Source organism: Lactuca serriola, chromosome 2, assembly GCF_051521515.1.
Source record: "Lactuca serriola cultivar US96UC23 chromosome 2, Lser_US96UC23_V15, whole genome shotgun sequence".
Lineage (NCBI taxonomy): Eukaryota > Viridiplantae > Streptophyta > Magnoliopsida > Asterales > Asteraceae > Lactuca > Lactuca serriola.
Window position 1 is genome coordinate 181,666,228 of NC_136409.1, and position 63,809 is coordinate 181,730,036.

The 63,809-nt window shown below is 36.7% G+C and overlaps 4 protein-coding genes across 4 annotated transcripts; 1 reads left to right on the top strand and 3 right to left on the bottom strand.

The window, feature by feature from the left end:
- Nucleotides 1-18,532: 18,532 nt before the first annotated feature.
- On the top strand, nt 18,533-20,523 carry LOC145087610 (F-box/kelch-repeat protein At5g15710-like). The gene is made up of 2 exons (XM_079025604.1): nt 18,533-18,669; nt 18,956-20,523. The coding sequence occupies exon 2, from the start codon at nt 18,968-18,970 to the stop codon at nt 20,285-20,287; it is 1,320 nt and encodes a 439-aa protein (XP_078881730.1). The 5' UTR covers nt 18,533-18,669; nt 18,956-18,967; the 3' UTR covers nt 20,288-20,523.
- A 2,809-nt stretch (nt 20,524-23,332) lies between these two features.
- Nucleotides 23,333-27,237, bottom strand: LOC145087611 (O-fucosyltransferase family protein). Its single transcript, XM_079025605.1, has 10 exons — nt 26,775-27,237; nt 26,423-26,507; nt 25,982-26,052; nt 25,808-25,896; nt 25,468-25,711; nt 25,130-25,242; nt 24,953-25,043; nt 24,730-24,858; nt 24,114-24,664; nt 23,333-23,994 (listed from the first exon to the last, which is right to left on the bottom strand). The coding sequence occupies exons 1-10, from the start codon at nt 26,979-26,981 to the stop codon at nt 23,520-23,522; spliced, it is 2,055 nt and encodes a 684-aa protein (XP_078881731.1). The 5' UTR covers nt 26,982-27,237; the 3' UTR covers nt 23,333-23,519.
- A 23,937-nt stretch (nt 27,238-51,174) lies between these two features.
- On the bottom strand, nt 51,175-54,670 carry LOC145087612 (protein LONGIFOLIA 1-like). The gene is made up of 5 exons (XM_079025606.1): nt 54,231-54,670; nt 54,034-54,086; nt 52,384-53,940; nt 52,134-52,284; nt 51,175-52,055 (listed from the first exon to the last, which is right to left on the bottom strand). Exons 1-5 carry the CDS (start codon nt 54,388-54,390, stop codon nt 51,340-51,342), a joined length of 2,637 nt encoding a protein of 878 aa, XP_078881732.1. The 5' UTR covers nt 54,391-54,670; the 3' UTR covers nt 51,175-51,339.
- Nucleotides 54,671-61,514: 6,844 nt separating this feature from the next.
- LOC145087613 (large ribosomal subunit protein eL39z/eL39x) lies at nt 61,515-62,055 on the bottom strand. The gene is made up of 2 exons (XM_079025608.1): nt 61,916-62,055; nt 61,515-61,814 (listed from the first exon to the last, which is right to left on the bottom strand). Exons 1-2 carry the CDS (start codon nt 61,916-61,918, stop codon nt 61,662-61,664), a joined length of 156 nt encoding a protein of 51 aa, XP_078881734.1. The 5' UTR covers nt 61,919-62,055; the 3' UTR covers nt 61,515-61,661.
- Nucleotides 62,056-63,809: the final 1,754 nt, after the last annotated feature.

The following is a 63,809-nucleotide window of genomic DNA, read 5'->3' on the forward strand; positions in this document are numbered from 1 at the left end:
GGGAGTTTTCGGTCAAGGTTCTCGGTCCAAGTGGTTTGCGGTCAAGAGGGTTCGCGGTCTAGGAAGGTGATTTCGGTCCGAGGGTGGGGTCCTAGCAGGATGATTTCGGTGGAGTAGTTTTCGATGGAAAGGGATTTCGGTCCTAGTGGATTTTTGACTCCAAAACCGAAAACAAATATAGCAATATTATTTTTCATTTTTAAATCAAATAATTTTATTTATTTGACTTTTGTTTAACGTAATTGACTATCTTTGACTTTGATTTGATTTGTTTGAATTTTATTGACTGCTTTGATTTTTATAAACTCGAAATAACTGGTTGTTACACACGTCGTGGTATCGAGTGAGGAAAAATCTAAATCACAATCAAGAACATTGACACGTCTTGAGAAAGTGTCAACCATGTCATGGCAGCCGGTATGATACTTCTGATTCGCGTTGTAACAAAACTCCACGACATGGGAACAACTCTTCCACGCCATAGAAATCGATGAAGTTAGAACTGCCACTCTTAAAACTTGTGGCTCATGGGTGTATAATTCCTTCTTGTAGTCTTCATAATGCTACATAAAAATTCTAATAATAATCCCTCACTAACTTAACGTGCACCCCACACTTACTAAAAGTCGTGGCTCTTGATTATCAACTTCAAACTCTCTCGACTCTTTCTCTTGTTAGAAAACTGCACTCGATCCTAATTGTTGGAATTACTGAAAATATTCGAAGGGAAAATTTTTTGCAAAGATCTAAACTATAAGAGCATCAACATGGAAAAAAATTAAACAAGCTAAAACAAAAAATGAAAAATAAAATCATACCAAAATAAATATAAAGGATATCACGGTCACTCGTCTTCGTCGCAATCATGCTACAATTGTTAATTGATTCCGTTGCATGCAAGAAGTCGCTTTTGAACACAAAAACTTTCGGGACCCGTTATACTATTTCATTTGCTTTCTTTGCACCATTAACTAATAAGCAGGACAAGAGTTGACCAAACTAGTCAAGAATATCAAGAGTTCGGTCTTCCACTTAACCACCACAATACATCTTGCTAGACTTTGTCGGCTAATTCACATTCCATTTTAAATCTACAGTATATGAAGATTACATTGTAAAAGACCATGCAAAATTCATAACTTCTTCATACAAACTTCGTTATCGAGTGTATCTATATCAACGAATTCGTATTTACGAGATCTTCAACTCTCGTTTACATTGTTTTGGGTAACTATCAACCAATTTTAATTTCGATTTCTATATCACACACTGTTGTACTATGCCGCACTAAAATTTTGAAAAAAAACATAATTTCCTCATACGAAGTCAGATTTAGGCGTTCTTTATATGCACACTTTCGTATTTACGATTAATACAACTTTTATTTAGATCGTTTAGGCTAATAAGCAACTTATCTCCGATTCATCTTTTACGACACACTTCGCCATATAGGGCTATACGTGAAACTTCGAAGAATCATAACTTCTTATGAATTATATCATAAAACATAGTTATTAATTCAGTAAGTCATGCATCCCTATTTAAAAAGCTCCATAAACTCACCTTGTTAGTTAGTGAAAAGTAACTATCATTTTGGCTTTTATCCTTCACTTGGTGCCCTTTGTCCAATCTTCTTTCAAATCATATTCAAGCAACATATTAGGCTCCCGATAACACGAATTATTCCATAAAGAGAATAACCCCAATTCAACTGATCAAAAAAATTCAAATTCCAACGTGTTGTCTCAAAATAAATTAACCTCCATGGATATTACGTCTATAAGTCTTAACTCATTAAGATATAAACTTAATTTCCATTAACTAAAAAATCAACCGCTTAGGGTTTCATAACCATATTTCCCAATCAAAGTATTTAACCATGGATTTAACATATAAAGCTTGAAATCATAATCACAATGTTTGTAACTACATTGCACTGGATATTCATGGCATTTTTAATGTAACGTTCGGGATTTATAAGGTATTATTTATTTTTGTATAAGGTTAATAAATTAAAATGGTTTGGGCTTGGACCTTTTGGGCCCTTATGATTGGGCTGAGGAAATTTCGTACGCGGGGCATACCAGGCCATGTACGCTCAGCGTACTCATGAGATGAATGCGCGGATGCCATGCACGTACGCCTAGCGTACCACAGGGTACGCGCAGCGTACGCATGCAGCTCCTAAACCCTAAATTAATTTTAGGGTTTGATCCCTATATAAAGAACCTTATGTCGTTGCTCCAGCCTCCCTCTCACCTTTAAGCAACCCTCACAAAAACCCTAATCCATATTTGTATGTTTTTGTGATTTGGTAGCCATTTGAGAGCACTTTGGTGTTGTTTTGGAGTTTTGGAAGAAAAAGAAGTTTGAAGAAGGATCAAGAAGTTGGAGAGAGCTTGTAGATCCATGGGATTAGCACCATTTCTGACTCATTTGATGTATCAAGTTTCAAACTTGACCATTGGATGCTTAGATTTGATTTTGGGGTGTTTTATGTCACTTTTGGACTCCATTGTTGAGGTTTCTTGTATCTTGATAGTTACAGACCTTAAGAGTTGTCCTTTTGAGCTCTTGGAAGCATTGAGAGTCATAAAAATTGGACCTTGATGGTTAAGCCACAACCATGCAACTGTTTGATGGTCATAAAGTTTGTTTAAGGACTAAAATCATGTTTTGACCCCCGCCTATGCATGCAAAGCCATAAATTTTGTGACTTTATGGATTAGGATGTCTTAAAGGACCAGGATCTATGTTCTGGAAGTAGGGACTTAACGGATTAAGTCACAAATGGAGTCTCAAGGAAGCTGGCCAGTACGTTGGGCGTACACTCTGGTACGTTGCGCGTACTGGGTCAACTTCCCGCTTTTGGTCAAGGCTAGCATACGTTGGGCGTACGTGCTAGGTACGTCATGCGTACGCATGCAGAGTGGTGTCCATGGATTTTTTGGCCTTAGAAGTTGATGGGTTTTGAGCATTATAACACTCCTATGGTGTACATGCAACCCTATAAACCTTGGATCTATGTTTTCTCTAATATACATGCAAATTTGATTTTTCCAAGGTTTACTTCCTAACTAGCATGGCATAGAGAACATGTAATATAAAAACTAGTACAAGTACATACCTTTGTTGTTGCTTGAATTCCTTGATGACTTTGTGAGCCTAACACCCCAAATGTTGTGCCTCAAATGCTTCACACAACACCAAAAGACTTGGAATAACTTGAGAGAATGTCACCAACACTCAAAATCGGTTATTCCCTCTTAGAATCAACTAGTCTCCGATTTTGCTAGCCATAGGGTCCCTTTTACAGTGTTGTCACAATTAGGGCTTATACAAGAATGCCCTTAATTGTCATGACTCTTCCTTTCTAATGATCCATGGGTTTGTAACTCCCATGGACTATCCATGGAGCTCCTAATGGGTTATAGCCCAACTTCATAAACCATGGATCATTAGCCCACTATAAAAGAATAGATGATTGACATAATCAACCCTATATATTTAATTAGTCTCATATTGATCACCAAACTAACTCTAAATTAATTCTTGATCAACACTAATTAAATAATACTATTATTAATATATTAGAACTTATAATATATTAATAACCATAAGTGTCCTTTCTCTCATTTTGTCTATCCAAGTATTGCAATGTCATGCAACCCAAATGGACCATGTCGGGTCAGGTCAAGTACATACCAAATACAGTTATGGACTTAGACACTATATCCAACAGTCTCCCACTTGGATAAGTCTAATAACTATATTTGCAGATATGACTTCAAAATCCGACTAGCAATCATAGCTCTTTCAAAGTCTCTCGGAACTGAGATGATTATGATACGCCATTTAAGATAAGTGATCATATAATCCACTGCTCTCAAGATATCACCCGGAAAAATACATGGAACATGGTCTTACTTATTGTCCAGCATTTGTTTCTCAATCTCTGACTTGTTTCGACATAGAACTAAATTGAACACATCAATTAGGTTCTGACCGGGCCCGGTACATAAGTCAAAACCAAATCACCGAGGGGCCCAGATATCGCTTCTATTTCTAAAAGGAACAGATAAACTTTAACTCATATGATTGTCCTGACCACTTGTTGAATTATGCACAAAAGCACGTTTTATGACATCGAGTTATCAATGCGTTTTCGTACAATCAATGGATAACTAACTCATATTCAACAACTCATATCTCTAGGTTTGAAGATTTATATGATATTACCGTCTCACAATCACTCGAGATAAACTCCATGAAGTGATGCAAGTGAGCGTGGGTTGAATCCAATACTCAGGCTTTATGAGTACTCATGAATGTTGCAGCAACCATTGCTATGTCTAATGCACATTAGAAAAATCATACAAGCCAAATTCATGACAGTCTTAAGTCGATACCTACTTCCAAAGTATGACTGACTGTGGAGAGTTCGAATAATAACATAATTATTCAGGAAGTCAAAACATGCAAAATTGAAACCATAGTAAATGATTAACATAAGATAGTAACACTTTACTCATAAATAAATAAAAAAAATTATTTAATCATCAAATGTCAATTACATGTTACAAGTTTCAGAAAACTATCTATTTATTAAAACTAATATCATCCTTCTGCCTTATGTGCCTCGCATGTTGTAGATGCTTAACCCTACTCGGTCCCTTCGTGAGGGGATCTGCTGGGTTCTCATCTGATGATACCCTCTTTGCCACGAGGAGTCCTTCTTCTATTCGATGTCTGATGAAATGGTATTTTCTGTCAATGTGCCTAGATCTTCCGTGATCTCTTGGTTCCTTAGTTAAAGCAACCACACCTTCGCTGTCACATATAATTTCCAATGGCTCCTTTATAGCTGGTACAACTCCAAGGTCTTCGATGAAGTTCTTCAGCCATATCCCCTCTTTTACTGCCTCGCTTGCTGATATATACTCTGATTCGCAAGTTGAATCAACTACTGTCTCCTGCTTGGAACTTTTCCAAGTAATTGCCCCTCCATTTAGGATAAAGACCCAGCCTGACTGAGAGCGGAGATTATCCCTATCAGTCTGAAAACTAGCATCGCTATATCCTTCCACTCTCAAGTCATCACTGCCACCGAGGGTAAGGACCCAGTCCTTAGTCCTCCGCAGATACTTGAGAATGTTCTTTACCGCAGTCTAGTGAGCCTAGCCAGGGTTCCCTTGATATCTACTGACCATGCTCAAAGCAAAGGCCACATCAGGGCGAGTACAAGTCATAGCATACATGATGGAGCCCACAGTGGAAGCATACGATATATGACTCATCTCAGCTATCTCAGCCTCTATACTCGGATTCTGAGTCTTACTCAGCTTGGCATTACTCTGGATAGGTAATTCCCCTTTCTTGGATTCTTGCATGCTGAACCTCTTCAGCCCCTTATCCAAGTAGATACTTTAACTAAGTCCAATTAGTATCTTACTCCTGTCTCTCAATATCCTTATCCCTAGGATATAGGCAGCTTCCCCAAGGTCCTTCATATCGAAACACTTCCCAAGCCAGGACTTAACCTCCTGCAAGGTTGGGATGTCATTTCCTATGAGTAGTATGTCATCCACATACAACACCAAAAAGCTAACTAATGTCCCATTAGCCCTAACATATACACAGGACTCATCCTCGCTCCTCGAAAAGCCAAACTCTTTAACTTTCTCATCAAAGCAAATATTCCATCTGCGAGATGCTTGCTTTAATCCATAAATGGATTTCTCAAGATTACATACTCTATTAGGATATTTTACATCGACAAAACCCTCTGGTTGAGCCATGTAAACATCCTCATCCAACTTTCAATTAAGGAAAGCGATTTTAACATCCATCTTCCATATTTCATAATCATGAAATGCAGCTATGGCCAACAACACCCTAATAGACTTAATGTTCGCTACTGGTGAGAAGGTCTCATCATAGTCAACTCCCGAAGTTTGAGTAAAGCCCTTTGCTACCAGTCGCGCTTTGTAAGTGTGTACCTTCCCATCCATGTCGGTCTTCTTCTTGAAGATCCATTTGCACCCAACTGTCTTACGACCTGGTACATTGTCAACCAAGTTCCAAACTTGATTGTCATACATGGACTGAATCTCGCTGTCCATAGCCTCCTTCCATTTTGTAGACTCAGGGCCTACCATGGCTTCCTTATAATTATTAGGTTCATCCAAATCTATCAGTGTACTATCACTGATAAATGTATCACCTTCAGTAGTGATGTGATAACCATAATAAAAATCAGGTAAGCTCCTAACTCTTGTGGAACGCCTTGGAGGTACAAACCCATTTATCGGCTCAACAGGAGTTTCCTCCTCAGGTTGTCCGATAGTATTTGAGGTTCCTTCACCACTTGAATCTTGAAGCTCTTCAAGGTCAATTTGCCTCCCACTGTCTCCTTGGCTTATAAATTCTCTCTCACAAAAGACTCATCTTCTTGCTACAAAGACCACGTTATCATTGGGTCTGTAGAAGAGGTAACAAAAGGATCTATGTGGGTAGCCGATGAAATACACCTCTCACTTCGAGGTTCAAGCTTTTCGTGAGTCTCACGCCTCACGAAAGCTTCACAACCCCAAATCTTGATGTGGTCCAGATTAGGAACTTTCCAAGTCCACATCTCGTGAGGTGTTTTGGCAACCTTTTTAGTAGGGACTAGATTAAGAATGTGGGCGACAGTCTCTAAGGCATACCCCTAGAATGAGATTGGTAACGAAGCTCGACTCATCATGGAACGAACCATGTCTAAAAAGGTTCGATTGCGCCTCTCAGCAACACCATTCAGCTGTGGTGTCCTAGGAGGTGTCAATTGTGAGACAATCCCACATTCCTTAAGATAGTCAAGGAACTCAATGCTAAGATACTATCCTCCATGATCGGATCGGAGCATCTTGATGTTCCTGCCCAATTGATTCTCAACTTCCTGCTTAAACTCTTTGAACTTTTCATAGGTTTCCGACTTATGCTTGATTAAGTAGATATATCCATATCTGCTATAATCATCAGTAAAACTCACATAATAGCGATTAGCATCCCTTGTAGCAACTTTGAAGGGCCCACACACATCTGTGTGTACTAGGTCCAACAAACCTTCACTCCTATCACAAGTACCTGTGAAGGGTGATTTTGTCATTTTTCCAAGTAAACAAGACTCACAACTATCATTCGAATTTAAGTCAAATGATTACAAGACTCCAGCCTTTTAGAGTTGGCCCTATGCGCTTATTGTTGACATGTCCAAGACGACAATGCCACAAGGATGCTTTATCCAAACTATTTGAAGAATCAATACATAACACATTATTTCCTAGATTGTCTACAACATTCACAGCTTCATATACACCATCACAAGGTAATGTTTTAAAGTAAAATACATCATTATAATAAACATTAATAGCACCATTATTATTATCAAACGAAAATGTAAACCCTTGTTTGTACAAGCCATGAAAGGAAATAATATTTCTCGCCATTTCGGATGAGTAACAACATTTATTCAAATCTAACATTAACCCATTATTTAGCAATAAAGAATAAACTCCTATCTTGGTAACATGTGATGCTTTTTTGTTGCCCATGACTAAGTTTATCTTCCCGTGCTCCACTTGCTCACTTCTTCTTAGGCCCTGCAAATCAGTACAAATGTGAATACCACAACCTATATCAAGCACCCAAGAATTAGCATTAGATGAGTTATTAGACAATATTGTATAAATACTTGCATGGGTGGGTTTAACTTTCCCATCCCTTACATCTTGCAAGTATTTGGGGCAACTTCGCTTCCAGTGCCCCTTTTCCTGGAAATAGAAGCATTGTCCTTCCTTTGGGTTTGAAGAAAGAGTGATGGGACCTTTCTTTGTCCTACTTGAAGAGGAGCCATCAAGGGACTTTCCCTTGGTACCCTTCAAAGGGGTTTTCCTCTTCTTCCTCTTTCCCTGCCCAATTTCCAGAACAGGAGTTGTTGAAGGAGTAGAAGTAACAACCGCTTTACCCTTAAGGCCATTTTCAGTTGTCCTTAAGAGTCCTTGAAGTTTTTTAAGTGTGACTTCCTCCTTGTTCATATGATAAGTCATACGAAACTTATCATAACTTGGAGGTAAGGAATGGAGAATGATATCAATCGCCATGTCCTCAAGGAAGTCAACATCGAGCTTTAGCAACCGGTCAACGAACCTTTGCATCTTCTGCAAGTGACTAGTGATGGGTTCACCATCCTTCATTCTGGTGGTTATCATGGAGGAGATAATTTCATACCTCTCTTGATGCGCACTCTGATGGTACCTATCCATCAGATCATGGTGCATCTCATAGGGGTAGAAATCTTCATAGGATTTTTGAAGTTCGGGAGTCATGTGGCCAACATGATGCAGGACACTTTAGTAGCATCCTTCTCATGTGCAACAAACTCCACAAACTCTTCAGGAGTAGCAGTGGCTTCATTCACAACCTTAAGCTCCCTGTCGAGGAAGTATTAATAAGTCACCCAAATGAAATATTAAGGCTATGATCCATCAAACTATTTATAGTTGGAAGAGGGATGTTGTAATCCAAGCTATAAAATATTTAAAGGTAGGTAAATGACGATTTACCAATTTCCACCATAAAAATGAAATGTTTTATTATTAGGTTTTATTGGATTTGAAACTCCTAGATCTTTTGAGATACATTGAACTTTTCAATGGCATGTTTGAATCTCGATTGTACCCTCTCAATTTTGTGACTGGGATGTCGAGGATCACAAACAAGGTGTGAATAACCATGCAAATTGACTTGGAACCCTTAACTATATTACCTAATCGATGTGCCGGTTAACCACACACGCTCCACCGATCTATAATAAAGTCAAGTTACCCTTTGTTACTCTTACTAGTCCTTATTAGTGTGTCGGTTAACCACACACGCTCCACTAACGACTTGGTAAGGTACAAAGTGTAATTTCATGGGTTAGCACCTATTTCACATTTTCCTAAAGTAATTAAGATTGGGAATTTATAATGTATAGTTACTTTATAATTTCATTATACTTTTAATGAGGATTAAGGTCTTATCCTACCTTTTTCAGCTAACGACCCTCCACCAGTCAAGGAAGCGGTGGGTGAGAGTGGACACCCATTAAACCACCATTTTATAGGCAGTAACCTTATACCCCCTTATAGACCGACTTCGTGAATAAGGCCTACTAATGGTAAGACTGTCATATTCTTATACATATCTATATAATTAAAATTATAATAATAGTATAAGGGTTGAATTTTAAACTTTTAAAATTCTAAGGTTTAATTTTGGAATTAAAGTATTTAAGTGTAAGACTTTACAAATTCCAAAACTTGAGGGCAAGTTTTGAAACTATTCCAAGACTTTTCAATTTGTAACTTATGAGTTTAATGGTTCATAAAAATGAAGACTCTTCATTTTATGAAACCTCTTATTCTTTAATGACAATTTTAAAGAAGTGACTTTTCGTTTTATGTAACCTATGTGTTTAATAATGGAATCTAAAAGAAAAAACTTTTGGTAATCCATAACTTGAGGACAAATTATGGATTCCATTAAAACACATAATGATCAAGAATTAAACTAACAAGCAAGTTACAAATAATTCCTATGATCTTCTAAACTCATAAGTTCATGAACATGCATATCAACAATTTCAAGAATCATAAATAAACCATATAAAACTTGAAATTTTGATAATAACCATTTATTTGGATGCGAAGAAACATTACCATAACATCAAAATCAAGTTTTAAGAACAAAAACACTTTGTGGTAATGATTCTAATCCAAAACAGGCCAAAAACTAATTTTTTTTTTCACTGAACAGTCACCACCTCGTGGTAAAATTTATCACCTCGTGGTAAACTCGCAGATTCCAAAAAAAAAAACAAATTTTCTTGCAAATTGCATCAAGTATCAAGAAAACAAACCTAGTCTCTGATACCACCGATTGGTTTTGAGCATTCTAACACTCTTATGGTGTACATGCAACCCTATAAACCTTGGATCTATGTTTTCTCTAATATACATGCAAATTTGATTTTTCCAAGGTTTACTTCCTAACTAGCATGGCATGGAGAACATGTAATATAAAAACTAGTAGAAGTACATACCTTTGTTGTTGCTTGAATTCCTTGATGACTTTGTGAGCCTAGCACCCCAAATGTTGTGCCTCAAATGCTTCACACAACACCCCAAGACTTGGAATAACTTGAGAGAATGTCACTAACAATCAAAATCAATTATGCCCTCTTAGAATCAACTAGTCTCCGATTTTGCTAGCCATAGGGTCCCTTTTACAGTGTTGTCACAATTAGGGTTTACACATGAATGCCCTTAATTGTCATGACTCTTCATTTTTAATGATCCATAGGTTTGTAACTCCCATGGACTATCCATGGATCTCCTAATGGGTTATAGCCCAACTTCATAAACCGTGGATCATTAGCCTACTATAAAAGAATAGATGATTGCCATAATCAACCCTATATATTTAATTAGTCTCATATTGATCACCAAACTAACTCTAAATTAATTCTTGATCAACACTAATTAAATAATACTATTATTAATATATTAGAACTTATAATATATTAATAACCATAAGTGTCCTTTCTCTCGTTTTGTCTATCCAAGTATTGCAATGCCATGCAACACAAATAGACCATGCCGGGTCAGATCAAGTACATACCAAATACAATTATGGACTTAGATACTATATCCAACAGAAGTTTGGGCCTGGGTTGTTAGGCCTCATGGCCCACTATGGAATAAAGTCTCTAGGCCTAAAACTGAGATTTAAAGTATTGGGCCTCCTGGGCCATAATGTGCCACTCAAAATTGCTTATTTTGGGCTAAGGATTTATTGGGCTTTCGATAAGGCCCATTTGAGGGCTTGGGCCCAATTCATAAAATTGGGCCATTGGTGGGCCACTTGAGGGTTGCAAAGACTATTTAGATTTGGGGCCTTTCATGTTATAGTGTTGGCCCCTAGGCATTGACCTAATTAGATAGGGGTAAAACGGTCATTTTACCCTAAGAAGAATTATTAGTTTTTGATTAAGTGTTATTGTGGTCATGATAGCTCGGGTAGTCATCGGAGTTACCGCTAGAGATTTATTACATTGAGATTATGCATTCAGCTTCACGAGGTGAGTTTTTTATCGTACAAACGATTGTCTTTGTGATAATTTTTGATATGTCATTGTCTGTTATGATTTATGTGCTTATTGTTATGTTATTATGTGGTGGTGGTAAGGGTGAAATAGTCCCTGTAACCGGTTGAAATAAACTGGAGGGTAGGTCAGGCACCTAGTGTCACAACTAGCAAATTAGGGTTAAGATTTTGGTCCTTGTGCGAGACAATTCCTCCGTGTAAACTTGTAATAACCCATTTAGTGAAATTGCAACTATGATGCCATTTAAAGCCATACTTTCATATATTGTTATTCAAGCCGAGACAACCTCGTTCAAGCCCAAAATTCGATCCAATAAGCCAAATACAATCATTTTTGGTCCATAGCCTAAGAAGTTCCGATCCAAATCCATTATTGGACCAAGACATCCTTACTGGGCCTTACTCGGCCGATAACTATTTATTTTGGTCTATTTGGGCCGAAAACCCCTACTTGGGCCCTAATGGGTCGAAAACTTTTGTTAATCATTATTATGGGCCTTTTGGGGGCCAAAAACATATACTAGTATCTTAGTTGGGCCGAGAGTTACTATTTTTGGTCCCTTTGAACCAAAAACCCTTGCTAAAGTTTAATGGGCCGAAAACCCTTTTGGGTCGAGGACCTCTCTTGGGTCGGTTGGCATATATATATATATATATATATATATATATATATATATATATATATATATATATATATATATATATATATATATATATATAAAAGGGGAAAAGAATGAATTAATCTATGCTTGCCACCTCCATATTACATAACATATAACAATGATAATTATCCTACATGCAGGTAGTTATTATCCAACATGTTTCAAGGATTGCTCCCCTCCCTTCTCTCTCTCTCTCTCTCTCTCTCTCTCTAAATTTGGCCGATCTCCCCCTACTCTCATTCACCACTTCATTTGCAACTTATTTCCTCCCAAGCTTTCAAGAGATTTCTCATCTTTTTCCTCTAAGAAATTATGGGTGTGTGGGTGTGTGTTCTTCAAGGAAGTTCTTCTCAAAGATAATAAGCTTGGTAAGCTATAAACTAAACTCCATTATTTTGTTTCAATTTATGCTAAGATCTTTCCCTTACACTCTTATTTTTCGTGAAAATGGATCTTAGAACAACCACCGTTTCGAGATCTCTCCAAGACCCAAGCTAGACTCGAAAATCCTCTTTCTTCTTCATCTACATTTCAAAGATCTCCAAGGTGAGATTCATACCATACTATTTTTCATGTTTTCAAACTCTTTGGGGGGGGGGGGGGGGATACAAGTCAAAGTTTCGGTTAACCATTGGATAACTGCATGGACCATTGTGTTGTATGTTTAAATTTTTGGGTTTTTACTTGAATATGAATTTTATCATATAGATCTTCATAAAAATCATGAGATAAGTGTTGTTAACACATATATTGTTTGAAAATTGTGAATATGGGGCTATAAACCCCAAAAATAACATAAACAAGTCTTGTGTGCAAACATGTATAACATAAACTTAATTTCCAGCCTTCCACAGAAAAGTAATATGTCATTCACGGACTGTTTTGACCACCTTGAATGTAATATTTTTTAAAACTGTTTTACATGAAAAAATTTCAGACCTTTCAAATGACTACTCTCACGCATTCATACATTTTTTCTACAATTTTTGGCGATTTTTACAAAACGGCCTATCATTTCAAGAATAATCTCGGACCACTCTATGAATATGAACAATTTCACACTGGTTTTTTGAGGCCATAAAAAATTATGAAAAAAATTGTGAACAAATTAGACTCAATTTCCAAACTCTCAGAGTTTACGGATCCAAATTTCGACTTACGATGATTTGCTATAATTTTTCTAAAAATAGGGATAGAAATGCCAAAAAACCAGAAAATTGTTTTAACTTACTAAAAGTGCTTATACTTGTGTTTAGATGTAAGTTTTAAAGGTTGTAACCTTTTGAAAACACCTAGACATGATAACTTGCATGTGCGTATACACTTGATCATGTGAATATTTTCAGTTACACCAGATATACTCAAGTCATTTTACAAGAAAGAGAAGTCATAGTTTACGTAAATCTGTTAAGACTCTTGTGAGACTCACCTTTAGTCGTACCTACCTAGCGTACGCGGTAAGTCCTATTAGTTATAACCAGAGTCTTCTAGAGGGAGAACGGGAGTTTGTGTATAGATATATACAGAGTTTACATCCCACACCTGAGTTGTTCGCTACAGCTAGACTAGACCAGTCTAGGGTGACAAATATGTTCAACGAAACCGACGCCTGAAGAGCGTCAAGACAGACACTCTGTCATATTAGTATGGTTATAGCAACTCACGTAGGGAATAACAACACCATTTTGGCTTACGGGAAACTTTACTTCGTTATTTTTATTAAAATAAATGAAACTATATATGCAAATGTCTATACACTATTCATTTTCAGCATGGTCTTAGGGTTTAAGACTACAACTCGTCATTAAGAAAATATTGGATTTTCTGGACACATTCATTTTTAGTCTACAAGGAAAAGACACATAGAGAGTAACAACATTATTTGGATTTATAAAGGATTTACACTCTACCAGTTTTTACAAAATACCAAACTATGTTTCGTATACTTTGTAAACTGATTTCACCACTCGGGTATTAGGGTTTTAAGACCACAACACCTTCTATATAGAAAACTAGGTGAATGCCCGCGCGTTGCGTAGAAACACCTATATAGTTAAAGTCTTTACAAATATATGATTTTTTAAATATAACAATAACGTTGTTGTTAAATTTGATATAATAATTTGTATATACTAAATTGATATAATATATTGATTATTTTGAATTATATGATAATATATACATTTATTATAACTTCATAATCTCATTCGTTTGAATGACTTCTACCCGCGAGTTACAAATGAATAAAATTAAATATAATATATAGTTTGATGTTATTTATAGTTGTTTTTATTGTTAATTAATTTTTTTAAAACTTATTTGCTTAATTTTTTAATTTCTATCATTATAATTATTTAAAACATCAAACATTGTTTTTATTTTTTATTTTAAAGCTAACAATATAATCATTTATATAAAGTTGTTTTTAACTATTGTTATTGTAAGTTATTTTAAGCTACTTATTTGGAAACTTTTAACGATTATAAAAATATATTCAAGAAATATTTTAGTTAAATTGAAATTACAATTTAGTTTTTGCTTTTATCACTACAATTTATCACTTTTAATTATTTACAAAATATTCTTTAGTTTTTTTTAAATGGAACTGAAATTTATATTTGAGTTGACATTGTAATGCGCAGAAACACCTATATAGTTGTAGTCTTTATATATATATATATACACACACACATATATATACATATATATACATATATATATATATATATATATATATATATATATATATATATATATATATATACTAAAGTATAACATTAACGATGTTGTTAAATTTGATATAATAATTCGTATATTAATTTGATATAATATATTGATTATTTTGAATTATATGATAATATATAAATCTATTATAGCGTTATAATCTCAATCGTTTGAATGACTTCTACTCGCGAGTTACACATCAATAAAATTAAATATTATATATGGTTTAATATTATTTATAGTTGTTATTTTTAACTAATTTTTTAAAATTTATTTGCTTGATGTTTTAATTTCTATTATTATAATTATTTAAAACATCATCCATTATTTTTTGATTTTAAAGGTAACAATATAATCATTTATATAGAGTTATTTTTAACTATTGTTATTATAAGTTATTTTAAGCTACTTATTTGAAAAGTTTTAACGATTATATAAATATATTTAGGAACTATTTTAGCTAAACTAATATTACAATTTAGTTTTTGCATTTATCACTATAATTTATCACTTCTAACTATTTACAAAATATTATTTGGTTTTTTTAGTGGAACTGAACATTATATTTAAGTTGACACTGTAATGTTATATTTAAATTAACAATTTAAGTATTTTGTCCAAACTGTTCAAAAATTACAACTTTAAAATGATAATGGTTTACATGCAACAACATTTTAAATCTAATAAATTAAGTATAATATGTTAAAATTTAAAGACATAACTTTATAAATAGAAGTAAAGATATTATTTTAAAATTGAAATTTAGTCTATTTATGATTACACTTTAGGTTTGATATTTATTTAACATTATTAACCAACTTACAATCATTATTAGAAATACACTACAATTTATCACTTTTAACTATTTATAAAATAATCTTTGGGTTGTTTAAATTAAATAAAATTTATATTTAAGTTGAGCCTATAATGTTACATTTTAATTAATAATTTAAGTATTTTATACAAATTGTTCAAAAATTATACCTTTAAAATGATAATGGTTTACATCCAACAATATAGTAAAACTAATAAATTAAGTATAATATGTTAAAAGTTAAAAAGCATAATTTTATAAGTAGAATTAAATATATTATTTTAATATTGAAATTTAGTTTATATATGAATACACTTTAGATTTGATATTTATTTAACCTAATTACCAAATTATAATTATTATTATAAAGAAATTGAAAAGTCATGGGAGTTTCAAATGAATGTGGTGAAAGGAAAAAAGAATGGGGGTTTCAAATGCATGAGATTCAAAAAAAAATGCTAGGTTTATAAGTATGTATGATATGATATAGGATTTTCTGGGGATATACTATTTTCAAATATAAACAAAGGATGATAAAGGACATGCATGCAATTATACACGGTTTTAGAACGAGACTCACAAACTATTTCTTTTATAGAAAATATTGGATTTTCTGGAGTTTTAAAACTTATTATAAGCAACGATATTACAAAGTTTTTCGTACAAACATGCTTATGAACTCACCAACATTCTATGTCGACGCTTGTCAAAACGACTTGTATTCTCAGGGACTCAGGGAACAGGTACTCGAGCCTTGGATCTGGATTATTTTCCTACAAACATGCTTATGAACTCACCAACATTCTATGTTGACGCTTGTCAAAACAACTTGTATTCTCAGGGACTCAGGGAACAGGTACTCAAGCCTTGGATCTGGATTATTTTACTACCTTTTGAGCAATCCTACTTTATGTTATTTTTGTGTAATTGTTAAACAAGTACAATTTGTAAAACAATGAATGTTGGTATATTGTAATGTATGATGTTTGGTTGCTATGTTGGTATATTGTACATGATGTTGGTATATTGTAATGTATGATGTTGGTATATTCAATTGTTATGATACTGTACATGAAGTTATCTTCCCCGGACGTTTTCGCCGTCCTGGTTCGGGGGTGTGACACCTAGATATGCCTGGCATGGTAGGTCAAGCACCTAGATATGTTTGACAGGGTAGGTCGGGCACCCAGATATGCCTGACAGGGTAGGTCGGGCACCCAAATATGCATGACAATATGTGTTTATGTGGTATGATGGGGGAACTCACTAAGCTTTGTGTTTACGGTTTTCAATTTTGGTTTCAGGTACCTCTTCTTCGAAGGGAAAGGAGCCGGCATGATTGCAGCACATCACACCATTATTCTGCACATGAGATTCTTGGGAGATATACTCCGATGATGTTCTATTGTGACATGTTTTGATTATTCACATTTGGTTTTGTTATGAGATGACACGATGAATGTTTTTAACACTAATGGTTTCTTTAATACTTGCTTAAAAATGAAATTTTTGGTCTCAATTTTTCGGGATGTTACATTTAATGATTTCTAATACAACTCCACAATTGAGGAATCACGTGGAGTTAAGAAATGGAAGGAATAGGATACATGGATTCACTTCCACTTGCTCGATTCTTGTTCCTCTTGCAAATCCTTGATGAATCTCCTGGCTCAAAGCTCCCAAATTCATTTCCAAGGACTCTCAATTGAGTTGGGGTTGAGAAATGAGGTAAAAATGCCGATTGTAACCCTAATAAAGATCTGATCTTGTCGTATTGTACGCGTCGTGTAACTCGTATGGACGCATCGAGTTCTTTATTAATTTGTGACTTGTCATCACACTTTGAGCATGGAGTGTATTAGTGTAATACTCTAACTATGTGTCATGTAGCTCAGAGTAGGATACCCTTTTCTTGTTATAGCAACATACTTCACCGTTCGACGTTAAACATCATCTATAGGTTGTGTGACACCGGATTACTCGTCATGTAGTATGTACCAAATTGCCCTTTTACATCGCAATTCACATGCAATCTCATCGTTCAAATTTGTAGGGATGTTACAAAGATTTTTCATTATTAATAAAATTTTGTATAATTCTATTGCCATATTCAAGAAAATCATTTTATTTCATAAGTTTCAATCATTTTTGTCGGCATTAAATTCAAAAATTCATTTTTCTTTAATATTTTCGATCAATTCCATATTTTTTAAATATATTTGACATACTAGGTGTGAGACTCATGTATTACATGAGTTTATTTTAAAAAAAAATTAAATATAAAATTTTAACAATTTGAAAAGTTTGAATTTAAAGAAAAATCTTTTAAATTATTAAAATTAATGAAACTTTAATGTATTAGATACATTACATATATAAACCATTTTTAATAAATACCTTACATATATATTATCTTACATATTAAATGTGGAATTTTAATTTAATAAAATGAAAAATACAATAAAATGACAAGTGGAAAATAGAAAATTTAAAAATGTTAGAAAATATCATGTGTCCAAACGAAGGAGAAGAGAACATATGGCCAAAAAAACCTTCATTTATTATAATAGATTTCATTTTTTTTATCACTTCACAAATAAAATACAAGATGGTCGTGAGTCTCTCATTGTTATTCTTCAACGCCCTTTATATATTTGAAAATATAATCGAACTTCTTGTGTGGAAATTCTTCGTTTTCTGATGATCATGAAATGAGTTAAGTTGTCTTCGAAATTATAATCAAACCCTTCATATGTATCACAGGATGTGGCAACCTATTCACACTTTTCAAACTCGTTGGATCGAATAATAGGCATTTCTTATAAAAGTAAAAATAAAAAAGTCATTAAGTTGATGTTATACATAAGATGTTAGGCGAGAGAGTAATAACAACATTTATAAAAGAAAAAGAAAACTAGATTGGAGAATTTATAAAATTTAATATTAATAAATTGAAAATTATTTTTTATTTTCTCATATAAAAATATCCAAACAAAAAGATAATAATTACTGGAAGTATTTCAACCCTTTCTTTTATCTCCTTATTTACCTCATAAGATAAGATGTCGCTGTACAGTACATTTTCTGGGATGAATTGTAGTCAGAAAATGCCTTACATGAATTGTATATACCACTAGCGACAAAAAGCGAATGTAAGCTACAGAAGCCTTTGTCTGAAAAATCCAAAGAAATATAGAATGGATGCTAGGGCTTCCCAGTTGGTGAAGGAACTCCGTTATCCGATGAACCCTTCAATAAAACACCTAACCGATTTCACCAAAGGTAACCTCTGATTAATAATGTTCCAACTCTTCGTTTTCCTTTTATTTACTCTTCACTTTGATACGCCTACCTAACTGGGAAACAAGGATCCCATTTTGAATCTGAGAATCTAGGGTTTTCCACGTTCAATTTCATGAATCCACAATCGAGTTAAACCAGCTTGTTAGATCTTTGTGTACAAATGATCCTCCCGTTGGTTACTGATTACAAAAAAAAAACATGGGTCTTGACTCTTGAGTGTGTTTCTTAGTCTGTTGAAGCATTGATTATAGATTTGGGTTTTTAGGTTGTTGAAACGATGGTCGTAGGGAGTGGCGACGCTTCTGACTCTAGGTCAACAGATTCACCTGCTGAATCCGCGAGAACTGGTTCTTCTCATGAAGAGGATGAGGGGAGGCAATTAAGTTATTTTGGGGGAAGTTGCTCAAGAAATACTAGCCCAATTGGTCGGGGACTAGGGTTGAGGAACACTAGCCCATCTAGACAGAAGGCGATTAAGACAAAACCCAGAGGTCTAGATGAAGAAATGATTGCTACATTCCCAAAAGCTCCACACCCAGATGTTCATATGGAAGATAACATATGGGCTATGCTACCTGAAGACCTACTGAATGAAATACTAGCTAGGGTTCCACCTTTCATGATCTTCCGACTCCGTTCCGTTTGCAAACGTTGGAATTCAATCTTACAAGACAACAGTTTTCTCAAATTCCATTCCCAAGTTCCCTCCCATGGCCCTTGCCTTCTCACATTCTGGAAGAATTCACAAACACCACAATGCTCTGTTTTCAGCTTGCCATTGAAACAATGGTACAAAATCCCTTTCACATTCTTACCTCAATGGGCATTCTGGCTTGTTGGATCTTCAGGAGGACTTGTCTGTTTCTCAGGTCTGGATGGCTTAACTTTCAGAACATTAATCTGTAATCCCCTGACACAAAGCTGGAGAACACTACCAAGTATGCATTATAATCAACAACGACAGTTAATTATGGTGGTTGATAGAAAGAAACGCTCTTTCAAAGTCATAGCTGCTAGTGATATCTATGGTGACAGATCACTTCCAACTGAAGTATACGATTCAAAGGCCGACAGTTGGTCGCTTCACCAAACCATGCCAGCTGTCAATCTTTGTTCATCAAAGATGGCATTTTGTGACTCGAGGTTATATTTGGAAACAATTTCACCTCTTGGGTTGATGATGTATCAGTTGGATGCGGGGTATTGGGAACATATTCCAGCAAGGTTTCCAAGATCTTTATTGGATGGGTATTTGGTTGCGGGGACACAGAAGCGTTTGTTTTTGGTTGGAAGAATCGGTCTTTATAGTACTCTTCAGAGTATGAGAATTTGGGAATTGGATCATGCAAAAGTGATTTGGATTGAAATAAGCAGAATGCCACCAAGATACTTTAGAGCTCTGTTGAGGTTATCAGCAGAGAGATTTGAGTGTTTTGGACAGGATAATCTCATCTGTTTTACATCTTGGAATCAAGGGAAAGGTTTGCTGTTTGATGTTGATAAAAAGGTATGGTCTTGGATTGCTGGATGTGCTCTACAGTCGTATAACAGTCAAGTCTGTTTCTATGAGCCGCGATTTGATGCTTCAATCTACTGAGCTTGTAAACAGAAGGCCATTTTGGTCAATTTGCTAGAGGCAGCATTACAGGTGCCAAAACAAGTGGTAGATCCTTCTGGGATGGTGGCTGCAACCTGCATGCTTAATTTTTGGTCTGCCTGAGATGAATTTATTGGGATGGGGACACACAAATTTAGAGGAATTTTCATTTTTAAAACTGTTGTATACTTGTTAAATCCGGTTTAATAGTTTATACATGGAAGTTTCCTTCTTCATGTTATTGTTCATCCTTTAGAAATCTTCATGTGAGGCTGTTTTGTTTTGGGTACTTGGCCCATGTGGAGTGTTGGATGGATCTTTGATGTCAAATTTGAGAGGTCTATCTATGTCGTGGGGTGGACAAAACCCGGGCCTTTGACAGTTTATAACATGTCTACCGGGCCAATCCTAAATATTTTAACAGGTCCTGTCAATACAATTCTTAACAGGTGTAACCGGGCCTATAGCCTATTATCGGACCCTGTTAAATAAATAAATAAATAAAATCGGGATTATTCTTTGGAACATATTATTCTTTTGAGGGAAATTTTCAAAAGAGCCATTACATTTTTAACATTTTATACGAAAAACAATGAACTTTTTTTTTTTTCAGAAAAAGCCGTTCATATATACAGAAACACTTTCATTATTTTTTTTTCTTCCAAGAACACAATTTTTTTCACTGGATGAAATTGGTTCATATTTTCTAAAGTTTACATGGATAAAACTTAATAATGCGATACATATGTGATCAATATATGTCCATACAAGCAAACACTGGAGTATTTAATTAGGTTTTCCTTTTTTTTTCACTGATTGATCAGCCTTCCTATGACCAGCTCTTTGTTTGTTTGGAGCAGTCTTTTGTTAGGTCTATTTTTTTTTATGAGTAGTGATTTGTACATAACAATTTTTTTCTATACACAACTTATGTTTTGTGGAGTTGTACAATACAACATTTTAAAACACATTGTTATATATGAAGAAATTTTTTTGTGTATGAATCAATTCCTTTTTTTTATAGACGTAAGATCGTTACAACTTTTATCTTATAGCTAATCAAAGAGAAATCATGACCAACACTATTAAATCGAACCTAAGCAAAAACATCATTACCGAATTCATTTTCACTAATTCTCTTTGGCATAGGCTTTTTACTCTTCAACTCCTAATAAATATCATAAATAGATCTTTTTGTAATATACATTTCCTAATGGAGGGTCAATCTATTAAAAAAAAAATTAACCCTTTGTTGCATCATACACATAAACCATATAACTTACATAAGTTATAATATTTATTCTGAAATTCAAACAATTTCAATTGTTTACCTATTAAGATACCAATAAAACTTTCTTAATGGTTTAATTATTTGTCTATGAATACATTGGGGTGTAATAAAACAAGACAACTCATGAGATACTCAAGATCAACTCGAAATCAAAATCTTCCTAACTTCAAGATGAGTCTCGAGCTCGAACTACTCGAGTATTTGAATACTTATCCCACAAAGTTCACGAGCTTAATTGAGCTTGATTATATTGACATTTTTACAGGGGCGGACCTAGGGGTGGTCCACGGTGGCACCGGCAACCCCTAACTTTTCCGACCGCAGTGGAAAATTTTTCGAGAATTTTTGAATTTTTGAATTTTTTCTACTACCGTGCAACCCCTATTGTAAAATTTTGCGTCCGCCCCTGCATTTTTACCCTTTATTTTTATTCATGTTTATATAGTCGAGAAGCAACTTGAGCTTAATATATTTACATGCAATTAGTAGTGTTGATCATGTATGTAATGTTGGTTATGATTGTTTGTTTTGTTTTGCATCAAATCAAGTATTGTAGCAACCTAAGATATTAAAAAATAATAATAAATAAATCTATATCTATATCTTTTATATCTATCTAATAAATGAATAGTTTTAATCTCTTTTTGACGAGTGTCATTTTAATACAACTCCCATTAATATTATGTTATGTGTCATGTAGATATATTAGGCAACTCATTTCAAAATTCAAATTTATATTTTTTAATTATATGTTAAATTTGAAGTTATAATAACTTTAAATTTTTGATATATCTCTTAATTAATAATTTATTTAAAACAATTGATTAATAATTATAAATTTTATTATAAAAATTTAATTAATTTTATAACCGTGATTTTCAAAGTTATAAACTAGTAAATAAAATAAATAAAAAGACATAAGATCCCTAATCTTGTGTTTGAAACCATGACAAGAATGTGGTCATCGATTAGTGAAAAAGGTAGACCTAATTAGTACATATTTTGCTATATTTGTCTCACATCAATAAAGTTAATATTAACATTAAAATTTTGTTTTATTGATTTTTTTTCAATATCATTGTTCTCTTAAAACCTTTATAAATATAAATTATTTTTTGTAAAAAAAATAATGTTTTTTTCAGATAAAATTTTAGAAGTATAACTTTCTTTTTGTTTCCTTTAGAAATACAAAAAACTTTAAAACTCTAAAAATATTGTTCTCTCACAATACAAATTTTCTAGTCTCTGTTAGAGTATCCAGAAGAGTTAAACCATTATCATAGCTTATTATTTTTGTTACATAAGATTTCGGCTAACTTCATTTTTAAAATAGATCCTTCTTTGAATATTATCTCTAATGCAGGAGCTTCACTTTAACAATTACAAATTTATTACTATCTATTTGAAATATGTTTACTATGTAGTTTTAATAAATAAAATACGATAAAATAAATGTTTAGTTCTGTATAATTAAAAAATTTAAGAGGTTGAGGGAAGATTAGTGGTTGATATCAACCTCAAAAAGATAAGTCGCCATCATCTTCGCCTTTCTCTAACTTGGATACAATTACAGAGGGTGTTGATAAACCTTCGGCTCCCCTTAGTTAATAATTTATAAATTATAATTGGTAAGGAATTTGTAGCAAATTGAATACACCAACACATTCCCATTTAGTGTTGTTTATTGGGGATGAATGTAGACATTTCATTTTTCTAAAATGTTAAACAAATCATATCAATTATCAAATCGGAAGTTGAAAGATAATAGCTGCTTTGACATTAAAACTCAAACTGTACTTTCTCAAAACTAGTCCAGTTTCACCATCAACGATATACTGCAACTGTACAAACAACTTAAATAAGGCTACGATTAGATTTAGGGGGTCTCCTAATTCCTACCTCCTACCTCCTAACTCCGTCGTCTATCACCGCCCAATTAGGTCATCTATCGCCACCGTCCATTTCTTCTTGATCTTCCATCTGAGTCTCTTCTTTGCTGCTCATCATCTCTCCACCACCTCTGCCGCCACCACCTCCATTATTCCTGTTACTAGAACCACCACTCTGCCGGAAAAACAAACCAAAAGGCCCAGAATCATCCTCATCAAGATCATCTTCGTTTTCCTTGTCTCCAGGACGTGAAACTACATCTTTACCCATCCAAGCAGGACAAGAACGTGCAACCTTAATAGCAGCTGGAAGTTGGGAAGTGGAAGCTCCTTTTGACTCGGATCTCAGACAAGAACACTCAGGGACTGGGAATGAGAGAAATGATAATGATTTTGATGCTTTTGATTCTTCTGTTAATCGATCAAGCAAGCTTTCTCTTAGGTGACTCCTCACGGATTTAATCCATGTATGGTTGGCTTCGTATAAATGGTCACTGATTTCTTCCATACGTTTTGCAATTTCTTTCCTGTTTCAAGCAAAATGTAAGCACTAATTAGGGTTTCTTTGGTATAGTGGAATGAACTCACAAAAGAATGAATAAACAAAGTTAAATTAAAGAGTAAATATACAAAACTAAAAGATTACCTGTCGAGCCTAAAAGATTTAGCTGTTGCAGATTGATATAGTCTATGCCCCATCACCAAGCTTGCAAAATTAGGTCTTCCTTTACCATCACGATCAAAGCCAGGAACAAACACATCAGCTTCAACACACACCATGTAATCAATGGCTTCCCACAGCAGCTTGTGAGCATTAGTCCTTAACTCAATCACAGTACTCTCAGGCTCATTATCACTTTCAGCCACCCAACCCCACCACCCTTCAATGTGATACGATTTCGGCCTGGCGGGAGGTGGCGGCAGTGGGCGGGGACGTTGCCCGGATGTTTTCCATGCTTCATGTCTCATTTCTTTCTCAGCAGAAGGTGGGGTTTTTGGGTATTTGTCAACAAGATTTGCTTCACGCCCATATATTCTGTTCAATTCCCAAGATGTTGTAAGTGATGTTCTATCCACTACATTTTCAAAGATTGCATGAAATGGGATTAGTTTCTTTTGGCCACCAAAGACTTCTCCTCCAGATATGTAGATGATTGTGTCCCATGAATATCCATATGCACGAAGGATGATACCAATCTGCAGAAAGAAGAAAAGGGTTAAAGTTTAAACACAAGAAATTGATTTTTTTATAAAATATTTACCTCTTCAGGCATAAGTGGACAAGAACCATTCAGACGTTGTGTGTTTGAATCCACAGTAAGATTGCCTTTGACAATTCCACGTTTTAACATCCATAAACGTCTGTGCTGAATAAGTTCAGTATGCACATCCTTCATAGTTCATATTCACAAAAAATGCATCAAAACACTATATAACATATGTATTTGATGGAAAATAAGAAACAATAATAATATAATTAATTACCTGAAAAAGCTCGGCACAACCATGATATGCTAAAGCATCTCTAGTCATCCCCGGATCATATGCTATAAATGGCCTTCCTGGTGCCCTTAACCTGAAAAGATCATAAATTGAGACGCGCATGTTCTGGTTGTACAGTACAACCCGGGTATTCAAGAAATATTTGAACCACTTGCTGACCTGTGTAAAATCTTGGTTGCTAATTCCTGTACTTCTTGTCGGAAGGTTAAAGCATGAAATGCAACACGACATCTCAACCGTTGATATTCCTCAAGATCTGGAGGAAGTGTTGCCTTTTTGGAATATATGCACCACAAATCATATCATATAAAAATTAAAAATCTTGGAAAAACTCACAATAGACATTATTGTACTTTGGAAAATCAACCCAATTATAGCATTGTACTATTGCAGTGAAAATTGCTATGTAGTTAGATGAAATTGCTATAATACACAAATATATGAAAGTACATTGCTATTTCTTGCATTTAATTTGATGTTATATTTTTATGGTTTACCTGTAAGCATCCACCATCAGCAACAACTAGCTCGACCACAGAGTGGCGTATCAGAACTGGAAGAACATGATGTAAATAATAATAGGGAGATTGTGAGTTAATAACTTTAAATGAAGGGATTTCTTTCTTTCTTCTGGCTCCTTTTAGGGTTTTGGGTAGGGTTTTCACAACTAAGATATCATTTGCTAATGCTGCCATGAACTGATCTTCATTGTAAAGATAAGCAAAACTCTTAAACTGGGCACTGCAAATAACATACAAAATTACAATGCTGGTGTTCAGTATTTACAGATATACCCTTTTAGCCTATTTAATCAGTAAAAAAAAACAGAATGAAAACCTGATTCCCTTGCTGCTTGTGGTTGACTGGATCTCTGGAATCACGAGTGTTGCATTTAAAAGCCGAGCAATAACAACAGCATCACAAATCTACAAAAGGATAATTGTTTAAAGGAAATGAAAATTTCAGTATTATTTGTGTTGAATTTGATGCTTTTGAATAAGATGCACTCACAGAGCTCCTGATCTCATGAAATCCTCCACGTATCCTTACAAAAATATATCTATCTGATTCTGAAACAGGAACTGATAAAGGAATAAAATTAGAAACTTTTTGACTTAATGCAATAGACACTGATATTACTAGCTTTTTATCCAGCTCTAAGATATTGATTTATGCTCCTTAAAACCCTAAAAGTCCTAAAAACTTGAAGGTATGTGCAAAACATCAATATAATAAGCTAAATTCTGGAACAAATCAGGCTTCAATTATAACAAAATTAAATAGTAAGCTCCAAAGTACTATTTACAACTTCAAGCTTTGATCCTTAAAGCATTTGAAAAAAGCAGTCAGACCAGGTTGAATTGCATGCATTTTATACACAGTGTTAAAGCAATCTACGATTTTTGGAATTTGGATCGTGGATTATGTAAAGTGGACATGGATTATACAAACCTGAATAGTGCGCTCTAGGTTTAGCATGTGGTTGTAAAGATTCGAGACGCCTAACAGGGCCCCATAGCCTTTTATACAATTTGTTCTGCACAACCATAAAATCAGATAATTAAGAAACGAGAAACATGAGTATCTTGTTTGATTATCGAACACCCATATAAGAGATGCAAACATTGACTTAATCGAATGCTAAAAGTTTCCCTTTTTGACTTTTTTCTGTGATAAAGGAAGATACGAGTAACAAAGTAGTAAACCTTATTGACAAAGTTCATATAGATGCTATATTAGGTGAAAACTACATGAAATTGGAGCAAAATATGAGATCTTGGAAGTGGGTTATGAGCGAAGTTACATTGGAGGAAAGATCTGCATTCTCAAAAATTGGCCGCCAAGAGAAAATGGTGATGGCTTGGTACTCTGTAATGCCCTCTTCCGTGTAGGAATATCTAGCAAGAAGGAAGTGGGTGAAAAGAGATAAAGCGGAGAGTACAAGTCCGACTAAGCCAACCCACTTCAGCTTGGACTTGATTATCATCTTTCCACCAGCATCCCCCTTCATTAGATCACAGATACACACTCTTTCTCTCTCACACACACAGACACAGTCGTTTTCTCTCTCTAGAATTATGTATGAAGTGGGGGAGACGGGGAATAAGTGAAAAGAAAATTAAGAGAGAGAAAGAGAGGAGATTTATTTGAGGGTAGTGAGTTGGAAGGTGTCAGTCGGACATGCCCGATATCTTGACAGGGATTAAGCCGCATCCTACTCCTCGGTGGTGGCGCGTGAATTTTGCACTAAGTTTTTGTCAAAGACTTTAAAACAAGGCGCATCCTCGTGTTTCATTTTTTTTTTGTCAAGAGTGAATTACACAAACGGTAAGCATGATTTTATAGTTTTAGTCCTAGTTTTTTTAATTTTTCAAAATTGTTCCTGTTGCAAGTTTGAGTTACATATTTCGTCCTTATCTAAGATACCATTTGGTTTGCTTTGTTAATGTTCCTCATGTGCCCCTCCCATAACACCCCGCTCCCGAGTTCAACTTAAAGTGAGAAAAGAAAGGAAATGAGAAGAAATCAGAGGAAAATAAGAGAGAATGGTGCTCCCGAGTTTCATTAAAGGAAGAAAATGGAAGGAAAACTTTCCCTCGTAACTTTCCTCCCGATTTGGGAGGATTTGAAAAGAAAGAACAAAATGTTTAACTTTCCTTCCATTTCTCTCCAACTCGGGAGCACAAATGACAATTTCTTTTTCCTTTCTTTTCTCTTCTTTTCTCTCCTTACTTTCTTTTCTCTTCTCTTCTTTTCTTTGCTACAACTCGGGAGCGGGGTGTAAGGGGCATTTAGTCATTTCATGATCTCCTATATTTATTAAGGTATCAAGAATTACCTAACCAAATATTAGGCCATGTGATATATTTTATATCCATAAGATGCTACATAGACTTCCAAGCAATGTAATTTATTAGTTATTACTTGTTGCAAGCCATTTACTTAAATTAAGACACCAAAGGTAATATAATAGTTATTGCTAACTCAAATTCAGAATCCAAGTAACGAGATTGATCATCAAGATAACAAAAATATATTCAATTCAAGTTAACTTATCAAAATTCAATCATTATTGAGAGAAAACCGAACAAAATACATGACACAAACAATTCAATCTTTACAAAACACATGACACAAATAATTCAAACGTAACAACAAGAACATAGATTATTTTTTTGAAATAAACCTGATGTAGCTCGAAAAATCATTACAAGACCGATCAAGACAAGATCTCACATATGTGCTTCGATGCTGCTAGCGAGCCTCGGTGTGATTCATGTTACATTCATAAACGAGAATCGTTAAAGTCGCCCCATGACTTTCATCCTGGGAGCGGCCTCCCGCGATCAAGTTAATATTAATACGAAATACAGATCATATCCTTTAAGTGAAAGGAATCTAAACGTATGTATGTGTGATGCGTATGTAGAGAGAGAGTTCGAAGATGAGATGTGTGTTGAGAGGTGTATATATAGTTGAAATTTATCATGGGGAGGAAGCTAACAGTTGTGCATTAGGAAGGTGAGCATAAAAGTTATACTATCAAAGACTGAACCATCATAAAAAAGGCCGATGATATATATATATATATATATATATATATATATATATATATATTGTAACTCCGATTTTGAGAAGTTTTTTATTTCGGGAATTATGGACAATAAATTGATCAAGTAAAGGCATTGGGCTTTCAAATGAATAGATTTTAGGCCCTTTTGGATGTGGGTAACTTGGGTTAGGTGATCCAAACTCTCGGTTCATGTTTTGGAATCAAAGGGGTAAAATGGGAAAATTGATGTTTCGGACGCCTTTCATGAGTTAAAAATTTTAGTTCAGTGTGTTTTAGGTAAAAGGAAATTAGATTGGATTGTAGGTGTCCTCAATACCTTTTCGTGCATATAAAGAACACCGAAAACGAAGTTGAAGCGAAGAAGTTATAGTTGTTGGAAGTTTAAGAGGAATTTGGGGGTTTTGGATTATGATGGGCGTACACTAGGTGTATGTTGAGCGTAATTCATTAAATGGATCACATATCCCATGTAATACGATGGGTGCACTTTGTGTGTACGTTGGGCGTACTCAAGCTGACTCAAAACCCTAATTTTTAGGGTTTTGACCCTATTTAAACACCTTAAGACCTTAAGGTCTCCCTCATTATCAACCTCTATCATCCCCAAAGCATTATATCGAAAACCTAGCCCCGTTTGAGAGAGTATTGAGCCTTTTGAGTGATTGGTGTGTTTTTTGTGCATATTGAAGAAAAAGGAGTTCATTGGAGAAGTATTGGTTGGTTTGAAGCTTGTAGATCCAGACCTTGTTCATCTTGATCATCCTTCTGGAGGTATAAAGCCTCAACCTTGATGATTCGTTTCTTAGATCTAGCTAGTTAGCGTAGGGTTTTTGGCATATTTTGGTCTCATGGGTTAATTATTGTGAGTAAAAGCTATTCTAGAAGCTTAGTTTAGCTTTCCTTGATGTTTCTCAGGTCCCTAGTGCATAAAAATTGTATCATGATGACTTTGGTTCATCCATGGATGAGTTGATGTTCACAATATGAAGTTGGAAGGTTAGAAATTGGTTTTGGGCTTCTTTGAGCCATGAAAAGGCATCAAGTTGTCGACTTTATCAGTTAAGATGTTCCTTAGGTTAAGATCTATGAGTTGGATGAAAGGTCCTTAAGCATTAAGAGCTTAATAGCAAGATTTGGGCATCTGACGAGTACGTTAGGCGTACCCTCTTGGTATGTTAGGCGTAATGGGTTCAACCCATGTTCCTTTTTAGTGATAGTCCGGTACGTTGGGCATACGTGTGGTGTACGCTTGGCGTACTCACCAGAATGCAATTTGGTCTATTTTTGGGCTTCATGTCATTATGGGTTTGGGTCATGGTTAGATGGGTCAATTAAGGGAAAGGTAAAATTCTCTTTTACCATCAACATGTTGGTAATATCCCAAAAATACAGATACAATTTTGTTTTTAAATTCATTAAAAACATACGATACTTATATCAAAACAGTCAAAGTGTATTATAGCAACATGTTATCAGAGTACAAATTCCCAAAATCTCAAAATGCAGAAACCGTAGGGTGATGCGGTGCGATCAGGACGGGCCCTTCCTCTTCGAACTGGGAGTACCTGAAACATAAACTGAAAAATTTAAACACAAAGCTTATTGAGTTCCCCTAAAATACCTCATACTATACAAACATACAGCCAAACATAACTGGGTGCTTGCAATCCCCTTCGTTCTATTTCAACTGGATGCTGCCAAGCATATCTGGGTGCTTGCAATCCCCTTCTATATATTTTAACCGGATACTGTCAAACATATATGGGTGCTTGAAATTCCCTCTGGTCTATTTCATTCGGATACTGTCAAGCATATATGGGTGCTTGTAATCCCCTTCAATCTATTTTAATCAAATACCGGGTCTATTTCACCCCTTATCACTACCATATAATATCATAACAAGGAATCACAGAGTCATTAGCAAACACAGGCATAACCGACAGTTGCCACTGTTGGGCTGAAAAGAGTTTTGATGTTGCGTCTTTTGGGCTCGTTAGATTAGCCTTTTATTCTCCGGTTTGGGCCTGTCCAACCGAGAGCCTTTTATGTATTGTATATAAGTTAAATGCTTGCATGCATATTAGGTTAAGATTCTAGAGATTATCGATATAGCGATTGATTAAGAGTACAACATTTTCCAGTAATCGTTCTTGTAATCTTCCAATCCTTTACAGTTGATGTTCTTAATCGAGCTCTTCTAAGGATTTTATTTAATCATTCGACACGATTGATTCAAGCTGTTTTGTTCTTAATATTGCGTTCTGCTCTGTTTTTAATATTGTGTTCTTGCTGTTTCATATTCATATACTTGTTCAAGATCTAATCGATCTTCATAGATTAAAAGTTGTTTTAATCCCATCAATTGGTATCAGAGCAGGAGGCTGTGTAATCGATACACATCTTTTCTGTGAAAAAGATTTCCATTAGGGTTTTCCGCAATCATCGATATTTATTGAGCCGTCATCTTAATTGACGTATCTTAGTATTTATTGTTTTGCCCTAATCTGCTTTATTACAAGTCTGATCTTTGAACAGGTTATTACGATCATAATGGACGCGACGCAATCAAACCCTATTAATATTTCCAATAGCATCGGTTCGACAACAAAGATTCCAATCTTATACACCCATGACTATGAAGTATGGGCGCATCATTTTGAAGATTACGTGATTGGATCGGAGGACAATGGTTTTCTCATATGGGAAGCCATCATCAATGGACCGTTTTCTCATTCTGCTACATCCAGAATCATTAAGACGCAAAAAGAGTACAACGATCTGCTTAAGGATGTGACGAATATTGCGCAAGATGAAAAAGATAAATTTCAGTGCAATATTAAGGCACTAAGGTTGATCAGATTCGCCCTTCAGTCCGATACATTCAGACTGGTCAGCTCATGCACTACGGCGAAGGAAGTGTGGGACAGACTTCGCGAACTGTATTCCACAGACGAAGATCTTGAACATTCTATCCAAACCTTGCTTCTATCTGAGTTTGGAGAATTCAGGCAAGGGGCCGAAGAAACAGTGACCCAGACGTTTGATCGCTTCAATCATCTTCTCAGCAAGATGATCAAACACGATATTGAAAGGAAGCTCATCGAACAAAAGGTTACTTTCTTGAACGGACTGAGATCTGAATGGAGAGCAGTTGTTTCCACAGTCAAAGCTCATGAACAGTTTAAATCATACTCCTTGGCGAAACTGGTGGGTATTCTAAAGTCACAAGAGAAGATTGTGGTTCAAGAGAAGAACGTTGTGTCTAATCTTGGTTCGTTGGCCCTCTTATCTAAAAGTAAAGCCGTGATGGAGGATGAAGAGCTCAACTTGGAAGAATATGACCTCACAACTGAGGATTATGCCATGATGGTATCCAATCCTAAGAGGTTCATAAAGAAGAGATTCCCCAACAACAAAAACCGAAACTGGCAGGGGAGTTACAGCTCTGAAAAGGCGAACAATGAACCGAAGGCTGAGGAGCCCAAGAAGGAACCGAAGGCAGATGGCGATTCCGGAGTAAGCTGCTTCTACTGTGGTGGCAAGAACCACTATGCTAAGGACTGTGTTCTTAAGAAGATGACTGAAAAGGACGATGGAAAGGATGAGGAAGCCGTGCTGCAGAAGAGATTGGATGAGTTGAGAAAGAAAAAGTCTACCGCTAACCCTTCTATTAATGCTCTTATTGTGCAGGGTTCGGTTAATGACGATGAGTTCGGTAGCACCGAAGTTTGGTCTACTGACTCAGAAGACGAAGAAGTGAGGAAGCCTACTCATGGAAAGGCTTATATGGCTAAGGAGGAAAGCAGTGGTGGAAAATGCTTCATGGTGTCTGGCGTATCTCAGATGAGGGGATACAATACCGATGGAGGAAGCAATGGACCGAAGGTGCAGGAAGATATGTGCTTTACGGCCAAACCACTCAGCCAACAGTTCAATGAGCTTGATGAACTAATAAAGAAGGTACAATCTGCTTTTATTTCATCTAAAGTACCATCATCCTCATATGAGAAAGAACTAAAAAACGTTAACACAAGAATTTCTCATTTAGATAGTAGCTTAACTCAAACTCGAGTCACCAATTCTAACCTGACTGATCAATTAAGCAGGGTGGCGTCGAAGAGTGAGGAGCGGCGTATGTGGATTGAGTTAAAAGAGTCGGAATTAGTTAAAGTTAAAGACGAAAACATTTATTTACAGAGAGACAATTTGAAATTGTTGAAACAACGAAATGTTTTTTGTTTAATAGCTAAACGTTTATATTCCAATATTACTCAACTTCACTTGGACTGTGAGATAGGCCAAAAGATCCATCGTATGATTTTGCCCTTCCTAGAATTTAAGGAGGATGAAATCGATGCCGAAGCTTACAATTGTGAGAGTGTGATATCGTCTGATGATGTCAACCCAACTTATAAAATTGGACTGGACAAAATTGAGTCCTTCATTAAATCCAAAGACCACAAGGTCATGCTCAAAAATCTTTTGGATGAAAATGACAGACTTAAACTGAGAACCGAAACCATACAAAAGTTTGACTCTCTAAACGCCAAAGTAAGCTCAGAAAATAAAATCGATGTTGAAAATGCATCTGAGCTTAACGAGGACGAAAACATGAGTGAAATTTCTGTAGAGGATACGGTTGACTGCTCATAATTTGTTAAAAGCGAAACTGAAAACCACAAAAATCTTATTTCTGAAAATTCTGTGGAATTCGCTAGATTGTCCCAACAAAAGTCCCCGAAATTAGTAGAAAAAGCTGTTGTGTATCAAAAGGTCAGGACCACTCCAAATCAGGTATACAAGGTAACTGGAGTAACCGAACATCAAACAGCAGAACTCACGGCTATTGTTAACGAAGACAATGCTGATGGCTGTGATGAGTTCTTCTGGGAATCTCCTATTGATAATGGAAACGAAACCGTTGGTCTTTCTGAAAGAACCTCCTGGATGAAGAAAGGGATGTACATACCTGAACCCTTGAACAAGCCTGATAATTTCAGTGAACCAAGTACAAGTGGTACAAAAGATATTCCTCAAGAGGTTGATAGTTCAGCAAAAGAAGACATTCCTTCATCAGATAGTCCTTCCACTTCCTCAGGGCAAATTGAATCTTCTTCAGATATTCCCTCTGCTCCCTCGGCTCAAAGAAAAACTCCTGAAGTTCAAAAGGAACCAGCCAAAGTGACATCAAAAACGAAAGCGAACGTTCATCATCAACCTAAGCAGATGAGGGATAAAAAGATAGAAAGGAACCTAAGATACAGAAAAAACCTTTCTGAAAGGAAACAATTCTGGCACTCACAGAATGCATACTATTCACACAAAGACAAGCATCTGAAGTATGAAAACAACAACCGAAAGCCAAGGTTCGGTTCGCAATAAGATACCAACCGAAAGTCAAGGTTCGGTTCACAAGAAGATACCAACCGAAAGTCAAGGTTCGGTTCTGAAAAGGATTTCAACCGAAACCGAAGGTTCGGTTCCAAGAACAACTCCAACCGAATGCAGAGGTTCGGCTCTGAAGTCAAAAGAGAACAAGACTCGAAGGTCCGCCCCTCTAATGATCAAAAGCAAAAGGGTCACCTAAAGTCATCAGCCAGGAAGTCCTCCCCATCCAACTTCTCTCGTTCTAATTCTTCTCGTTCTTCTACTTCCACTCATTCATCTCCATCTAGTTCCAAAACTAATCCCGCTTGCCCTCAAAAACCTCATTCTTCAGCTGAACAGAAGGGAAAGCAAAAGGTCAATGAATCCAAACCTGAGTTCAAAGCGAACAAACCCAATCTTAACAAAATAAAAGTCTACACCATTAAAAAGAAAGATGAAACAACTCTAATTAAAAGAACATATCTAGTTGACATCTCTCTTACTATTCCCGTTCCCATGAAAATCTCACATGGACCCAAGAAACTTTGGGTTCCTAAATCTGCTTAATTTTTGCAGGTTATAAGTGACGAGCAGTTTGACGAAGAATGGTACATCGACAGTGGTTGCTCGCGTCACATGACAGGGAGGAAAGAGGAGCTCAGGGAATACAGATCTCTTGCAAATGGTGGCAACGTTAAGTTTGGAAATAACTCTTTCGGCACCATAAAGGGATATGGGATGATAACGAATGGTGATTTTACCATAAGGAAGGTGGCCTATGTGGAAGGACTTCAACACAACCTCATCAGTGTATCTCAGCTTGTCGGAGGTACAGGTCTCAAAGTTTCATTCGATGATGAAGGTTCTGAAATCATAGAGAAAAAGACAAAGAAAGTGATTCTGAAGTCAGAGCGAAAGGGTGAAATGTTTCCTCTGAACATGAAACCCATCAAAGGAAACCCAGCCATATGTCTGCTATCAAAAGCTCAATCCGATGAAAGCTGGTTGTGGCACAGAAGACTCTCTCATCTCAATTTCAAAGATATCAACCGACTTGTCACTGGAGGTCACGTTAGGGGTCTTCCATTGCTCAAGTTTGACAGAGAGCATTTATGTGCTGCATGCGAAATGGGAAAGCAGAGTCGTCAAAGTCACCCATCCGTAATTAACACAAAAGTTGTTGAACCACTCGAATTGCTTCATATCGATTTGTGTGGTCCTTCATCTATTGAAAGCATCGGTGGTAGCAAGTACATTCTTGTTATCGTTGATGACTTCTCTCGATTTACATGGGTGTTCTTTCTAAAGCTCAAATCTGAAGCGACTCAAAAGCTGAAAGTGTTTATCAAGCAAATTGAAGTCCAGCTCAAGAAGGTCGTTCGCAACATCAGGAGCGACAATGGTCTCGAATTCAAGAACAGGGAGTTTGAAGAGTTTCTTGCAGAAAAGGGAATTAGCCATAATTTCTCAGCTCCCTACACACCACAGCAGAACGGGATAGTCGAAAGACGAAACCGATCTCTGTGTGAAGCTGCCCGAACTATGTTAAGTTTCGCTTCCTTACCTCTTTATTTTTGGGCTGACGCTATTTCTGCTGCTTGTTATACACAAAACAGGTCCTATCTCAACAAGCGATTCACGCTCACACCATATGAGATATTAAACAACAGGAAGCCCAATGTGAAATTTTTCCACGTTTTTGGCTCAAGGTGTTTCATCTTTAACTCTAAAGAACACCGCAACAAGTTTGATGTCAAAGCCGACGAGGGAATTTTTCTGGGGTACTCACTCACATCCAAGGTGTACAGGGTCCTAAACAAACGTTCAAGAAGGATTGAAGAGACATACTATGTGACCTTCGATGATAACTATGTCAAGAAACTACAGACCATAGATAACATTGCCAGGGAAATCTTCCCTCAAACTGGCCAAGTCACAGTCTCAATCACCAATTTGTACGAAAATTTTCTGGAACTATTTGACGAACCGGAAAAAGCTACTCTCTCCGAAGCAGGTGCAGCTGACAACAAAATAGATCATATGAAGCAGATTGTCGAAGATGCTGCAAGAAGAATGCATGAAGGAGAATCGCCCACTGATGAATCTCCAACCAACAATGCTTCAGTCGAGGGGGAGCCAAGTTCTCATGTCGAGGGGGAGCAAAGCTCTTCCACTTCACCCGAAGGTCCTTCACCAACCGAAGGTACCTCTCCAACCGAAGGTGCCCCTCCAAACGAAGGTGCTTCAATGCCTGAAAGTCCAGCACCGCAAGAAACCCCTGAACCTCATGTTTCTCAAGACTCATCAATTGAGGGGGAGCATGATGATATGATGCTTGATTTTGATAGTCAATCTGAGCCAGAAGAGATGATCAACGCTGAACTAGATCCAACCTTCGATCCGAATTACCCTCCTCTTACAAAATGGACCAGAGATCATCCTATCTCTCAAGTAGTTGGTGATGTATCTGAAAAGGTTCTGACCCGATCTCAACTGAAGGCAAAACAGACATCCTTACTCTCAAAGGTTGAGTTTTGTATGTTTAACTCATTTGTATCAAAAGTTGAACCGAAGACAGTGAACACTGCCCTCGATCACTCTGATTGGGTTCAAGCAATGCAAGACGAACTAAACGAGTTCGAAAGGAACAAAGTCTGGCGCCTCATTCCAACTCCTCCGGATGCTTCAGTTGTTGGTCTCAAATGGGTTTTTAGAAACAAAATGGACAAGGAAGGTAATGTCATAAGGAACAAGGCTCGTCTGGTTGTCAAGGGATACTGTCAGGAGGAAGGGATAGATTACGAAGAGACGTTCGCTCCAGTAGCTAGGCTAGAATCGGTTAGAATATTTCTGGCCTATGCTGCTCACAAAAACTTTGAGGTCTTCCAAATGGACGTCAAGTGTGCATTTCTCAATGGAGAACTTGAAGAAACTGTGTATGTGGAGCAACCTCCTGGGTTCGTGAACGAAAAGTATCCAAATCATTGCTATATTCTGGATAAAGTTGTGTACGGCCTCAAACAAGCTCCGAGGGCCTGGTATGAAACGCTTACAAAATTTTTAAAGATGTCCAAATTCAAACAAGGTTCGGTTGACCCAACCTTCTTTCGCAAAAAGGAAGGTAACCACCTTATGATAGTTCAAATTTATGTCGATGACATCATCTTTGGCTCTACAAATCCCAGCTTAACAGCTGAATTCAGAAAGTTGATGGAGACTAAGTTTGAAATGAGCTCAATGGGTCCTATTAACTTTTTCCTTGGTTTAAATATAAGACAGGGACCCGAAGGCATCTTTATCAATCAGGAAGCTTACACGAAGACTCTCCTAGCAAAGTTTGGCATGATGGGAGACTCAAAAGTCAAAGTCCCAATGGCATTCGGCACCAAACTTACCCCTTCACTAGATAAACCGGCTGTCGACATCACGCTCTATCGTCAAATGATAGGCTCACTGATGTATCTAACTTCTAGCAGGCCTGATATCATGTTTTATGTATGTTATTGTGCTCGATTTCAGGCTAACCCACGCGAACCTCACATGCTGGCAGTGAAGAACATCCTACGCTATCTCAAGCGAACCGCCTCCTTAGGTCTATGGTATCCATCCAATTCAGGCTTCTTCGTTCAAGCCTATTCTGATGCTGACCTTGGAGGATGTGGACTCGACCGCAAAAGCACAACTGGTGGCTGTCAATTTCTTGATGGGAAGTTGGTTAGCTGGCAATCCAAGAAACAAACATGTGTGTCGCTGTCTACTGCTGAAGCGGAATACATTGCCGCTGCATCCTGCACATCACAAGTGATTTGGATCCAGAGTCAACTTCGAGACTATGGACTCAATATGAAGAAGATCCCTCTATATTGTGACTCTGAAAGTGCAATTAGGATCTGTCATAACCCAGTGCAACACTCTAAAACCAAACACATAGCACTGAGGTATCACTTCATCAAAGATCATGTGGAAGATGGAAATGTCGAAGTTCACTTCGTAAGAACCACTGATCAACTGGCTGACGTCTTTACCAAAGCTCTTCCAGAAGCATCGTTCAATAAAATATTGCAAGGGCTAGGAATGATGGAATCAGAGTCAGTACCTCACACTACCTCTCAATCTCAAACGTAAGAAGCGAAACCAACCGAACGTTCGGGTTCGGTTCAACCATTTCACTCGCTCATTACTTCAAAGGTAGTTTTTCTGTGTTGTATATTTCTTGTGCAAAATTTGTTTTTCTTTATGTAAAAAGTTTTTTTCATATTGCATATCTAAACTCCTTGGTTTCTTAAAAATTTTCCAAAACCGAAACCTCCAGAAGGTTCGGGTTCGGTTTTTCAAAATTTTCAAGAACCGAAACCAACCAAAGGTTCGGGTTCGGTTTTTCAAAATTTTCCTGAACCGAAACCAACCGAAGGTTCGGGTTCGGTTTTTCAACTTTTTCCAACCGAAACCAACCGAACGTTCGGGTTCGGTTTTTCAGTTTTTCTTTCTAATAATATCAAAAATCCAAAAATGTTTTTATTGTGTGCTCATTTGTTTATGGGAATATATTCGATGCCTTACTTTAGTGTCCCTAGAAGCATGCTGCTGTATGTGTCCCAAGCCTCATAAGATTTTGAATAATAGCCTTCATGACCTGGTATACACAAACCTTGTCTTCCCAATAAGGCTAACTCATTTATTCTAATCGTGAGCTACCTCACTCTTTTCTCACATGAGTTCAGAGTCTCCTGCTTGGTCCTTTTGTTCGCAGCAGAGGTACTATGTCTTCTTCCACCATCCCCATTAAACTTCTCCATAACATTCGTTTCATCACTGTAACCCTTGAGACTCTCAGAGACTACCACTGAGGTTTATGGTTACACAACATCTGTGTTTATGATCTTAGCTTCGTGCCACTACGAGCTGAGTGAAACCCAAAATTCAACACCAACGAATTGACGGTGACCAATTAACTTGATCAAGTTTTCACCAATGAATTGACGAATGTACCTTCATGAAATCTCAATTTCTTTTCTTTTTGCGTGGTTCCAATGAAATTGTTACACACCATGACATTTCTTCCCAAGGGATCCAGTTTTAAATTTTTATCTGAGATTTCATATTAATCCAAGCCACTACAAAATCAACTCAACCCTACTTGTTCAACAGACTACACTGGTCTCACAAGTACTTTGTTCACGTTCGTTCTTATATCAAGAATTGAACTGTTGAATCAAAGCGAAACCACCCTTAATTTGCCTTATTAAAAGAAGCCTTTCAACATTTATTAATGAATGTTTGATCGTAATTCAACGGGATTCCACACTAACACTTTGAGGTCTTTCTTGACCTTGAAGGAAGAGATTCGTGCCCGGGATCATCAGTTTCGTGTCATTATTGACATCACAGATTATCCTAAAAAGAGTTGCTTTACTTCTTTATTTTTTTTTTACACTCTTTGCACGAAAATCCAAGATTTTCAAAAATTCCGTTACTAATTATTTTACAGGCTGGATATTTACTGGATGGTTACAAATGAAGTTGTGGTCAAAAATTAGCCACGTGGATCATTAATTGGAAACAGCCGTTTAAAAGGGGATAAGACAAAAAGTTGCTGACTCGGCGGGAGTTAAATGGATAGAAATTCAAACGACGGTAAAAAAAAAAGGAGGGCGCGTGAATTTGAAGCGGCCGCGCTTTTTCTGACACTTCTGGACGCGTGTGTAGTATTGAAGCGTCATCAATCTGGCATTAATGGCGCGTGTGGAAATGGAAACGGTTCCTCTCTCTGAACCGGCGCTTACTGGGCGGCGTGATCCTAGGAATCTGACACTCTCTCTCCTACGTGATCATCGCACGTCCCAACTGTCACCAATCAGTCACTCCAAAAAAAAACCCGTTTCGTATTTCCATAAGAGATTTGAAACGATTTTTCTCTCTCCTATCACCTACTATAAAAACCCATCAACACCACCTTTTACCTCTTTACTGCCCCATAATTTCCAAAGCAAAAATACTTCCAAACTCTCTCCCGGTTATCTTCTTCTCCAAACCTGCAACAATGGCTGAATCCTCTTCCGTCCATGCTACTTCTCAGATTCTTCCAATCCGTCCTCAGCAATGCCTCGTGATTGATCTCAACCCACTGGCGTATGATTCTTATATGTCGCCGGTCATCGAATGTCTCAAATACTCCCAGCTTGCTCCTGCACTGTCACGGATTGAAACGGTGCCAATGGTGGCCTTATCTCAGGTCTACGCAACGGCTTACTACGACAAGGCCGTCGACAGGGTCTTTTTCGAAGTGGCGGAACACAAGACGTCGATTTCTCGTCCCCGCTTCTGCACCATGCTTGGGTTTGCTGCTGACCCATCGCGTGTTCACCCGGAGACGATTCCGGTTGGTATGCTCTACAACATGTTCTACAACATGGGCTACACGGAAGTTCTTACCTCCGTCGCAAGGTTCAAGAAGTCCTGCCTACCGCCCCAGTGGAATGGGTTATTTACAGTTCTCTTCAAGGGACTGTCAGAAAGGAGCTCAGGATCGGACGGGGCCAGTCGTCTTTTCCTGTCAATTATGTATGGGGTGTACAACGGGATCAATCTGGACTATGGATTTGTCCTTTGGCAACAACTGATTCAGAGCCTCTCTTCCTCTTCCCGACACTCCGAGGTGTCGCTGGCCCGGTTCTGGATCTTGATCACCAGATGGGCTATGGACAAGTTTAACGTTCCCACAGCCGACGGTGCACCGATGTCTTCTATTGGTACCTTTCATACCAAGAAGATCATCGTATCCGATGCATCGAAATTCTCCTTCATTGGCTCTATCCCGGAGTCGATGTATGCTGATGTGCCAGCAGATAGCAGATTGATCAGAACGATCAAGGAGTTTCGCCAAACTGGTCCGAGGGAACTGACACCGGACATGCTGCGATCAATTCATGATGCCGACAAACCGGTGGCCAGGGGCAAAAAGGGTGACAAGGGAAAGCAAGTGTCCAAAGCTCCAAAGGGACCTTCTCCAAAGAAGCGTAAACAACAGAAACCTGCTTCATCCCCACAACCGAAAAGGAGGAAGACCCAACCGAAGCGAAAGCTCCTCATACCCTCCTCTTCAAGCGAATCCAAAGGTGGGAGTTCGGACTCTGAGGGCTCACAAGGAGACGAATCTCCACAACGAGGCAACACACCCCCTCGGTCCCCAACCCCGGAGATGGAACTTCACCAATCCCCAGTTCCTTCCCCTCCACCCACAATACCTATTTCCATTCCCACCATAAACCCTACTATACCACCAACCTCATTCCCTATACCTCCACCCATATTCACCACATCAACCGAAACACCACCTATAACCGAAACCCCTCCCGTAACCGAACCTCCACAAACCGAAACCCATACACCACCACCACCCGAACCAACCAAACCCTCAACACCCCCAGCTTCACCACCACCTCAATCTCCAGAAGACGCCTCCGATGGCGATGATCAATACCTTGGTGGTGATCACATGAACTTTGATTCGGTCTACTATAGTCCGTTTCAAGTTCAGAGTGATGAGGAGGATGATGCTCCAGTGACAAAGAAGCATCTCCGCGAGCTTAACGAGAAGGTTGATCAACTTCTCGCCTCCTCTTCCAACCAGCAGTCATCCTTATCTGAAGCTGCCCTTCAGAAGATAGTTGATGCCTTCTCCAGGGCTCAACATGACTCAGTGGCCTCAGCAACTGCTGCGATAGACGCCTCCACCCGAGCCTGTGTGGCAGCGACCGAAAAAGTCGATAAACTATTCTCCGACGCTTCTGACCTGCTGAAGTCTCTGCAGGAAAGCGCCAATGCCACAAAGACAACTCTGGAACCGATTGTTCAGCAATTGGCCAAGTTCGTCTCGACGGAGTTGACTTCGTTCGCTATCCTCCGACAAAATATCAGCGACGACAACTCGGCACTCCGTGCCTCCATCGATGCCCGTCTGGCAAAACTACAAGAGGATCTTGCGGCAGAGAACTCTCTGATGGACGTTCTGGCGAGTAAAACAACTGCCCTAAAGGTCAAGAGCACGCAGCTTTCCAACTCTCAAGAACAATTGGAAGCTCTTCGATCCGAGAGGGAAGTCATAAAGACGTGTGTTTCGGATGTCCACGCCGCTCTATCCAACATCCTGGAAGCACACGACCCCATCCTTAATCATTCGGTGAGGCGCACCCTCGCTGAAAAGCTCTCCCCGGCCATGGACCTCTTAAGCAAAATTGAAGGTCTGCCGAGTTTCGTGTCCATTCCGAAACAAGGGGGAGATGAGAAGAAAGGATCAAAACCACCTCCTTCCTCCAAAGCTACTCACACAACCGAACCACCCCCAACTGGTCATGCCTCGGGTTCGGGTGTGAAGAACAACGGCAAAAACATAGCAGAGGGAGGAGATGAAGATGAAGATGAAGATGAAGACAAGGAGACCATTGCCGACTTGTTGAAATGGAAAAACAGTCGCAATGCTGAAGGTGATGCCAGTCGTGTGGCGCGTGAGGCTGAAGAAGCCGAACGAAAGCAAAAAGAAGCCCACGATCTCCTTGAGAGCCGAAAGCTGCTCTTCCCTGCCTGGACCAGGGATCGTTTGATAAAAGAGGCCATAGAGACTCCAAGCATACTATGGCTCGAGCCGGTGATATCGTTCGACTGCAACAACACCATCGATTCGCAGTTCGATATGCCACTGACTCGAAAGGCGTTCATCTTCCACGCCTTCTCCAACATCTTTGAAGTCCCGCATCCGAACGATGAGCTAGACAGGGAGCTCATTGACTTCTACCTGGAGGCCGCTCGCCCTCAATACCTTACATGGAGCGCCCAGAAGATTGTCAATGTTCGGGTGATGAAGCCTTTTGCCGTGGGGAGATTCACAAACGTCAAGTTCAAGCTTATCCGAGGATCTGCAAGAACTGCTCGCATGATCTCTCTGGCGGATCTGCCCAATCTGAACCCTCATGATTGGATAGTCTTGTACAATATCCTGCTGACAAACGAAGCCGAATATGGTCCCATCTTAGCCCATGTCAAAAGGATGCTGGCATGCTATATCATGGAGGTGGCCCTAATGGATCAGGAGGTTGCCACAGTTTTTAAGAAGAAACCGAAAGTCAAGCCTGTGGGATCGGCCAGTGATCTGAATCAAATGCAAATGGGCAAGATAGATTCGAGGCGAAACTCTGTGATGTTCACTAGAGCCGAAGGACAGAAATGTCTCTTCGCTTTAGCTGACAAACATCTTTACACTACAACTTGCTTGGAGCACATCTTATTCATCATCAAACAGTGTAAAGACAATTCGGCTGATGATATCAAGTACTTCAATGATATGATCAATTGGTACATCCGGTTTAGACAGACCATCCTTTCCATAACCAAGTGTCTGTTTAGTACCGTGAAGAAGAAGGTACCAGCTTCAGCCGCCGGCCCAAGTAGGAAGTGAAGGTCTCGCTCCAAATTGACGCAAAGGGGGAGATTGTTGGGCTGAAAAGAGTTTTGATGTTGCGTCTTTTGGGCTCGTTAGATTAGCCTTTTATTCTCCGGTTTGGGCCTGTCCAACCGAGAGCCTTTTATGTATTGTATATAAGTTAAATGCTTGCATGCATATTAGGTTAAGATTCTAGAGATTATCGATATAGCGATTGATTAAGAGTACAACATTTTCCAGTAATCGTTCTTGTAATCTTCCAATCCTTTACAGTTGATGTTCTTAATCGAGCTCTTCTAAGGATTTTATTTAATCATTCGACACGATTGATTCAAGCTGTTTTGTTCTTAATATTGCGTTCTGCTCTGTTTTTAATATTGTGTTCTTGCTGTTTCATATTCATATACTTGTTCAAGATCTAATCGATCTTCATAGATTAAAAGTTGTTTTAATCCCATCAGCCACGAAGTCAACCATCATATTACAACATAAACTAGTGGGCAGGAATTGATGCCTTCGACCCACCGATACAGGGAAAGAAACCCACCTCAAACAGAAGGTATCAAATCACACTCAACGGCTGACTCGCGAAATCCTCTCCCTAAGGCACAAGTATAAAATCCTAATTAGATATTAGGCCAATATTCTAACCCGAGGGTCCAAACCCTAATTCTTGATTTAAGGCAAAAAAGGTTTCTTCACCCTTGCCTCATTGGGCCTCCCTCCCACCAAGGCCTAAATCCATACAAGTCCGAAAAGGCATTTAAGCCTAACCACAAGGCCTTTAAGGCCCAATATGGCCCAAGAGCACCGAACAAGGCTTAAAGCCCAAAAATTTCTTGCTACGACAGGTGGGCTTGAGGCCTAATCCTAAACAAGTCAAAAGCCAAACAAGAGTCGAGCCCAAAAATCTCCTAAGTCCACAGACTACGTACGCGCAACATACATGGATCATACGCTCGACGTACGTTGATGATCCGGAATCGGGGCACTGGCCCAGTATGCACAACATACTCTAGAGTACGCCCGGCATACTGGTCAGTCATCCCATTTTTGCTTCCATGTCTTAATCCATTAAGCTCTAACGTCTAAAAATAAGATCCAAGCTCCTAATAGTGTTTTAAGCCATAAAGTTGCAAACCTTATGCTCTTACATGCCTTATTGGGACTCAAACCATGAATTAAGCCCTCTAACTCTATTAGGTGGTCACCAAATCATGCATGGTTGAGTCTTAACCTTCAAGATATGATTTTTATGACTTATTGCACTCTCAAGAGTCCAAAAGGACAACGCAAATGGCCTGGAGTAGCCCATACTCCAAAATACCAAGTTATAGGACCAAAAGATGCTAAAATCTTCCCTAAACCTAAATCTAAGCTTAGAATGAAAAAGTTTTAGACTTTATATCTTCAATTGGTTAGAAATGATGCACAAACTCTATATCTACAAACTTCTTCTTCTCCTCAAGCTTCCTTGTAACATCCCGAACTTCACAGGTATATTTCGAATCCTTTCTCTTTTATAAGTTGCCATTTGGAGTCCCTGGAATTGGTTGAGTTGGTCCATGAGAAGTATAAAGACTAAAGTTGCCACTTTGAGTCAGGAAGGAGTACCTTGAGTGTACATAAGGGTACACCGAGCGTACTAGGCGCGCCATAGTACATTGGGCGTACACTCATGTATGTTGGGCGTACTCATGTCAGGTGCAAACCCTAATATTTAGGGTTTGGGACTATATAAACACCCTTATAGTTCATTTCCTCTGATTATCCTCAGCCTCCATATCCCATAAAATGTTCCAAACCCTAGTTTTGTGTGTGAGTGTGAGTTGGTGTGCATTTTGAACCTTTGAAAGTGAAGTCATTGCACCAAGGAGTTGGAGAAGGAGATCAAGGCTATAGATCTGAAGTTGTGTTGTGCCCTAGAAGCTCCAGAAGGTAAAAAAGCTTGGAACTTTATGCTTGTGTGTTATAGATATAGTCATTTTAGCTTTATGGAAGCATTCTTGTCCCAAAAGTCCCAAAATGGTGCATGTGATGACTTGGACGAAATGGGTTGTCCTTTCAGACCTTAGAAGAGGTTCTAAGTTATAAAAATGAGGTCCCAATAGCTAGATTTGTCTCATGCATGAAGTAGGAAGGTCTTAATGGATTAAGACCATGTGTAAAGAACTTTTTGGACGTCCAAAGTGATAAAGTTTGAAACTTTATGGTTCAATGGCACATTTGGTCGATGGATCTGGAATTTGGGCTTAAGTGCTTAAGCCATTAAGCACTTATTAGGGTTTTGGTGAAACCCCGCATACGCCCAGCGTAATTCCTGTACGCCCAGCGTATGGGGTCAACCACCCCGATGGCGGTCAACATAGGGCAGGCATACGCCCAACGTACCGGAGGAGTACGCCCCGCGTACGTACTCAGTTTGGACTTTTGACTTGTGGGCTTCGGGTTGGGCCGTTGTTAGACTATTTGGACTTGGTCCTTGTTGGGCCCTGAATATTTGAAGTAGGTCCAGTTCTGATAAGGGGTCCTATGGTAAGGCCCAATTAGGAAAATTGGGCCATTGTTGGGGTTGTGCATATGGACTTGGGTTAGTGGATTGATATTGGGCCTTGGGCCCAAAATGGGGAAATGGACAATATGGACCCTTTGGCAATTTTGGAGATCCCACTTATTAATTTAGTATTCATCATTTTAGGCAGTTGAGGTGGTCGGTGAAATAACGGTGGGAGACTCTCAGTTTAGTTATGCGCTATTTGCTAAGTGAGTTATTCTCACTATATCAACAGGTTTTAAGGCACTAATTCCGGCCGTTCGGATTGTATCCGGGTTATTGCATGCTATGCGTATTGATTAGCACTCTGGTAGTTAGGTTAATGGTCTACTTAGTGGCCTGTTATGTTGGCATCCTGGTCACAGGATGTTGTTATGCTAATTGATCTATTAGAATGGTCGTTTGTGATATTTATATGCTAGTATATGTTATTTATGTGCACATGATTGTTGTCTGGTGGTTGGGTTGAGGTGGTCCTGCTTCGTGTTGTAGGTCAACATACCCGATGAGGTCCGGATAGGCTGTAGGCCCTGCAAGGCGGTCCAATCATGCCGAAGGCCCGACGAGCAGTTCGGATAGGTTGTAGGCCCTGCGAGGCGGTCCAGTCATGCCGAAGGCTCAGGAACGGTCCAGATAGGCCGTAGGCCCTGCGGGGCGGTCCAGCCATGCTGAAGGCTCATTATACATGTTGTTTATTATTATTTTTATGGGTGGTATATGTTGGTATTTTGGGGGTAACTCACTAAGCCTTCGAGCTTACGTTTATTGATTTTTGTTTCAGGTACTTCAGGTGACCAAGGCAAGGCGAAGGCGTGACGTACACATCCTCACATTTTATGATTTGGGATTTCTGGGAACTTTGATATGAAATCATTTTGAAAACAATTTGTGAACTATGTTGATGTTTGAATAATTTTATTTACCCGGATTGGTTTTCAAAAGTTTTAATTTTTAGTAAAATTTTGGGTTGTTACATTCCTTCTTCTTCAAAACCATAAAAGAACACCCAAACACTCTATGTAAGCTCAAAAATGCACTTAAGATGGCTAGGGTTTCGATATTAGCACTAAAAGGAAATGAAGGTTGAAAGAGTGATGGACTTAAGGACCTTAAATAGGGTGTAAACCCTAAAAATTAGTGTTTACCCCTAGCTTGAGTAGGCCCAGCGTACGCCGAGATTACCCCGATGGCGTGTATGTAAGGAGTACACTATGCATACCTAATGTACTCACGAACCCTTCACCACCTTTTAATTGAATTAAATAGAATAATAGATTAATTTCATACCTGACGACTCAGGTGCTACAATGCTAGAATATCATTTGGACAATTTATTATGAGTTATTACCTTGATTATTTATTAGGGTTAATTTTGGATATGTTCAGTGTGAGGAGTTGTGGTAGCAGAAGCCCGAGAGTGTGATTTGTTTATCTTCAGACTGAGGTGAGTCTCCGAACTGTACTTGTGGGTCGAAGACATCAATGTCGACCCACCGGATTATGTTGTATGATAGTAGTGGTCTTCGTGACACTTACTGAGACGCTTGTATGTGTTTGTTGTCTTTGTGACTCTTGCTTATATGATTGTATTCTTAGCTGTAAGGGTGAAAAAGACCCGTACCAGTTGAAAGATACCAAAGGAGTCGGAAGGGACTCAGAGAGTCGGAAGGGACTCAATGAGTCGGAAGAGACTCAAAGAGTTAGAAGGTACTCAGGGGAGAAATAAACTCGTTATATGTTTTAGTATGATATGAATGTATGATGTATGGTATGTGGTATTTTGGAAAACTCATTAAACTTTCTGCTTACGGTTTATGTTTAAAATGTTTTCAGGTACTATTGGTTTCAAAAGGAAGGGTCCGGCTTGATCGCATTGCATCCCCTGGAGATTTATTCCAGATTGTCTATTTATGATTTTACTCTGATTTTTTTAGAATACTTTTTTACTCTGATTGTCTTTTGGGTTAATGAATGAATGATTTTGACTTACTAAAAATGAAAGTAAATGAAATTTTTACTCGGTATTTTTGGGAAGTTATATATATATATATATATATATATATATATATATATATATATATATATACACACACACACACACATAATTCCCCCAAGTCTGAAGTAGGAGCGCATTGACGTCTGGTCCTGGTTCAAACTTATACTTGCACGCCTACGCAACCGAACTTCTTTATTTAACTAGGTTGGGGAAGTTACACTGTGATGCCTTTTTTTAAGCGTATGTGAACGAGATTAGAGTTGTGATATACTTTATCCATGTTGTAATTTATTCTTCATGATTTTGTATGATCATGAAGTTTTAGTAACAGAGGTGTCGCATATAGCCGATGTGTCGAAAAAACTAATGTTGATCGAATTTCCTTGAAAATGGAATTGTCCAATAAAACCCAAACGTCATTGTCACATTCTTGATGGAACATTAACAACTCCAAAAGAAAGAAGATTTATTCCCTTGGATGCTGAAAATAGAGCAAGTACATATGTCTTACTTTTTTCAAGAATATTCTCCACCATCCACCCATGCCTTTAGTTCGTATAGACAAAATCTACAATAGACAACTCACTCATGAGAATTTATGGAGGAATTACCCTGATTTGGTCGATTGATATAAACTCTAAATGTGGACCAAAACCATACTCTGAGATTAGGGTTCACTACTGGACAAGATATTTATCAAAGAAAAAGGAAATGATATTCGTTTGGTAGTAAGATTCATTGAACCCTACTTCTTTGCTTGATGTTTAAAATCTATTGGCTCTCTTGTATGACATTTTCTGATGAAGAAGCTTGATGGATTAGTGTTCAAAGACGAAGTCAATGTGATCAATTAGGGTTCAAAAAAAGAAGAAGAAATGATCGATTAGGGTTTAAAAATGAAGACAAATTACAATCTTTATGCCACCAAGAGGTTATCCTGAGACCGAACATCATGAAATGATTAAAATGCCCCTCATATGAGGGGCATGTGAGGAGCATTAACGAAGAAACCAAAATGGTAACTAAGACATGGGATAAATGTGTTATACAAACCTACAATAAGGACTATTTTTGACAAAATAAAAAACTATGACTAAAATTGCAACATTATGCCAACCACATAGACCATTTCTGTAATGTATTATTTTCTAAATAATGTTATAGTTTTTTGCACTTAATAAGTTATCTTTAATTCCTTTTGGAGAAAAAGACAAAAATAATCATATTTCTTAATCATTTTCCATAAAACAACCAAAATAAGAAATTTTCAATTTTAGCCAACGAATCGTAGATGAAGGAAAGGTGTTTACGATTTCGTTAAGTTGACTGCGATTTCATCTAATTATTTTCCGTTTTTATAAGTCTTTATCACATATGGCATATGGCAAGAAGTACACCTCTTGCGAGTCACTTGAAACTCTCCAAGAGTTAATCCAAGAAGACCGAAGAGGGCAAAGCATAAATGTCAAAGGTCCTTTATGTAACATCCGATCTTTTAAGGTATTATTATTTTATTTAAAATTTAATTTCAAAGAATTCTACCCTACGTTGGGCGTAGGATAGTCCCCTACGCTGAGCGTAGGAAGGAGTTTGTACATGGGGATTAAGTGACCTACGTTGGGCGTAGGAGCGCAGAACCAAAACCCTAATCTTTTTAAAGACTCTAACCCCTTGAGGCCCTCTCCATTCTCAACCTCCACCCTCCAAAACGACTTCCTTGAAACCCTAGTCACCATTTATGAGTTTTGAGCTTTTGGAGTGCTTTGTGTTCACTTTTGAAGGAAGAAGAGTATTATGGAACCACTTAGGAGCTCAAATCAATGTCGTTTCGGAATTTGCGTTCACTCATTTGTCTCTAGAAGGTATAAAGTTTCTACCTTGATGATATTTCATGTTAGATCTAGTTATTCTTGAGTATTCCATGCTTTTGTCCCCATAACCTTGGTTTATATGAGTATGAGCTACTCTAGACCATTTTAGTATCATTTCCACACATTTTTAGGGTTGTTAAGTCATAAAAATGAGAGTTTGGTCACTCTCATCCATCCATGCATGAGTTCCTAAGCAATATATAACTTTAAGGACCTAGGTTTAGGTTTTGTGCTCCTTGTGACCATGCAAATGGATAAAGTTAGAGACTTTATCCATTAAGACGTACATATCGTATAGATCTGTAAATATGAAGAGTTGACCTTCTGTTTGAACTTTTAAGGACTTAATAATTAAGTTGGTCATCTGGAGGCTATGTTGGGCGTAATTTGCCTTACGTTGGGCATAGCCCTGATTTTGCTCGTTTTACCACCTTAAGCTCTACGTTGGGCGTAGAGCTTCATGTTACACCGAGCGTAGGTCAGCTAGATCTGACCGTTGACTGCTGACTTTGACCAAGTTTGGCTTAGGGTCAAATTAAGGATCAGTGAAGAGCTCGGTCTAGGCTTCGTCCTATAGTGTAGTCTCGGCTTTAGACTAGAGCAAAGTGCAAAGTTGATCTTAACGAAGATTGATGATATCCAGAATAAGCGAATACTAAAGTGCAGTCCCAGTCCGAAGTTCTAAAGCACAATCTCTATGTCGGTATTCCTAGGAGCTTCAAGGATGAAGTAGTTTCTAGTTCTCAACTTCGGAAGTGTCCATACAATCTTGGAGAACAAGTTTGACTTTATACCAGCATGTCAAAGCCATCGGCCCATCCTAAAATTTTAGGTCAACATCACTATAAATACATGTTATTTATTGTAACTCTAATGTGTGATTGTGTGACTGCGTGATGAGAGAGGGTATTCTTGAGTGTGGTAAATACAACAATATTCTATAGCATTCGATTATCAATAAAAGAATTTTTCTAGTTTGCATGTGGACTTAGCTTGATCAGACAGATCAAGTGAACCATGAAAAATCTTTTTGTGTTACTATTTAATCTTCTTAGCATAACTGTTTATATCATTGTCTTTGTGAGGTCAGAAGCAGAGCTAAGATTTTTGAATAAAGAGGGTTTGAAAGCAACCAATTGTAGAGTTAAGGAGGCTTAAAATAGACGGTAAGCTTTACGTATAGTGAGATTAGTTAAGAAGGCTTAAAATAGACGGTAAGCTTTACGTATAGTGAGCTTTGGCTGATTGTGGACTTATAGTCCTATTAAAAGAGATGGATTGTGGGGGGCTCAACACCCACATGTCCGCCTACTAGCTCCACCACTGTGTAAGGTTGCATCTTAATACCCTAACAATATATGTGGAATTAGTATTCATTTTGTACATGCCTATACTATAGGAAATAGTTTAAAGCAATGGAGTGATATACATAAATGCAGTCAATTAGTCTTGTACTATAATTTATATGCTTTTGCTTTGCAGATACATGCTTTCACTAATCTAAACTTGTGCTTCTAAAGCCAGCAAAAGATAAGAAAATGAAAACTTAAAAGGATGACAGGATTCAACTTCTACATGGGAAACAATTGTCTACGATGCCTCACTGACCAATCTTGTAGACTGTTTACTTGAGCATTCACAACCTCACTCACCAAGTCTTTAAAAATCAAACGCTCTATATCTAACACTAGACCTGGAACCTCATAACAGTATTCCTCCCAATCTTGTGATCTCTTATTCACATCTGCATTTATGATGTTTATCACTTCATCATCATCCTCATCATATACGCCTCTCTTGGACTTATTTTGCAGACTGTCGATTTCTGAGCACACTTCTTTCAGTAGCTTGTCTTCATTCAAAATCCTCCCTTTAGGCCCAAAAGGACCTAGCATGCCTAATTTGTGGCCAAGAACATCGTTCACAGTGTCAAATACCATTTTTCTTCTGATTTTGTCCTTGGATTTTGATTTGTGGTTGAAGTCTGTACATCCTTTGGTTTTCTCCAAAACATGGAACAACTCAGGGTTGATTAAACCACCTGTTGGATGAATCTGCACTATTGTGGTGATGCGAACCAGATCTTTTAAGAAACCTGAGGCTATTATTATCTCTCTTACATATCTTTCATCTCCAGTTTCACCCTCACATGGAGTGTGATCGACACTAGCATCATCAGCCTTGGTGTTCAATAACTCAATTTGATGAACTAGATTCTTTATGTTTTCTAGTTTCATGCTACTGAACTCGGAATATTGTGCTTCTTCAAAGTGTAAATTCTCCTCATCTGAAATGAGATAGACGTAATCATTGTAAGCCATTAAAATAGAAATAAGGTAAGTGGCTTGATAGATAGGAAACGTACCATTAAAAGCATTGGATTTCTTCTTCACTGGAGATGGTGGGTCTTCTGTATAGAACGCATCAAGAACAGATACAGGACTTGGTTGTTCCATGGTATGTTTGGCATGGTCAACCATTGACTTCTCTTCGGTCAACCTTTCTGCTATATTACCCTGGAGAAAGATGACACGTGTTGAAAAGTTAGTATAAACGTTAAGTGATGAGTTTGCATATGTTATGAGACAATCACCAAAGTACAATTAATTACTCACCCTGTGGTTTTCCTTTGGTCGATATGGGCTATTCACCTCTTGCATCCACTCGGTGCTCATGACTTCTGAATCACTTTGTGAAGCGACACTGTTGCTTTCTGATCGAAAAGAAACTGTATCACTCTGTTGACTAAAAGTTCTTGTTTCTTGCAATGTATCCATGGATTTGGCCTTTGGTTTTCTTGTTCTTGAGCCCACTTGCATACCGGGTTGCTTTCTGGTCCTGCTCAATTCAGATGAAGGTCCATGTATCAATGGCTTGTCTACACCATTCTTTGATCTTTGAATTCTTGGGCCCGGTGGTCCAGAATATCTTGAACTTGTGGATATGTAATCTGGAAAGTTTGAAGTTGACAGTGGTCTACTAGTTGACTTCTTATCTCTCCTGATTGAATCTTTCAATCTGCCCCTACCAATGGAACTGGAATCGGAAGTTAGCGTCGCAGGTTTTATGTCGACTTTCAGGAATTCATGTTTCCTGGGAGGGCTAATTCCCTTGATGGTGGGGGAAACCGGTTTATGATCATCAATGGTGCTACTGCTGTTGTTGTCCAATGCATGATCTTTGTACTCTAACCTCCTTCGTGTCTTCTGCATTGCTTCTAGTATCTGTTTAAGGGCTCTGAGATCCTTCCCTGATGATTTAAAATCGTGTTCAGTCAACCGTTTCTCGATCGCGCCATAAATGGAAGGGGAAGCAAGTGCGGATTTTTCTGGATCTTCCTTACTCTTGAATGGTGGCTTCTGTGCGCCTCGATTACTACCCTCCTGCTTCCATGGAGCTGTTTCCAGTGGTATTCTTGTAATTACATGACCGACTCCTCTCTTTAGTTCCTCCTCTTTTCTTGATTTTGACTTTGAGACCGATTCTTGACTTAAGCAAGGTGTCTTCAACGTCGTACTTTCATCAATGGCGGCTGTTAAGGATTCCAGACCCATCAACCTTGCGACAACACCTGATGATGGTCGTTTATTAGTTCTTGCGGCGCTCTCCATGTCACCTAGCAAGCTTCTTCTTGAATCAATGGCGGAATTACTGATACAGCTTTGCCTGCTGTCTAATGATAACCTTGGAAGCTCTTTGATCTTCATATTGGATTTCAAAGAATATCGTGATTCCCTTCCATCACATGACCTCCGTGTTGTCTCCTTTACTTCCTTGGGTGACCATGGAATTTCCCGCAGGTTTCGACCGTTTTCATCGGATTGACTGGTCTTTTTATGTGGGAATGGCCTTGGGGAATCGATATGCTTCATAGGAGGACCCACCATAGCTTTGATTGATACTACACGAGGTTCTCTAGTCATGGAATCCCTCACTACATCTCTGATATCAGGTGATTGTATAGAAAAATTTGGTTGTTTTCTGGTTAAGAATGGCGATGAAGAGGGTTCAGAGACGACACTTTGGCAAGACGACGATTGTTCTGTTTGAACTCTTTTACAACAATCTAAAGATGACAAAGCGTTAGATGAAGTAGAAGAAGACACCGAGGTTCTTGGTAATTCAACAGAGACTCTCTGCTTCTCTTTCATGGCTACCTTGGAGTTTTTTTCCTACAAAATTGTAAAAAGAACACCAAAATATTCCCAAGTGAGCATTTTAGGCAAATTTCAGTGGTTATTTCTGCTTAAGCTCATGTTGTTTACCTTGGTTTGCTCTGAAGGCTTGCTAAAGTCTTTGTCACCATTGCCATTTTGACCTAAAGATCAAGCAATTGGCAATTCGTTAAGACATGGAAAACCAAAACGATGATTATATATTCATATAGTTCTATTGCTTGTTATTTCTACTATTGTATATGGAAGCTTTGTTTAAGGTAGAACTAGAACATTCATGGTGGTACCTGAAGGTGGAGGTAGCCTCTTCTGATTGTGGCGGCGGCGTTGGCCAAGGAGGTAACGGCGGTCAAACAGCTGAAAGATTCCATTCATACATCCTAATTGCTTCTGTAACTCTTGTTTATCATCATCTTTTAAAGCATACACAACCTCCTTCGTAGCCATTTCCACCACTAGCGTCCACCGCTGCTAATTCCTTCTTCCACTCAACCAAATCAGGATGCAAATATCATTAAAAGATGCTTTACTTGCCCAAGTCGCTCTCTTTCTTTATTTACTAAAATCTACAAAGATTGTTGCTTTTTAGGTTCTTGAAGAGATTTCGTTTGATGGAATATAAGGTGGGATATGTTTTTTTTGAGGGAATTGAATTGGGTGTCAAATTTTAAGAATGAGAGGGAAAATTGCTGTCATTTTTATATAATTTATTTTTTGCAATTGTGGAAAGAGAGAGGAGGTAGTGGGACAGATATGCACTGGCTTTCCGGTCTTCCATGTGGACAAAATAATGTGGGTAGGGTCTCAAGTCTGCCTTCTTCATGTGGTGTTTGTCAGGTGATGCAAGTTATAGTAAATTGCATGTATGCACTGGCACCTTCATGCTTCAAGTTCTAATCCCTTTTTGTAAGCCTTTCTCTTTTGCAAATTTACCAAACTATCCTTCGTGTTCTTCCTTCTGTCAAAACCTTTTACTTTTCTTTTCTAGTGATTTAACACATTTCCCTCAATATCATCAAATTTCTAACCTTTTATATTTTATATTTTCTTTAAATCAATAAATACACTTTAATTCAATTGTAATAATTAGGGGTGAATATCATATTTTTCCTCGAACCTTATATCATAGTAACTATAGTTTGTAAAAGAAATTTATTATAGTATCAACTATATTTGGTACAAATTTATTTAGCTAGTAATAACTTAAATGATATATCATAATTTCTTTTTAATTTTCGATTGTAATAATTAAATACTAACAACACAACATATTTTTGTCGTTTAGTAAAGAATTAGTGAAGTAGTTCTTTTAGTTAACTAAAGAATGAACTTTTTAATTTTTTTTTAATTTAATGTTATAATAATTATTGACAACGTCTAAATGATTAATCTTGTTCTTAAAGTTGTAAATACTAAACACATTTAAATATTTAATATATGATTTCGCTTTTATATATATATATATATATATATATATATATATATATATATATATATATATATATATATATAATGAATTTGTTGTATATTATTAGCATGATATTTAAAATTTTATATTATATCCTTACCAAGATAACTCCATTGTACATTGCTACAACCAAACATATTGGTTATCAATTCTCTTCGTTCAGTTGGTAAAGTCAATTGTGAAGATGTTGGTTGGTTTTCCATGGAATAACAGCCCTAGTAATAATTGAGATCAATGTTATGTTGAAAAACTAGTTTTTATTTTATAAGCTATCCGATAAAATGTAGTTATTGGTAAAATATAAACTTAGAGCATCTCCATTGGAGTTTTCTTTTATGGCTTATTACTATTTATTTTTTTAATAAGCTCTCAACCTCATTGGAATAAATAGCTTATTTGATTTTTTTTTATTGACTATTCAATGTATAATTTGTCATACTTTCATGTTTGTTATATTTTACCCCTCATCTTTTAAAACATTTTAGATTGATAAGGGAGGATTAGTTAAGAAAAAAAAAATCTATTGTGGAGGTTAACTAGATATCATTTAATTAACGGTTAAAAGTTAGTAAAATGGTAAAATGTCAGTGATTTTAATTTATACTATAGTTTACGATTAGAGATAATCTTGTAAACTATATATATTAACAATCACGGCCTACCGATCTCATGAAATCACTATGATATCAAGACTCTAATCGTGACGCATCACTTCTGGATTCTCATGTCCTCACATATATGCAAAAGTGCAAAGACTTCCTTGTATAATTACATGCGATTAAGGTTTGAAAAAGCAAAATGATCGAAAAGCTTTGATTGTAATAGCTTCCCAATAGGCAAGACGCTTTTTCAAAATTCAAATCATTTCTAAAAGCCATTATGAATTTTCAGAAATAGTCTCCCTTTAACGTTTCTTGCAAATCCATTATAAATCGTATCATTGCCAATTTGCCATGTCCATTTCTTCTTTTAAGTTTCTTGGTATTGGTGGGTTCATTTAGGCCAATATCCTTAAAACACAACCTATACAATAATGCAACACCATGGTCATTGGTTCTCAGCTTCCAAATTTTGAAACGACACCCTTTGTGGGGTCCACAACCCCGTGAAAAGCTACCGGCGATATCTTCGGATTGGCAAGAAACACCTATAAATGGTTAAGTTGGACCATTTCCCATTGGAAAGCACTCGTACCACAGGTACAAACTTGTACTTTTGCCTCAGTATATTTACTTTGAAGGTTGTACACAAAACTAGAAACGCATTAGGTGCCAAATCTCCCATCATCTTTATGCCATTCCATTGAAGTTTGAAGGTGTGCATTACATTACATATTTACATTTGTCATGTGCCTACATCCACCTATTTTTGCTTATAGTACAATGGCTTGCATGATTAAGGAGGTACAAGTCATGTTATGCACTCATGCATTGCCTGTATGTATGTACGATTTTATTGCATGAGTTACAAGTCATGAATACTTTGACCAAGTAAAAAAGTAGTGATAAAGGTCATTTAAAAGTGTATTATTCGTGTTGTGGGCACATGATTGCACCTTCTAACTCCTAACATTTCTCTTCTCGATCCCCTACCCAATTACCATGTGGATTGACACGTTTTAAAGTGTTGTATTGCAAGTCAAATCATAGGTGGCCATGGATGTCGTATCAAAATAAAATATAACATGTAATATAATACAAGATTCGACAAAAAAGTTTCATCATACATCTTAAAATGAAATAACAAAATAAAAATCCATGGATCATTATTGCAAAAAAAAAAAAAAAAAAAAAAAAAAAAAAAAAAAACACTTTATTTGGGACACTAAAAATAATGGTCATGTGTATGTTCATGGGGCTATCTATGCCATTTATATAATTCATGAGTCATGACACATGTGAGACAACCATGTTAATTTTTTATTTTATTTTTTGTAATTTATACTTTATTTATCTAGAACATACAATGTGTTTTCAGAAAGAGATATCGTTGCATGTTAACTTTATCAGCGGTATTTATTGTATAAAGTCTTATAAGATTGATTCTGATTTGTAAGTTTTCAAAAAGTTATAATTAATCAAGTATTATATGTGACTGTCAGACATTATATTTTTTTAAAGGATATTTACACATAAATTAGTTAATATATTCTGCCATATGCAAAATATTCCTTCTTAAAAAGGACGTCACAACTCACAAATCATGTTACAGGTTTTTGAAGGGGATAACCTTTCGGTCACATGGTGCAAACTCCAAAGTCTTATAAATCTAAAATTGGGTGCTAACAAACATAGTTTATTAAAGAAAAAATAAACATGGTTTATGTTCCTAATTGACTATATAACAACATGGTGCAAGGTAATGTAGTTTATATATTAAAGAGTGTTCAATCTTATAGATTAAAATTTTAAACGATTAACACATCTTATGAAAAGTGATTATTATTTTTTTGACCAAACATAATTTTTACTGGAATTCACATTCAAATTCCTACAAATTTCTTTAAATTCTTGAACCAAACTCCCCTTTAGTTTCCAGAATGAATGAATGAAAAATGGAAACACTCCTCCCTCATGGAACTAAAATCAGCTAAAAAATCACAATGAGGAATGCTTAATACCTTTTTCTTTGAGTGACAACCAAACAAGATTTGTTTTTTCGATTCCGGTTTAACGCTTCATTTGATTACATCATCGATTACTGCATATGAAACTCTACCTTAGAGCATTTTGAGATATCAAATTGGAGATATCATCAAAAAATTTGAGTGATCAAATTAAGTGCTATTTTCAGTAAGAATTTTGGTTCTCTATTAAATGGCACGTCAATAAATCACATTTAACTTTCTCTTTGAAGTAAATCTCCTATTCTTCGTGTACGCTACACATTTCTTCGTTATTTCGTTTCCATTTGGTTATTCATCTGGAATGTAAACGTTTCTGTTACATAAAATTCCAATAAAACATACTTTTATAAGAAAACGTACGAATAGAATGGTTAGGATCCATCCATTTAATGGTTGTTATTATTAGTTTTTAAGAAATCAATAATTTGTTTTTGGAATGTATCATAAATAAGTAATTGAAATTTCCAGATAATACCATAATGGGATGAAAAGCACATGATGAGATTCCATAAAAAAATGGGATGATTGAAATTTTGGAATTTAGTTTTTGACATGCTTTAGCTTTATTGTGCTCTGCTCCTCTGTTATTCTGATGATATGTGTGTCATATGATCATCTTAAAATTCAGGATCATGATCAGGATCCACCGTTCCGTACCTTTTCTCAATGCAACAAAATCAAATGGATAGTGATGTTTTCATTTCAACAAAATCAAATTCATAATATAAGTTTAAAAAATAGAACAAACAAATTCTATCTTTCTTTTAAACATATGTTGTAATTAGTATGATTTTTTATTATCATTCAAAATTAGATATTCCACGACAAATAACCATATACCTATAGTCGAATTACTTTGTCCAAATAATAAAACCCACGAAAAGTTTAATATACTATTAAAGAGAAATTAAATATCCTCCTATTTTTTTTCTTAATGTTCAAAAATATAATTAATTTTGTCAAAAGATGATACATGTCATCATTTCATATGTAAGAAGAAAATGTAAGATAATATTTAATTTCTCTTAAAAAGAAATTACTTATAATTTTGTTTATATTTAAAACAGAACTTAAACCATCAACCTTAAATATAAATATCAAAACGTGATATCATTGAGCTAAAAGTCCTTTAATAATGAAACCCAATGATAAAATAACTACAATAAAAATCAAATTTATCTATAATTACAACCTAAAACTACAATATAAGATAAATAGATAATAGTTTTATGATGCAATCTAAACAACCTCATAAAAATAGAACTCGATTTCTATTGTTTTTTTTAATGTTTAAAAGGGGTCCATCCATTCATTTAAACTGGTTTTAACAGCTAATATAAATCTACATTATTCAAAAATAAATTGAAGATATTACTATTTTGGGATATTATTCAAAAATAAAAAATGATTAATTTTTCTAATCATATTAATAATTTGATCATCTCTCAGAAATTTTTAGAAAAGGTTGTTGACAATAATTTTGCTAGTTTTAAAATAGAACTGCTTGCGATCTTCCGAAGTTTCAAAATATTTACTCTAAAATAGTCGTTTACAATAACTTTTGCTAGTTTCAAAATGCCCCCACTTTCAAAATTTATTATTTGTGAAATACATTTTCAACAATTCTTCAAACATAGTACTTTGTTGAATGTTGAACCAAGAAATGATTATCAAAAGTTGTCGATGTTGCGTCATGATTCACATCTACATCCACACAAAGAGTCGTTGGAATATTGTGAGAATACATATGTTATCGATAAATGTAATTTTGAGTGTTATGATTGTCCTGATGGAGAACACGATTTTGGAGGAAAAAAATTCATTTTGAGGTACGTCTCCCCAATATCAACTTAAGAGCTCGTTTATACATATACACCATCAATATGCCACAAACCTCCAACACATCATAAATAAACCTATTAATGCTCAAAAGCAAATAATAGTAATACTTGAAAGCTATTAAAAAGTTATATCTTAATTGGTGGACAAACACATTTGTTTAAAATTTTATGGACGAAGACATTCGTATAAGAACCTAATTGTATCTCAATCATTTTCAAATTCCAACCCAACAAAAAGTTTTGGGTTATTTACTAAAGAGTCCAACGGTTGACTGATGATTGTTGTTATTGACTAGTCACTACTACTAACGAATTATACAAATTAATTTAATTACAACTCCACAAAGTTATCGTAAGTGATATGATTGTTGTTATACAAAAGATTTGACAAAACGAAACTTAATTTCAGTAAATAATAATATAAAAAAAAAAGTAACCTAACATTCTCACAAAAGCAGAGAACAAATATCGTTGAAATGAAAATTCAGTTATAATAGCAATAATATTGTGTCCTGGTTATACCACCATGTGTTTGTATGTATTAATTTTTTGCTTTTTAAAGAATAACAATAGCAATAACGAATTGAATATATATTTTAATTTTAAATAAAAGGTTAGGTTATGGAGCTTTTGCAATCTTTTGACGAGTCATCAAATCATACCAGGTGAAGGTACAAAATCTTTTTGTCATATAACTTTTCATGTTACATCATCTCTGAAATTATTATTAATCTTTTTCCAGATTCTTAGTGTACATGTATCTACTTATTGCTTGTTTACCAACTATTACCATATTTATACAAACAGGTAGCAGAAAATTAGGTAATGGAATAATATCAATCATATCATATCCTCAACAAGATTATCGATTCGATCGCCTATTTATTTTACAAAAATAACCTAATGGGAAATTACAATATTATCCACCATATACACTAAAACCCTAAAATATCAAAAGGCCTAAGCTTTAGATCAGAAAAGCTCCACACTTGATATCAAAACACAAAATTTAAGAAAAACCCCACAGACCGTATTTTCTTCATCAAATTTAAAGTGTCTACATAAAAGATGGGTTTAGAAAATCCAGAAAAGTGATAAATCTCTACTATAGGGCATAGACTATAGTAAAGCTTTTTTCATTAAGCTTATTTATGGCCCCACAAGTTTAGTTTATATGATTTTTACTTTTTGAATCAATAAATTGAAATTAATATGGCCCCACAAGTTTAGTTATGATTATGAATTACTCTCTCTCTTAGGCCTGTTACTTATAAGCTATAACCAGTTACATTATGAAGAATATCAATGGAGTCTGCAAGAGGCCAAGTAAAATCACCATCAGCATCAGAGCATATCATACTTTTATTTGATGCAGTGCATCAAAGTTGTTGCAGCAGATGTACAGACTCAAGAGTAAGCACATTAAACAGCTAGTAAATGCATTGCATTTAAGGATTTGAATCTTGGTGATATTCAATTCAGAATCCTACTTTTATACACACATTTAAGACCACAAAAGAGTTTCAAGAAAGCAATAATCAACACAGTTACACAGGGCCCCCCTTATTTCTCAGGCATTTAAGAGAATAAAGCAGGACTTCAAAGCAAAGTTATGGAAAAATTCAACATACTAAACTGACAACAAACTGATAGACATGGTTTCTGATTCCAATATGTCTCAAACTTTGAATGTGAAACGATACATAATCAAGAATTCCAACTTTTTCTGTTGTACATCTTAGTCATTACAGATCAAATAAAAGTATACATCAAGCTCCTTAATTTAAAACCCTAATTTGGTGCGGCGCCAGTGCCTACGTTTAGCATTGTACCTGATAGTGTTGTCGGTGCGCATACGGATCCAATGAGGAATAGGCCTGTTCTGCCTCATCTTCTTCGCTAGCTTCTTCTTTATCATGAACGACTTGTGCGACGGCTGCAATCACAGTTAACAGAATTCATATGCGAAACAAATACGACATGCTAAATCGATATATAGATTCAAAAATTAAAATCAACTGAAAATCTAAAAATTACCATGAGCGATTCTGGTCTGTAGGTGTATCTGCCGCCGCAGAAATTAGAAACCCTAGATACAGCGAACTCTTTCCGGTCGGACTTTCACTTTGTACCCGTAGAATTATAACTCGGGTCGCTAATTTTGTTTTAAACGACTTTCACTCTTACCCTTTCAATCATCAACTTAAGTCATGTTAACCCCTTTAATATTTGAATAATTACATTGTTATCCACCTTTACATATATCTTCGATAAATTGAAAAAATATGTGAATCAAAACTCTCTTTTGGTTTGATAGAAAGGAAATGATATGATAATTGAAGGGTAAATGTTATATTAGCTCATCGAACTTGTGTTTGTTTTAAAAGGTTACCCAACTTTTTTTTGGTACATTAAGGGAATGAACTCTCGTTTTCCTGTTTTAAAATATCCTTATGTGACCTGATACCGGGTAAGCTGTAAAATGTGTGCATTGACCACTGTTTGACCATCAACTGCACCTCCACCTCCATTAAAGTATACTCACTGTATCTACCCACTGTACACTGAAAAACAAAGAACAAATCAAAGAAGACTAAGGGGAAAAGAGATAGAGAGAAATTATCCTCGTGATCGATTAAGAGCCACCGATCCACCGATTTCCTGATTTCGTTCATATTCCTTCCTACCCTCGATTAGTGAGTACCAATGACGAAGAGCAAACCAAAAAAAGGGCCATTGCAGGTCGACTACCCCCATGATCTCGTCTTCCCAATTCTCACCACCACAAAATCAACCAGCGATTTTGAAGAGATTGTGCTTGCTTCTACGCTCGTATCCTTTACCCCAAGCAAAATAGAGATCGATCCCATTCTTTCGCCTCCTTCAATCGATTGTAGCTTCTGGTATTGATTTTAGGTATCAATCAAAGAACGAATAGCTCCTACTATTCCTTCCCAATCGATCACAGGTACCGCCATTCATTTTGTATTCTTCAGACATTTTCTATGTATGCGCATGAATCCTCAACACCAAGGAATCAAATCCCCTTTCTTCTTGTCAGTATCAATATTTAAGTATTTGATAATGACGATTTTGACTCATATGTTACATCGATTCCAGAAATCAGACATCATATATTGACCCAAGAGGTGTAACCGGATAAAGAAAGTCGAACTTACCGGATAAAGTAGTGGTTGGCGTCAGCGATAGGAAGTATGGAGCGGAGATCGGAGAAGGGTCACAACTCTTCTCTCTGATGAGCATTGTGAAGGAGTCTCTTTGGGAAACGAGCCTAACGATGTGAACGTTGAGGTTTTCATCTACATGTTGCCCTAATGATTGTAGGAAAGGTTGCGATGGGTTTGGCCATGGTAAAGGAGATTGTGGTGGGCTGGTGGCTAAATGCAAGTTCCAATGAGGGGGTTGGAGATTAAAAAGTAAGATGTTATATATGTAGAATATATGATGTGGCTACATAAAATAATTATTAAATCCACATCAGCATTGTTACCGGGTTACCTGCTAAATTCGAGTAAAATGGCTTATTTAACAGGTAAAATGACACTTTAGGGATCTATTGTGCAAAAAAAATGTTTAGTGACCAAATCGAGAAAATGGTAAAAGTTTGATAGGCTAATATGACATTTGCCCATAATTGAATAAATCAAATAATGAAATGGACAATTTATTGGAGTGGTTTATTACTATTTCATGTTTGGTTATTCGATTGAAATCATGGGCAGATTTACTATGTAGCATGGGGTAGCATGGACTATCCTTCAAATTTTCTCATCAAATGGAAATTTAGTAAAAATCGTTGAAAAATTGTCACAAATTCGTTGGAAATGTAACACCTCAAAATTTTTAAACTTTTTCAAACTTTTAGATGTTATGGTTTAAACAAAATCATTTATGGTATTAACCCACATTT

Excerpts from the sequence above, each read along its gene's own strand:
- LOC145087610 (XM_079025604.1), top strand. The coding sequence starts at position 18,968 with ATGGTCGTAGGGAGTGGCGACGCTTCTGACTCTAGGTCAACAGATTCA.
- LOC145087611 (XM_079025605.1), bottom strand. The coding sequence starts at position 26,981 with ATGAAGGGGGATGCTGGTGGAAAGATGATAATCAAGTCCAAGCTGAAG. Across the intron at positions 25,897-25,981 it reads TTCATGAGATCAGGAGCTCT|ATTTGTGATGCTGTTGTTAT; the intron begins GTGAGTGCATCT and ends ATCCTTTTGTAG. Across the intron at positions 23,995-24,113 it reads AAATCTTTTAGGCTCGACAG|GAAAGAAATTGCAAAACGTA; the intron begins GTAATCTTTTAG and ends TGCTTGAAACAG.
- LOC145087612 (XM_079025606.1), bottom strand. The coding sequence starts at position 54,390 with ATGGCTACGAAGGAGGTTGTGTATGCTTTAAAAGATGATGATAAACAA. Across the intron at positions 54,087-54,230 it reads GAGGCTACCTCCACCTTCAG|GTCAAAATGGCAATGGTGAC; the intron begins GTACCACCATGA and ends CTTGATCTTTAG. Across the intron at positions 52,285-52,383 it reads GACCAAAGGAAAACCACAGG|GGTAATATAGCAGAAAGGTT; the intron begins GTGAGTAATTAA and ends ATCTTTCTCCAG.